This window comes from Schistocerca nitens, chromosome 5 (assembly GCF_023898315.1).
Source record: "Schistocerca nitens isolate TAMUIC-IGC-003100 chromosome 5, iqSchNite1.1, whole genome shotgun sequence".
NCBI classification, from domain to species: domain Eukaryota; kingdom Metazoa; phylum Arthropoda; class Insecta; order Orthoptera; family Acrididae; genus Schistocerca; species Schistocerca nitens.
In genome coordinates, this window is record NC_064618.1 from 145935132 (window position 1) to 146007220 (window position 72089).

Genomic DNA, 72089 nt, shown 5'->3' on the forward strand with positions numbered 1-72089 from the left:
CTTGTGTAACCCATAATTCTGGTTCTGGCAAAGATTTCCTTGATGGATCATAGGTGTCAAAGACAGGGAGGTGGGCAGAAGCTCTGTTTGACTGATAGATTGGCAACAGGACCTGTGCCTGAGGCATAGCAGCACTCAAGAGTTGTGGAAGCTGGATGAGAAACTGATTGAAATTGGCTACCTGGGCCAGTGGTTTGGACAGGATAGGTGCAGTGATCTGACTGGACAAACACTCTCCGCTGCCTACTAAATGTCAGGGGTCTGCTCAGTGGGGTATTTCCCTGACATAGGCTGCATCTTAGGTGTGGTTTAGAATGAACCTGATGCAGAATAGTGAGAAAGAAAAATATACTCGCAAGATTGCAGGTGCGGAGAGGGAACAATGACTAAAAAGCATGTAGATCTTGTGGAACAGCACAGAGCCACACAAATGGTAACCAAACAGGGCGGCTGTGTTGCGTGGGGCATGCGAGGAGCAGGGATGGTAGCAGGGGGATGCTTCAAAAAAATGGTTCAAATGGCTCTGAGCACTATGGGACTCAACTGCTGTGGTCATTAGTCCCCTAGAACTTAGAACTACTTAAACCTAACTAACCTAAGGACATCACACACATCCATGCCCGAGGCAGGATTCGAACCTGCGACCGTAGCAGTCGCACGGTTCCGGACTGCGCGCCTAGAACCGCGAGACCACCGCGGCCGGCGGGGATGCTTCAAATCAGGGTCACTAGTGTAGTGACACTGGCAGCATCAAAAATATTTCACTGCATAATGTACATGAAAGGCATTGGGCGATGGAAATTAAGGAGAAAGAAAGGAGAAGGCAGGAAACGGTTGTTCAAGTGAAGCAACGAAAATGCAAACGGGCAGTTTTCGGCAACACGCATTATTTATTAAGGCAGAGATTACTGCGTTACATTTAACAATAAGAAAAGGAGAATATGCGATCCATACACAGTTTAGGTGTGACTAATGCTGTGAAGGTTCTCAGTTTATCAGTGCCGGTATAGGAACAAACACACTCTTAAAGTTCATATGCGGGGGCCTTCTCTAAGAATGACACAAAGTTCAAACGCTCCATGTGGACACAAGACGTTCGTCTCTAGCACTGGCCGAAGGTAGTGGCGAATAAAAGTAAGGAGATACCGTGGATGTGCGCCGTTGTGCACAAAGGACACACAAAGCTACATGATAGTTTAACTGGAGGTCCCCGTGGGTCTCGACACCGGGACAAAGCAGTCCAATGTACAGGGTGTCTACGTATGCTGCTGCACATGGAATCTACGGCTTCCAGAAATAGGTAGGCGACTCTCCAAAGCGTATTGAGGAAACTGAAGGGAAAACGGCGCTGGAGTAATAAGCCACTGGATTGCATCTGATCCTGCTCGGGGAGCTATCGCACTCGCAAGCTAACTGTCTTAAACAGTGTACGAGGCTGACTTAATCGGTACGTTCTTCATCGTGCAAAAATCCTCGGGCCCTGATTGAGAACACTGGTCTAAAACGAACAATCACAGAAGCACTGGTTCACAGACGATGGCACTGGTTTACGTCGGAAAGTGAGCGTTCGCACAGATGCTGCATCGACCATTTGTCACTCGTGCACATAGAAGAATGTCTCGCTTGCACGTGGTTGGGAATTCCGGGTGAAAGCCGGTAGGCAGATTGCGGAGGTGGAGAAAAAGACATTCCAGTCGGGAGGTGTCCGCTGGGGTGCGGATGCTTTGGATGGCATCTAGGTGCGAGTGTGGGGGAAAGTCGTCTGTTAGTCACTGTTTGCTAAAACTGGAGCTCAGTTTTCAACCTTTGTTAAAACGTCAATTGAAGTAGATATACATACATAGCTGCAATTTGTCTTCAGGACTATGACACAGTCAGACAAAGGAGTAGTGTTTGTATTTCCGGTCAGTGTTATATGCTGCATTTTTACATAGGCCTACTTTGATCCCTGTGGACTGGACCAAGGCAATAACTCAATTCGCGAATGTCAAACCTCTTTCCTAAAATGCATGAGGAATCACTTCTAATAGTCTTACCCAGACAGACCTATATAACCTTTATAAAATATTCTCCTGGTTTTTAAGGTTGAGGCCATATCCACTTTTTAGGAGACTCATCTTTGGGGTATCTCGAGCTTAATACGTATCGTTTATTAGTTTAATACAGCAACCTTCACGTTTCCTGCAGCCCATATTTCTCAGCTTTTGCAGCATCACCCGAAAGCTACTGAGGCTATCTTCTCACTTTGGCATGCACTTCCAGTGGGGTGTAGCGAGAGAGGGGGTTTAGAGGGTTCAAATCCCTCCCGAAATTTTCCCAAAGCTAAAAAAGTGAGAAATGATGTTAAAATCGACTGCAATGTGATATTTGCTTCAAAGTTACCGCCTTTGCAGCATAGCGTAGAGGTTGAGTAGAATATAGCAGCAGTGAACCAGCTTCTCACGACAATATTGGCACCAGTGTGTAGACTGAGCGTCAACGGAATGTGTTTTGTGCTGAGTCGTGGAATGACCAGGTAGTGCTGCCCTCCATGAGGGCTCCCCCGATTATCGTAGTTGCTGACGTTGGGTGCAGTGAGTAGGTATTGGCCACACAGCGGCAGCTTAGAATTTCCGTCATCGTCACAGTTCCTGGAAACTCTGAAAATTGTTGCTGTTATCGTGGGTAGAATTTTTTAAATGTTTATTTTAAGTAATGTTATGCATGTGAAGAGAATGGATAGTATGCACATTATGATACTCTCTGCTTTTTTACCCTTATTTTCCTACATTTACATGATACGTGCAGCACCTGAGAATTGATCAGCCTGACGCAAAATTTTATCGAGAAAAGTTATAGAACATCGAAGTGGGTTTCAGAAGGCTGAGAAAGTGACAAAAAAAAACGTAGTTGGTAAGGAATCTCACCATTCCAGAATGAAATTTTTACTCTGCAGCAGAGTGTGTGCTGATATGAAACTTCCTGGTAGATTAAAACTGTGTGCCAGACCAAGACTCGAACTCAGGACCTTTGCCTTTTGCGGACAAGTGCTCTACCAAGTGAGCTACCCAAACACAATTCGGAACTTCTCCTCATAGCTTTATTTCCAGCATCACACCGTCTCCTACCTTCCAGACTTCATAGAAGCTCTCCTGTGAAACCTTCAGGACTAGCCTTTCTGGAAGCTGTTGAAGCAAGGCAAGCGCTGTATCGTGTGTGAGATACAGAGACGAGCGAGTGTGCCGGGACTTACCCCAGTTCACTGTTAGTAGCGTCACGTCATCTTAACGCATCTGCGCCTAGCGCGCAAGTATTGCACCACAAGTAAGTATGAAATTAAAAATCAAAATTTACGTTTACAGCTTTGTTAAAATATAATTTCGTATAATAATGTTCCAAATATCAAGTGTTCCGTTTTAAGAGAAAAATAAGTGACGCTAAATAATGGAGCTAGAAAGACAGAATTTGGTCAGAAGGTGCCTATAGAGCTTATAAATAAGTGGTGCAAGTGTCAAAACCAAAGAGATATAATTAACTCCGGAATCCACGTTTTTAGGAAAATTAGAAGGCGCTAAACATTGGACTTTAAAACATAAAAATTTTGTTTATGCTTCAGTTCACCTTAAAAATCATAACTGAGACACCACGTTAAGCTACCTCATAGTATTTGAGCATTTAAAAACTAATTTTGTAACTAAAATATACCCAATTATAGTAGATTAAGTACGTGTAATTTTAAGAGTAGAGAATTTTGGTTATGACAGATGATAAAACCTACCAAATACTAGAGCTGTACGCCGGCCGCGGTGGTCTAGCGGTTCTAGGCGCGCAGTCCGGAACCGCGCGACTGCTACGGTCGCAGGTTCGAATCCTGCCTCGGGCATGGATGTGTGTGATGTCCTTAGGTTAGTTAGGTTTAAGTAGTTCTAAGTTCTAGGGGACTGATGACCACAGTAGTTGAGTCCCATAGTGTTCAGAGCCATTTGAACCAACTAGAGCTGTACCAAATTTGAGAGCTGTAGTATTAATAACATTCAATACAAGTTTTAGTAAGAGTATGGTTCAGAAGCAACTATGTACCGTTAGTTCCAGTATAAAAATTCTAGAAGGCAAAGTTTTCATTCAAGCGAGCTGAAACGTTTTCTGTGCTTTCAAACTACTTATCTTAATATATGTAAAAATTAGGAAGTTTCTGAATTAATTCCGAACTATATTGTTAAAGATTAGGTGTCCAAGAAAACGGTCGTTCTGAGGTTGCTGCGGTATGCACGAGGCAGATGACAACAGATGTTCCCTTTGCCGTCCGCTGCGGCACCTACATAAATACAGCCCGAGAGGCAGTAGAAAGGTTACGCACGCACGCGACGAGAGCTGTTCGAGATGTCATTGCGAGAGGATTGTTTTCATGCGAAGGGTGTGGCGGATCGCCGTCCGGCGGGGCCAGTTCAGGCGGCTGAGTTGATCCCGACGGCGGCCCCAGCCGAAAGTGGCTCTGAGCATTATGGGACTTAACATTTGAGGTCATCAGTCCATTAGAACTTAGAACTACATAAACCTAACTAACCTAAGGTCATCTCACACATCCATGCCCGAGGCAGGATTCGAACCTACGACCGTAGCGGTCGCGCGGTTCCAGACTGAAGCGCCTAGAACCGCTCGGCCACCACGGCCGGCGGCCCCATCCGGCCCCCCACTTATGACGAACCAGCTTCCGACCACTGACTACGACCAGGTTTACTCTTCCACTGATGACTCGCGCTCTTGTCACCGAGCGTTCATTATTATGAACAAGCTCGCTCACGGGGGCTCTTACCCCGGTCGAGATGATGACGAGGTGGCCATACTGACCTTCTGCAATATCCAGAAGCTGCTGCACTACAGAGGTCGGGGCAGCAAGAGTCGGGTGTACCACCGAGAGCCTCGCCGGTCGCACTGCAAGATTTTGCGGTCCCGGCGGCGGCGGCCTCGAAGGGAGTTGCGCCGCGGGACTCGATCACCCAAGAGGTCGAAGTTCCCCCGATTGCCCCATTGGCCCCGATGACACGTGAAGAACCCGTTGCTGCGCTAGTTGACGCCACGTCCTGCGCTGGGAGAAACCCTGCAGTCTGGACGGGCGCAAAGACAGCTCAAGAGGCCACCGAGATGAAGGCCATTGACCTCCCGGACGCGAACCTTGCCGAGGCAGAGCGTCGCGACACCGACCCTGACGAAGCCCGAGCGCCCAGAAAGCGCCTGGCTATGACTCATGACGATTCGGACACTCACTCCTCGACCTCCGACTCCGCGAGGCCGCGGAAGAAGGCACCCGGAGCCTCCCGCGCTGCCGCTGCAGCGGCTGGGAGGACTGTAGCGGGCTCTTCCCAGAGTGCCGCCAAGGCGCGACCTTCGAATAGGCCGCAGCGGCCCACTGCGTCGAATGCTGTCTCCCGGTAGCCTGATGAGGATGGTTTTGTTGCCCCACCTAGGCGGCACACCGCCAGGGCTGCCGTACTGCGGCCATCGCAGCCGCTGCCGACAAATAGCACGTTTGCAGGGGAAACGTCGACGAGATGGAGGACGGCGAGGCGCCTCTGGTGCCGCTCCAGAAGAAGCCGCCGCCCCCGCCGCCTATCGTCGTCCAATGGGACGGCGTGTATAAGGACTTCCAACAGAAGCTCGACAGGGTGGCCATGACCACTACTCTCAAGAATGCCGGCCGTGACCTCTATAAGGTCACGGTCGCTACAAATGAGGAGTACCGGGCAGTGATGGACGCCATCTGCAAGGACGGCCTCCATTGCTACACCCACCCCTCCGAGCCGCTCAGACTTCTGAAGGTGGTATTCCGCCGCCTTCCCCTCAAGTTTGGCATGGACTACCTCCGTGAGGAACAGGAGGATATGGGCTTCGGTGTCAGGTCCACAGGCTTGTCCCCCCGTACCCACCGCGACATGCTGCTGTACCAGGTTGTCCTCGTAGACAACCTGGAAAATCGGAAGATTTTCCTGGTGTAGCGGGTCGGCGTTGTCAAGGTTGAGGTTGAAGCACTCCGAGCCAAAGGCAACAGGGCTCAGTGTTTCTCCGGCCAGAGACTGGACCACGTCTCCAGATACTGCTCCGTGCCTCCCGCTGCGTCAAGTGCGCGGGGCAGCACGAGAGCAAATCTTGCGGCCTTGACCGCGAGGACAAGCCGACTTGCTGCAATTGTGGCGGACCGCATGTTGCCAGTTGTAGAGGCTGTTCGGCTTTCAAGAGGGGCCGGAACCAGCAGCGAGGCGAGGGTGCTCCTTCTCGTGAAGTGCACCCCTCCATCAGCTTCGCTGCCGCCACCAAGAGCGGGTTACCTGCCCCCTCCCAGCGCTGTGACAAACCCGTCGGAGAGAGACAGCAGCCGACTGCGCCGTCCACGGTTTCGCCCGAGAGCGTGGCTACCCCAGCTGCTACGCCTGGCGCGCAGGTTGCCCGCCCACGCAGGCGTCGCCGCCCCCCGGGGCGTGCCACCACCGCGGCTGCGCAACAGACTGCCACCGACACTCCGCCGCGGCAGCGGCAAGCAGCTCGCGCTGCGCCGCAGTTGCGGCCGGAAACTGTCGCTCCACGACAGTCGACACCTCCAGAGCGGCCCCAGTCAGCCGCCCCAGTGGCGGAGGCCGCCCCAGCGGCCCCCGCCGCCTCCACTGCATCAGAAGCAGCTGAGCTCCGATTACTTCTGCGGTCGTTGAACCAGCTGCTTGAGCAACTCCCGGTGCTCGTCAACGCGGTCACGGCGGCCCTCCAGGTCGGCGTTGTTCCTCAACCCCGCCATGGATAATCACCATGTCCATGGCCTCACTGTCTGCGCTTTTAACACAAATAGCTTGGTCCCCCAGCAAGGGGAATTCAGGGAGTTCTTGCGCGACGAGGCAATCGATATTTGCCTCGTGTGCGAGACCTTCCTGAAGCCTGGGATACATGTCAAGGTGGCCAACTATCGGTGCTACCACACCGACAGGTTCACCCATGGCGGAGGGACGGCCGTTTACATCAAGGCGTCCCTGAAACATCACGAAGTGCAGCTTCCGCCCCTCACCGCTGTGGAAGCCACTGGGGTGGCTGTTACCACTACGGCGGGGGTCATTACCTTCGTTGCGGCCTACAGGCCGCCGAGGGGACTGCTCCAGGAGGCTGACTTCGATGCTCGACTGGCGTTGCGTTGCGTTGCGTTGTGCTAGGGCCTTACGACCACACTGTCTTTCCCCACCGAGGCCAGCCCGACGTGTTCGACATCGCTGTACTGAAAGGTGTCGGGCACTTCACGTCTGCCACCGTCCGATGCGCCCTGTCGTCTGACCACCTCCCAGTCGTCTTCGACATGGATGTCATCGGTGCGTCCTTGCCAGCTGCCCGCCGCAACTTCCGCGGCATCGATGAGGCCCGTTTCCGGGCAGAGGTCTTAGACCGCCTTGAGGGAGCGCTTGATCCGGTCGTGGAAGGAGCCGACGGGGCGTTGGCCTTTTTCACGCGCCACTCACTCGCAGCCGCAGAGGTGGCCACCCCAGGCGGCCACGACGGCCGCGAGAGATGTCGCGCCAACTCCCGTCGCATATCCTACAGGCGATCACCCATAAGAATCGCCACTTTCGGGTGTGGCAGCTCACGCGGCTGCCGGAGACGAAACGCCGCCTCAACAGGGCGCGGCGCGACATTCGGGCCGCCATCGACGAGCACAGAAACCGGGACTGGGAGGGCCTTGTGGCCACCCTCACGACGACGAATAGCAGCGCATGGCCGACCGCCAAGCGCTTCCTTCGTCGACACCAGCGAGTTCCACCTCTCCAAGTGGGTGCAAACTTTGTCTGCGAGCCCGACGCAAAGGCCAGCGTCCTCGCCGACACGTTTGCAGACAATCTTCAACCCGCCGAGGGCGTGGTTGATGTCGACCACGTCCGCCTAGTGGACGACCGCTTGCCGGTTTTCCTCGCTGTGCGGGCCGACGACCACGAGATCCAAGAGATATCGGCGGCGGAAGTCGATTTGCAGCTCCGTCGCCTCAATCCCAAGAAGGCGGGTGGCTCGGACGGAGTCACCAACTGCCTGTTGAGGATGCTGCCGTCGGTGGTACACCAGACTCTGGCGGACATCTTCAATAGCATACTCCGCTCTGGAACCTTCCCTTCCGCGTGGAAACACGCGGAAGTGGTTGCCATTACTAAGAGCGGGAAGGACCCCCGCAGGCAGCGAATTACCGGCCGATCAACTTGCTCCCGTCCCTCTCAAAAGTTTTTGAGTGGCTGTACGTGGGGTGGCTGCTACGCCACGTCACGGACCAGCAGCTCATTCTCGAGGAGCAGTTCGGGTTCCGGAGCGGCCATTCGACCACCCAGCAGCTGTTGCGCCTCGTGGAGCAGGTGATGCGAGCGCTGGAGACGCGGGAGTACCTAGGGGCGGTGCTTCTCGACGTCTCCGAGGCTTTCGACTGCGTGTGGCATGACGGCCTCGTGTATAAACTGTTTGTACACGGGGTACCGACGTCACACGTGGTCCCGCTGCACCCGTATCTCTCAGGACGAACATTCCACGTCCGAGCAGACGGAGGCATCTCCACAGATCGGCAGATTCGCACGGGAGTGCCGCAGGGGTCGGTTCTCGGCCCCCTGCTGTACTCCCTCTACACAGCCGACGCTCCGCGTGTGGCACGCGTGGAGTTAGCACTTAATGCTGACGACACGGCGTTGTTCACCCGTAGCATGAACGCGACCGAGATGCGCCGTCGCCTCCAGTTCGGATGTGACGTTCTGGGTGCCTGGTCCACTAAATGGCGTTTAAAATTTAACGTTGTGAAGAGCCAGGCCATCGTATTCAGCAGAAAGAGGCTGCCTCCGGACCTGCTTCCGGTCACGATCATGGGAGGCCCCATCCCATGGTTGCGGACCGGCAAATACCTCACGTCCGTGTCGTCAGGGGGCGAGCAGTGGGGCGCCTTCATGCGCTGTACCCACTGCTCACCCCTTCCTCCACACTCCCTCCACGCCACGGCCTCACTCTATACCTGGCCCTAGATCGGCCGGTACTAGAGTACGCCGCCGTGGTGTGGGGCAACGCTGCCGAAACGCACATCGCGACGCTCTAGCGCGTCCAAAACAGGGCGTTGCGCCTTGCCCTCCACAAGTCGCCTCGCTACCCAACGAGGCTGCTTCACGAGGAAGCAGGCGCTCCGCTACTGCGGGATCGCTTCTGGCACGTCTCCAGAGTGTTCTACAACGCCGCAGAACACTCTGGCAGCCGCCTGATTCGTAGGCTCTGCCGCCAGGTCCACCACAGGCCGACAACACGTTGGCCCGACCTCCTGCGGGAGTAGCCTAACTCCTGCGGTGTCGATGACGCCACTTAGAGCGTCTCCATAGTCAGATACGCTCACTGATGGCAGCTCATCCAGATAGGCAACACAGTTCAACGCTGAGGTCAAAGCAGGAACAGTAGCTACGCTGCTTACACTGCCCCCACACATTGCATATGTCGCCAGTGTTTTACAGCAGCAGCAGCAGCAGAAAGGTTCACTTCGCACTCAGCCACTGTAAAATCCACGTCGGTTAAACGTCGGATTGCGCTCTGCCTCGGATGACGTCGTCAGAGCTGGATTGTGACTGATCGCGTATTTGCGGTAAAAACGGCTAGTGAAATCGCGAGGACTGTACACCGTCATGTATCGCTTAGAATTCGCCTAAGTAACTGTTAGTGTGCCGTCCGTGAGAATGATAAATCCGTGTGGCAAGTGGAAACTATAATTTCCACTTTTATGGCGAGCATTAATTCATTAATGTTGAACATTCAATTGACTGTTATTAGTCAGGGCGATAGACAATCTGGTAGGAACGTGCCGTGGAGGTCGCCTCTGAACTGCTAAATGTGCTGTTAGAATATAAAGATTTACTTTCAGTTGAACATTGTGAATTTCCAAGTGTTGTTCATGTGAGAAACTTTACTCAATACAAGTATTAACTTGAGCTCTATACTTTTATTTAAAATCATAGTCCTGATCCCGCTAAGTAGAAGGAGAATAGAAACTTTTCTTTCAGTGGGCTGGACCAGAATGTAGCCGTGCAGACTGGAAACTAATGTCAGTATGTTTCCCTTCTCTTTCCGGCTGACCATAAAATTAGTTGCTAGGCTCGCGTGAGAAAGACGGTGTAATACAACAACTTACACATAAACTTTACCTGCCGCCCCACACTGTGAAGTCTGGAAGGTAGGAGACAAGGTACTGGAGAAAGTAGAGCTGTGAGGACGGGATGTGAGATGTGCTTGGGTAGTCAGTAGAGCACTTGTCCACAAAAGGCAAAAGTCCCAAATTTGAGTCTCGGCCCGGCACACAGTTTCAAACTGAGAGTAAGTTTCATATCAGTGCACACTCTGTTGCATAGTGAAAATTTCATCCTGAAAACATCCCCCCAAGCTGTGGCTAAACCGTGTCTTCACAATATCGTTTCTGCCAGAAGTTCTAGTCTTGTAAGTCTCGCAGGAGAGCTTCTGGGAGGTATAGAAGGTAGGAGACAAGTAATGTTGGAAATAAAGCTGCGAGGATATGTCGTGAATCGTTCTTTGGTAGTTCACTTGGCAGAGCACTTGCCCGCAAAAGGCAAAGTTCCCGAGTTCGGGTCTCGGTCTGGCACACAGTTTTAATTCGCCAGTAAGTTTAATATCACCATTTATCAGCTTAAAAGAAATCACGGGCATCAAGACAGTACAATGATGTGCAAAGCTTAAGGACGAAAGAAACTTTCGCATGATTAGTCACCGTCAAGTAACATAGGTCAATGAAAGTTGGACCAGACATAGCAAGAACTGCTGCAGCGCAGTAGAGATGGTAACTGGAAGGCATAGGCAATGAAATGGACAGAAAAGACACTTTCATTGAAAGACAAATAATTACACTTAAGTCACCGCGATTCCTAATGTCCCCTAGACATTACAAAAGACGGAACATGGTCCTGAACAGGGTGAGTGATCATCACAAATGGCTTATGCTACGTGCTTCCATGCTGCCCAGAATATTAGTAGAGCGTTGTTGTCATAAGGCGTTCCAAACTTCCACTAACGCGGTTGTATGATCGTTGCTGCATGTTGATTTGCCGTAATATATCTCCCCAACACGTGCCACACGTTCTCGATGAGGTGTAAGTCGGAGGAATAGCGAGGACACCCGTTCTCCGAATATTTTCTCTACATGTACATGTGTAGTAGTAACGAGGGATCTCGGTTTTGCAGATGAAATAGAAGAATGTGATGGGCAGATGTTTGTCGTCTTTAGATCTGAGCGGTGTCCTTTCTTTTTCGGACAAATAATCATTCTAAGAAGTAATTTCAGTGACTCTGGATGTCATTTGCAACTCTCTCCAAGAACATAACTGAACGGAGATATATCTCCACTTCATAGACTTGTGATCTAATATTCTTCCGGACTACAGTAGCAGTTTCATCAATTGAGATATGTTCGTCTTGTTGGTCTTTGCTTCTGGTCCCTTTCCACAGATCAGATGAAATAGAATAGCTTGTGTTTTGAAAGCTTATCAGGGTTTTATTGTGCTTATTTATTTTTCCAACGAATAAGAAATCTTCATATAACTTTTAAAACACCCTTTTTTTTTCGTCTCGGTCTTTGGGACATACTCAATATAATTCTTCACAGTCTCTTAGAGCGTGAACTGTCACTCATCTTTATTTGCTCCCAAATGGTGGTTCAAATGGCTCTGAGCACTATGGGACTCAACTGCTGAGGTCATTAGTCCCCTAGAACTTAGAACTAGTTAAACCTAACTAACCTAAGGACATCACAAACATCCATGCCCGAGGCAGGATTCGAACCTGCGACCGTAGCGGTCTTGCGGTTCCAGACTGCAGCGCCTTTAACCACACGGCCTCTTCGGCCGGCGTGCTCCCAAATGATCACTAATGATATTCACCCAGGCGGATACCACATCACCATTTGGTCGTTCAACGCTGCTGCAATAACAACTTTGAAAAACATTTTCGGTCAGTTACCATGATTCCTACCTTCAGCAATAAAAAGTTCTTCGATGTGCCCTACTCAGAACTCTGCTTGAGTACGCCATTTGTTATTCCATTTTGTCACCATTTCCATTATAGATTTTGAAAATGTCTTTGTAACGTCATGGCCAACACAAAATAAAATCGGTTTCTTCACTTTGTTTTGCATGTAACCTTGTGATGCGTCTTTCCCACAAAATAAAATTTATTTTAAGGTACAATATTTGACTTGATAATCGATGAATCTGGGTCTCATTTTCCAGTGTACCCGTTATAGCATAATGTTCGTTCTTATATTTCCTGCACTTCTCATGAACAACACCGGTGCAGTTGACGCAAATGACATGTTTATTATTAAAAAAAAATTATGTTCAAATGTGTCTGAAATGTTATGGGACTTAACTGCTAAGGTCATCAGTCCCGAAGCTTACACACTACTTAACCTAAATTATCCTAAGGATAAACACACACACCCATACCCGAGGGAGGACTCGAACCTCCGCCGGGACCAGCCGCACAATCCGTGACTGCAGCGCCTGAGACCGCTCGGCTAATCCCGCGCGGCTGTTTATTATCCTTTTTTCGTCTTAATCTCTCAATAAACGTCTGTAAGCATTCTTCCTTCGCTCTGTCACATCTACCCCTTCCATAAAACCTTCACCACAAATAAAACATTCAGACATCGTGTTGAATTTCACTGACGAAGTAACCAAACAATGATCAGTTGACTCCTGATGCCTACTCCACAGCCAAATTTAGCAGTGGTCAATAAAAGGCCCGGCAGAAAACACACGTTCTCGACAGCCGAGCAATAAAATTCAGAGAATGATTATACTGATAAATAAATAAAGCAACAAGAGTGAATACTGGAAAAAAAATTCAATAGAAGGTAAAAAGTTGACGTTCATTATCCACGAGATTTTCAAAAAACTAATAAATCGTGATATTTACTAGCCAACTACGTTTTTTGAAACTTTCTTTGATGTTTTTAAAACACATTTTATTACTCTACAACTTTTCTTCCTGAAATGTCCTCGTCAAATTGGCCAGTTCCCAGATATAGCACGTTTTATGGAAAGGTGAAGAACTAGCCTTTTCCGATGCACAGTAGTGTGAAAGTAATGTTTCATGAAGGTGTATTACAGATACATTCACATTCAAATGTGATCCTTATTTGAGGTAATGAGGACGACATTAAATTAATCTTGTTCTGGCACTAACAATTATTCATTGATTACTAAGAGTGGCATGGACGCCAACAGAAAACAAAAGGCACAACAATTTATTATTTACCGACAAGTGCCGATCAGAAAAATGGGGCGAAACTGCGAAGGAAACTTTTATAAGCTATAGTTGGAATCAGCAGGCATGCATGTCGGCGAAAGTCGATAAATTCTATGCAGTAGCGCCTTATAAGCCGCTTCTTTCGTGGATGAGTTGCATTTCCTTAAGAGTCTTCCGATGAATCTGAGTCTGGTGTCTGCTTTTCCCACTATCTGTTTTATGTGGTAATTCCACTTATCGTCGCTCTGGATAGTTACGCCTAGATGTTTTACGGCAGACGCTATCTCTATCTGTTTGTCATCAATAGTGTAGCTGTACAGTAGTGGATTTCTTTTCCTATGTATGTGCAGTATGTTACATTTACTTACGTTCAGAGTCAACTGCCAGAACCTGCACCATTCTTCAATTCTCCGCAGGTCGTTCTGCAAATTCTTATTATCTTCTTGGATTTGCTACAGACAACTGCATATTCTGCGAACAGCCGTAAAGAGCATCCGACGCTTTCTACTAGATTATTTATACATATTGTATCCTATCATACTTTACTGTGATACTCCGGGTATTACCTTTACATCTGTCGATTTTGTTCCGTTAAGAGGGAAGTGTTGAGTTCTATCTGCAAGAAAGTCTTGAATCCAATCGCAAGTCTGCTCCGATACTCCTTAAGCTCGTATTTTTTTCCGTTAAACGGCAATGTGGGACGGTGTCAAATGCCTTATTGAAATCAAGGAATACGGCATCAACCTGAGCGTCATTGTCCACTGCGCTGTGGATCTCATGAAGGAACAGAGAGAGAATTGTTTCGCAGGATCTCTGTTTGCGGAATCCATGTTCATTTTTATAGAGATGTTCATTTTCCAAAAACGTCATAATTCTTGATCACAAAACATGTTCCATAATTCTACAACAGATTGATGTCAACGATACAGGTCTATAAATTGTGTGGATCTGTCTTACGGCCTTTCATAAAAACAGGAATGATCTGCGCTTTTTTCCAGTCGTTAGGTACCTTCAGTTGCTCAAGCAATCTTCGATAAATTACTGCTGGAACGGGAGCAAGTTATTCTGCATAATTTTATAGGTACCTCGTCTTGTCCTGACGCCTTTCCACTGATAAGCGATTGTAGCTGCTTTCAGTTCCGCGATCGGTTATCTCAGTATCTGCCATTTCGACGTTCGTACGACGATTGAAAGGAGACACAGTGTTACGATCTTCCGTGGTGAAACAAATTCTGAAGACCGAATTCAGTATTTCGGCCTTCTCTCTGTTACGGTATCTTCCTTTTCGGTGCCAGTGTGGTCGCTGAGAGAATGAATAGATGATTTTGACCCACTTACTGATTTTACATACAACCAAAGTCTCTTAGGGTTTTTACTCAGGTCGGCTGACAACGTCTTACTTTCAAAATCATTGAACGCTTCTCTCATTGCTCTCCTTACGCTCATTTTTGCTTCGTTCAGCTTTTGTTTGTCAGCTAAGTTTTTACATCTCTTGAATCTGAGATGAAGTGCTCCTTGCTTACGTAGTTCTTTTCTAACACGACTATTAAACTATGGTGGATCTTTCCCATCCCTTAAAACCTTACTCGGAACATGCTTGTCTAGGGCATATTGAACAAAGCCTTTGAATTTTTTCCATTTGTTCTCCACATCGTCGTCCACATCACCGAACACTTGATGCTGACTGCTGAGATACTCTGAAATTTGCATCCTATCACCCTTGCTGAGCAAATATATCTTCATATCTTTCTTAACATTCTTTGTGGGACGCGTCGTCATTGGTGCTGTCACAGCCTTATGATTACTGATACTTTCCTCTACGTTAGCTGATTAGATAAGTTAAGGTCTGTTTGTTGCCAGGAGGCCTAAGACGCTACCCTCACGAGTTGGTTCTCTAACTATCTGCTCAAGGTAATTTTTGGACAAGACATCCAGAACAATGCCACACGAATCCCTATCTCTGGCACCAGTTTTGATGGCATAACAGTCCCAATCTATACCTGGCAAGTTTAAGTCACCCCCTATTACAACGGTAAGATCAGGAAAATTACTAATGGTATTCTGCAAGTTCTGTCTGAAGCACTCTACAACTACAGATCCTGACCCAGGTGGTCTATAAAAGCACCCGATCACCACTTTTGGCCATTCCTTGATACTCAAATTCATCCAGATCAATTCACATTCGGAATCCGTCATAACCTCGCTAGATTTTACCGAAGTTTTTACTGCAATAAACACGCCGCCGCCATTGGCGACTTCGCTATCCTTACGATAAACATTCCAATCTGAACTTAGGATTTCGTTGTCACTGACGTCAGGCTTCAATTAGCTTTCTATTCCCAGTACTATCTGTGCATTATAATCTCTTTAAGCGATACTAATTCTGGGACCTTTCCTTGGATACTCCTGCAGTTTACTAAATCATATGATTTTTTCTATGTCTGATCTGCGAGGACCAAGATCTCTGAGGTCACTGTGGTTGATTTAACAGGCAAATCGTCTTTGATCCCAGAGGAGGGGTTCTCTAACTTAGAAAAGCCCCATGTGCACGCCACACGTACTACACTACCCTAGTAGCCGCTTCCTGCATGTCGTGCACGCCTGACGTATTACGGGGAACCCTACAATTCTGCACCTGATAGCAGAGGTCGATAAATTCGCATCCGATACCGTCACAGAGTCGTCTGAGCCTCTGGTTTAGACCTTTCCCTTTGCTCCAAACCAGAGGACCGCGATCAACCCCGGGACGATGCTACAAACAGGCAGCTTAGCCTGCACACCTCGTGCATTCCTAGTTGTCTTCGCCAAATCAGCCAGCTGCCGAAAGGAGCCGAGGATGGCCTCAGAACTCAAGCGGCAGGCCTCATTCATGTCGACATGTGCCACTACATGCAACCAGTTGCACCCAGTGCGCTCGATAGCCACCGGCATGGCCTCCTCCACATCACGGATGAGACCTCCCGGCAAATTACCAAATTCACACTGGAATTCTTTCCCACCTTGCCTGCTGTCTCCCTGGGGGGCTCCATCACCCGCCTAACATTGGAGCTCCCAATGACAAGCATACCCACCCTCTGTACTTGTCCGCACTGGCAGGAAAATCGACCGCTGGTCCAACAGGAGAGGCATCCTGTGCTGGCTCAGTGTTATCAGCAACACTGGGTAGCAACTCGTACCTGTTGCTAAGATGTAGGGAGCCATCCGCATGGCCTGCTCCCTCTTTCACCTTCCGCCCAGTAACACGTGAACCCACCATTGTCTGACACCCACTCTGGATCGAGGACTGATGCCTCTTCAAAAGTTTTGAATATTTCTGCTTCAGCTCTAATTAAGTTCCCACATCCAGGTCTAGAGTGTTGAACTACAGCCCAATGGATACGACTGTTTCCTCAAATAATTGAGTATTTTTGGAGAAGTGAACACAGATAATGAAATCCCGGTTATGCGTGAAACCAGGCGCCAATTTAACCATTAATTCATGTTGTAATAATGACAAGGAGAGAAATGAAGACAGTTTACTTTTAAATATTGTGTTCAGTATGACCCAAGAAGATGTAGCACTCAGTACATTAAAATACCTGGTGGGATAGGTTGTCGTCAAATGAAAGAACTGTGACAATTCACTGGCAATTCAAACAACAAATCATTACGCTGCTAAAAAAGATAACACGGGTCGTTATTAAATTACTGAGACTTCTAAAGATCTCACATCGGCATCACCTTAATGGCTGATTACACTGGTAGAGTTGGCGCATATTTTTACAAATGTCCTTTCGTGTATGATCGCCTTTGTTCACTAACTTGCGTAACATACATAATGTGCAAAAACACCATCCTTTTTCTTAATTTTTTTGCATCTTTTACTTGGTTGGTTGGTTGGTTTGGGGAAGGAGACCAGACAGCGAGGTCATCGGTCTCATCGGATTAGGGAAGGATGGGGAAGGAAGTCGGCCGTGCCCTTTAAAAGGAACCATCCCGGCATTTGCCTGGAGCGATTTAGGGAAATCACGGAAAACCTAAATCAGGATGGCCGGACGCGGGATTGAACCGTCGTCCTCCCGAATGCGAGTCCAGTGTCTAACCACTGCGCCACCTCGCTCGGTATCTTTTACTTCCAACTCGTGAGAGCAGGGAGGACTGTTGTAGGATTCCGTCCTTTCCAGCCAAACATCCAACTGGTTGGAAGTGGGGCAGAGGGAATATCTGGAAGGGAATTTCTACTTCCAACCTAAAATACTCAGCCTGACAAAAAAAAGTGACGCACCCAGAAGTGGACGGGGAGACGAAATGAAACTGCACAGGGTTGAGCAGTTATGTGATGTTATTTCATTGACAACAAAATCGAGTCAGATTTACTAAGAGGTTGTCAACATGAGCCCATTCATCAGTATGACGTTGCACCAATTCTAGACTGGATGCATTCGCTGATTCGGTTGGGAAGTGTCATAAAGCCGTTGTATTTTCACCTAAGGCAAACTGTTCCACAACTTTTGTAACTAATCCTTGGTATCTTGGGTACTGACACAGATAGAGCTGACGTCCGAGATGATCTCACACATGTTCTATCTGGGGTGGATACGGGGATCTTACTGGCCTCTTGAGTACTTCAGCATCAAGCAGACAGTTCATAAACACATGTGCTACGTTTGGGGGAACATTACCCTGTTGAAAAATAGGACCTTGGTACTGTCCCATGAGGGGTAACACATTTCTTTATTTATTTCATTTTACGCGTCCATAACTTAGATAATAATGAAAATACAGTATAATAAATAAAAATATACAATAAAACAAAATAATAAAAATAAAAACAAAATTCGCCAAGACACAACCGATTTTGTTTTAGATGAACCGTAAGCTGCAGAATTCCGCTGTTCTGATGGCCTATCACTCGTCGCATATAGATCTTCTGTGGTGCAAGGCCCAGGTAGGTTTCTGCAGAGCAGAAGATGTTGTGGGTCCTACAGGTCACCACACTCACAGGAGTCGTCTTCATTGATGAAGCTCCATTTCCTAGGGTTCGCCTTGCATCACAACACGCCTATTCTCAACAATTTGGTACCATCCACGTCACATAGAGCAGATGAAATCCAACGGCAGGTTTCTCTTTGATATTCTACCCAACTCTTTTGGTTAACGAACTACCCCATAGCACTGCACGACGAGTTCCAGGCACTGATGGAATGCCTGATGTTATGCGCAGGAGACTCTTCCATGACCTCAGCCTATGTTTTTGTGGTTCATTTCCAAACAGGATGATCTGGGTTCGTTTTCCAGCTTCTTTTCCTCCATTTCTGCTGCTGTTCTTCTGCGAATGTCAGGTGGCACTATACTCATAATTTAATAGTTTGGTGACAGGAGTTGGGCTCAGGCAGCCACTCACAACACGTCCAGTCTCACTGATCGCCGTATCCACCTATTTGGCATATGTGGAGCTTTGACATACTGGTGTTGCGTGTTCAGCTGCAAAGAAGCACAATACCAGGGTCACAGGCAACACATGAGGACCCAGGGCGTCCATGACGTACGAATGTGTGGTTATAATTCCATCTATCACAACCAGCCATGGCCCATAGTGGTATTCTGTGTCGTCCATACCGTTCCGTTCCGTACGTTAGCCATGATAGTGACGTCATTTTCGGCTCGGTAGCTGAAATTGCTACCTGTATGTTAACGAGGCCTTTAAAGATTGTTGCGTCTGGTGATTATTCATTTACTATACCAAGAGGTGTTGAGGTGTCAGGAGGGGTGTTCATTCGATTCGTTGATTGTGTGGATAATTAGTTATTTTAGAAATATTTGGATTTAGTGATAAGCTTTTATTGAAGAATCACTGGGATGGATTCGAGTAGTCGTCGTGTGGGCATGCCTGCAGCTGTGGTCACTTGTCTTTGATTGGCTGGCGGTAGGAGAGACAGCAACATGGCACAGACCCACCTCAGTTCCTCATTACTGAAAGGCTTATGGAATTGTGCAGAGGTCCGGTTGTGGTAGCCCTTTCACTCAGTGTTTTCACCTTTTGAACCAATCAGCAGAGCGACCGAACTATACAGGATAGGGCTACTGAAGTCGTATTTGATGTTTTCCCATACCGTTGATGGAAGGAGTAATACAGATGTGCCTCACTACAACATTGCAAGAATGGGGCCTATCACCAGGGTGTCGCCATATACGGCGACGATAGTCTCCGGGATAGTGCAAAACCGTGGTTCGTCACCGAAAACAGTGCGATGCCATTCTTCAGCAGTCAGTGCTTTCTGTCACTGCACCGCCTCAGACGTAGCTGCTTATGTTGTGGAGATAATGGCAGCTTGTAAATGGACTGGTATCTACTGAGTCGAGCAGGTGCTAGTCTCTGACCTATAGAGCAGAATGACGCAGAATGTGGCAGAGAGTGCCTTACTTGTTCACGGATGACAGACGCGATATAAAGGGGTTATTGTGTGCTTCGTGCACAAAACAGCAGTCCTCCATTGTCGTGGTCAGACGTGGTCGTCAAGAACCTTGATGATGGCTTGCCTTCAGATTCCCATGTAGTTCAACATCGGGCCACTGAGACATCTGAATGCACCACAAATCTGGACTTCGCTTGAGTCAACCAGCCGGCCAAATGGAGACCCACAATGAGGCCTCTTACAAATTCTGTCAGGTGCTGATAACACTGTCTCACTAGAGTTTGTGCAGCATCTCCGTGTCCTTCACAGTGACCACTCAACACCTGACGCTGTTTATGCCCGTTATGTACATACTCTGATAATATGTGCCTCTACAAAGTTACACTGACGTCAGACCATGTCCTCTGGGTGCTTCATTTTAGGTGTGTGTGTGTGTGTGTGTGTGTGTGTGTGTGTGTGTGTGTGTGTGTGTGTGTGTGTGTGTCAAGTGTTCAGGTTGATCAATTGATTATTATAAACGGTAAAGATACGCAACTGATGTGTAATACACTGCTACTTTGTGCAGAAACGTTTTATTTTTAATCCTGTTATTATACTGCTCTTTTAGCTTGACTAATTAGAACAGTTGTTGTTTTAAAATGTTCTGGAAATAAAAGGTGTAATTATTTATTATCAGTATAAAAAATACAGCGAAGAACAATGTCTCATTTACCACTTAGCACAACAGAAAACTTGAAGTCTGCAGCACAGCTGATTTCCAGACAATGCAAGAGGACTCTGACCAATGGCAGTGTACTAGCTGGGATGTCGTACCCGTTGAATTTCTACCTACCTTATACTGTGACGTCTTTTTTATTAACACTGAGATTCTTCCTGAGTTTTAGTTTCTTAACTGTTGATTGATGTTAATACAACTACATTTATGTAGTTGGCTGTTCACAGGTTGCTGTAACGGCACCGTTATGATGACTGCATACTTCTCTCAGCAAACTTTCCTATATGGACCTCCTGTCGCTACAGCTACCTTTAAAAACATCGGCATCAGCAACTCATGACTTTTAAATTACTCATTTGGTTGTGCTGAAGGCAACTTGACCCACTGATAAACATTTAATAAAATATTATTAGATAGAAAAGTGTTGTTTCTGCTGATAAAGTCACAATCTCTCCTTGAAAGCAAGAGATGCAAGTGAGAGAATGTGCCATCAGAATTCGAAATCTGTCTACCCATGTACTCCAAAGGCTGAACACTGACTGCATTGTGTCAGCTGCTGGCTGTTATTAGCCGTATTACCACTAAAACGTGTTATGGCGTGAAGTCAGTGCCAGCACACCAGTCGGGAATGAAAGAGAAGAGAGGGCTGTGAGAAGAGACCAGCCAATCACAGGCCGACCGATCTCCCTCCAGGAAGACAACGTGACAGCAGTGGCCCCTAGGTGAAGACGATGTAAGTGCCGCACTCCACTGGTGACAACCCACTTCGATAGCAGCTTCACCGTTAGTCACTTCGTTAGCAATCTCTACGTAGCACAGTTAGAGATTATCAGTCACTGCAGTTGAGTTGAGAGACTTTTGTTAGTAACGGTGGCTATGACCAGATGTGTTACTTATGTTTGTCTGTTCTGAAGAAGACTGATTATTTTGTATGTTGCCCTTTGCTTGCGACACATCTGTGTAATTGTTGCACTTCTGGATGGTCATGTAGAAACGATTACAAAAATTCACAGATAAAAGTTAAGTATTTGTATTTGTTGTAATAAAAGTCGTTAATACGAGTTCTCTGATTGTTTGCTTAGCGAGCCGAATATGCATGATTCCTAGTTACAACAATACGTTCCCCTCAGAACAAGGCATAACACTCAAAAGACCAAGTGGGAGCGATTTTCCACTTACTTGATGCTCAGATGAACTCAGTCAACCTTTTCCAAAGGTGTCTGAGATACGTCTTCTCTCCTAACTGATTACAACAACGATTCATGCAGTGGCAAAGCTATTACTAGAGGCCAAAGAATGATATAGTGAGATGAACTGACAATGGGTAGAACATATGAGAGAAACTGGTATGGGCAACAACCATAAGTTAATACCAGTCACATGAAAAAAGCTGGGGCATTACAAACCTATGGAGACAGTGGAAGGTCTTTTGGCTAGCACTTCAGCAATTTTCGAATTTATTTACCAAATACCGAGAATCTTTGGTCAAGTCTGTTGCTCCTTTCTGTTTGAATGCTGATGGTGGAAACGTTATACCATTAATGTTCTAACCAAGTGCCAGTAATATAAAGCACTGGAAATGTAACACCTACTGATATTAATTCAATTTTACCCTACCTTATTGACAATTCACTCATTAGAGAAGAACTACAGAAATTTTCTGTCTAAAGTATTTTGTTTCTACGTATTACTCCACAGGACATCTGAGAAGCAGCACGTTCATCTTTAAGATAGACGGAGAGGTGGCATGAGGTAAGCAACGACGTGCACCCCTTTATTCTTATAAGCGTCACAAGCTAAAAGTCTAGCACCAGTTACTGTTAATCTGTATTTATCGTATCATATTGTCACTCTTTCAGCACTTTTTGTCATTGTGGTACATGTCATCAACGATACACTTGTTGCGAGCCTCTCTGAGGGGTAATATTCTTATGTAATTTTCACATTCTCCTTCTTAACTTCAGCACCTTGGAAACACGTTCTGTCATCTTCTCCGTTTGTACTGTCGCCCTTTTCTCCCGCTTATCGTCGTTAAACTTCACCACGTTTTCTCCAAGCTATGGTGCATCGGGAATGACGTTCTCTACAGTCGTGTTTAGACAGGAATGAATACGGACGATTTTAAACCAGAATGTCTACTGCTATGGTAAGAACCTCAATGGATCATAGTAGTAGTTTATCATACACCAAAGATGTAAAGGTAGGTTTATTTTTTTATTTTATTTTATTTTATTTTTTTTAGGTGATGCATTTCGCCATCCAGAGGATACAAGAAAAAATAACATTTTACAATTTGATATAGTTTTCCTTTATATTGGACGAGTAATTCAGGTGTCCACTACAGTCAGCAGCCTGCCGGGGTAGCGGCGAATGATCAGCACTCGCCATCGTGCTCCAGGGCGCAGTCTGAAACAGAAAAACACCAAGACGTGGGGTCATCGTACGTCCATAACGCCGTGCCCTGACTCCCCCACAGCTAGCAGTGTCATTGCCAGCTTATTTACCTGCGAATCGCAAGCGTCTGTAGGCAGAAACAACAGCCATCCATAGAGCTGCGACAACACTAACGCGTTGCCATAGAGACATGCACAAAATTGCATTCCGTTACTGGTTGAGGTAGGACTCCTGTAACCTGAGCTACACAGTCCGCCAAGTTTTCCCCGAAGTGTAGGATATTCATACTGTTTACATGTGAGTCACAATGCGAGTGGAGATTTTTAATTAAATGAATTGAAGAATCCGTCGTAAACATGGGTGGCTGCTTAGCTGTGAACCGCACTACCACTGCAAAAATACTTTTTGTATATTTAGATTTCCAGGTGCCTCCGAACGAAAAAAAAAGATGGGCCATAAATTTCCCAAGAGTGAGAACCAAGACCAGACGCTCAGCTGTGTATTGTAAGTATATATTAATAAAAAGAAATCATAAACATGATACCATCTGTATACATTTGCGTTTCTTCCCCTAGCCGAAAACTATACTGAAGCAGCTCGTCTCAAAATTTTTCAATTCCCGAGATATTTTCGCAGCTGGCAAGATGGAGAGGAATATTTATTGTGATGTATTTATACGTCATTATCATAAACATACGTATAAAAACTGAATAATACTTAACACCATCTCTTCTATAGGTACGGTAGGATGAGTGCTAATGAAGATATTTTTATAATGGATTGCTCATTTTGAGGGAATCCGTCAAAGAATAAAGTTGTACTAACCTATCACGAAGTACACAAAATGCATACTTGTTAAATGATAGATGAAACTATTAATAAAAATTCCTTTCACTGCAACATGAAACTATACTTTTCTTCCCTCCGTACAACAAAAATGCCGCATTTTTTAAAAGTAGTTATTTGTGATTAAAAAATAAACACCACTTTTTTGAGGACCGTACATGGGCAAAAACTAACAAATAGGCACAAGCTGTTACTGAATAACATCCATATTTGAAGATATTGGTACAGAGTTCTTAACCCATTTCATTTAATAATTACAAACTACCACGCAAGTTCCCAGCATAGATTTGAATAGCCGTGTAATATTACATTTACATTTTTCTGTTATATTAAAAGGGCATTCTAAATATCTCTATACACATTAATCACTGTTCGGTGCATTTCATTTAAGCAATACCAAATATTTTATAAGAGATATCATAAATAGTTGCGTGAATAGCATTGCTGTATTCTCAGAGTTGGGAAAAACATGGCGGACGCGCCAACAGGGCTGTTTCTACCGTTAGGCAAGACTAGGCGGCCGCCAAGGGTGACAAAATTTTAGGGACGGAAAATGATAATTTCAAATCAAACAGCCAAAAAACTGAACAAATTAGGAGAAAAAAGGAGAAGGGTAGAAAATTAAAACATCGAGTTGTTTTCAAAGGCATGCGAAACAGTTACATAATAAGTCTCTACTTACTTTGATGAAAGTGTGCCTCTACTGTATCATGATTGTCCAGTAAATATACGATGAGTGTAAGTGATACTTTTCATGTGAAATGAGCATAAAAGAAGAATAAAGTACCGTCCTTCAAAGTATTACTTCTGATAAATTTTAAATTGTACTCGTAGGGGGCAGCAGATAAAAACAAAGCTACATTTTGATTTTGTACTGAAATTTCTTTGTGATTTGTACAAGAAAAAACTCTGAAGCCAAAAATTTACTGTACAGAAGAAAGGATATTCCAAGTCCAGTAACTCTGATTTAAGAAACAGTTCACTGAAAAAAATTTACTTAACAAAAGCTTTTATTTCATTCTTTTGTTTTTTTACTTAAGGTTTAACTACCACCGTGAGCAACTCAATGGGCTATAAGTATTGATCCATCCTAATTTAAGGTCACTGACTCCAGGGAGGGGAAAGAACCCGTGTGTTTAGATAAATGCATCATCCATGCCTCACTGGGATTCGAACCCGGATCCATCTCGGACGAATGATCAGAAACCAGTTGCTTATACCACTGCGCCACCGGGGCGGCTGATAAAAGTTTTAAAACTCTCAATAGAAAATAGAAACAAGGCGTCTTTTCTTTATTTAATCGCAAGAAAGTGGATGCCGAACACTGCTGTATTACACTTCTGCCCATTAAAATTGCTACACCAAGAAGAAATGCAGATGATAAACGGGTATTCATTGGACAAAAATATTATGCTAGAACTGACATGTGATTACATTTTCACGCAATTTGGGTCCATAGCTCCTGAAAAATCAGTACCCAGAACAACCACCTCTGGCCTTAATAACGGCCTTGATACGCCTAGGCATTGAGTCAAATAGAGCTTGGATGGCGTGTAAAGGTACAGCTGCCCCTGCAGCTTCAACACGATACCACAGTTTATCAACAATAGTGACTGGCGTATTGTGACGAGCCAGTTGGACGGCCACCATTAACCAGACGTTTTCAATTGGTGAGACATCTGGAGAATGTGCTGGCCAGGGCAGCAGTCGAATATTTTTCGTATCCAGAAAGGCCCGTACAGGACCTGCAACATTTCGTTGTGCATTATCCTGCTGAAATGTAGGGTTTCGCAGGGATCGAATGAAGGATAGAGCCACGGGTCGTAACACATCTGAAATGTAACGTCCACTATTCAAAGTGCCGTCAATGCGAACAAGAGGTGACCGTGTAACCAATGGTACCACATACCATCACGCCGGGTGATACGCCAGTATGGCGATGACGAATACACGCTTCCAATGTGCGTTCACCGCGATGTCGCCAAACAGGGATGCAACCATCATGATGCTGTAAACAGAACCTAGATTCATCCGAAAAAAATGACGTTTTGCCATTCGTGCACCCAGGTTCGTCGTCGAGTACACCATCGCAGGCGCTCCTGTCTGTGATGCAGCGTCATGGGTAACCGCAGCCATGGTCCCCGTGCTGATAGTCCATGCTGCTGCAAACATTGTCGAACTGTTCGCGCAGACAGTTATTGTCTTGCAAACTGACTCAGGGATTGAGACCTGGCTGCACGATCCGCTACAGCCATGCGGATAAGATGCCTGTCACCTCGACTGCTAGTGATACGAGGCTGTTGGGATCCAGCACAGTGTTCCGTATTACCCTCCTGAACCCACCGATTCCATATTCTGCTAACAGTCATTGGATCTCGACCAACGGTAGCAGCAATGTCGCGATACGATAAACTGCAATCGCGATAGGCTACAACCCAACCTTGATCAAAGTCGGAAACGTGATGGTACGCATTACTCCTCCTTACACGAGGCATCACAACAACGTTTCACCAAGCAATGCTGGTCAACAGCTGTTTGTGTTGAGAAATCGGTTGGAAACTTACCTCATGGCAGCACGTTGTAGGTGTCGCCACCGGCGCCAACCTTGTGTGAATGCTGTGAAAAGCTAATCATTTGCATATCACAGCATCTTTTTCCTGTGGGTTAAATTTCGCGTCTGTAGCACGTGATCTTCGTGGTGTAGCACTTTTAATGGCCAGTAGTGTATATTGTGCACATTGCTGTAGCAGCTGGTGTAGAGCTGTACTGACCCGCTTGCAGCGCGCATACCGCGGCGTGCCAGGCGCAGCAGTTGGGGAAGGTGTGTTGCCGGCCATCCTGGCAGCGCGTGCACACCGGCAGGTAGACGTCGGCGCACACCTCTGGGCAGGGACACTGCAGCCGGCCCTGCGAGCACATGGCGGCGGACCCCGCGGCGCAGTCCTACACACGGGTAAACAGCCACTCCTGTACCTGTGACATCTGCTGTACAGCGGTTGGACACAAATGTGAAAACACTGCAAGAAATGCATGTTTGAACGTAAATGCAATGCTAACTAAGCCTGCAGGTTGAGCTGTTGTATCTGACCACGAACGGCACCTGTCCAGTCTCCTCAGCAAGTTGTCAGTGCATTATGTGGTAGCTAACTGAATTCGAACCTGGCCGAATTGTCGGTGCTCATATGGTGGGTGCTTTCATAAACAAGGTAGCCGAACAGTTTGGTGTTTCAACAGGGACGGTATCGAAAATTTATACCGCATACAAGCGAAGCGGAAAAAACATCATCTGCTAAGTCACAATGCGGATGGAAGTGTGCAGTGAGTGATCGTGAAAGATGGTCATCAAAGAGGAGTGTGATGAAAAATAAGGAGACGAAAGCTGCAAAAGTCACTGCAGAATTGAATGTCACACTCGTGAACCCTGTCAGCATCAAAACATTACGAAACAAGCTGCGTAAGATGGGAATTGGAGGACGAACTGGAATTCCAAAACCACACATATGTGATGCAAATGCCTGTAACAGGAAAATGTGGTGACAAAGCCATAAAACCCGCATTGTGGGACCGCGAGTGGTAGTCGCGCGGTTTAAGGCGCCTTGACACGGACCGCGCGGCTCCCTCCGTCGGAGGTTCGAATCCTCCCTCGGCCATGGGTGTGTGTGTTGTCTTTAGCGTAAGTTAGCTTAAGTTAGACTAATTACACTAATTACTGTGTAAGCTTAGGGAACGATGACCTCAGCAGTTTGGTCCCATAAGTTCGTACCACAAATTTTCAATTTTTTTTCTGGGCTGTGGAGCAATGAACGTCATTTTGTCAGATGAGTATTGATGCACACTGTTTCCAACTTCTGGCCAAATTTAGGCTCGGTGACGATATGGGCAGCGATATCACGGTATTCCCATGAGCTCCATGCGTACTCTGCAAGATCGCATTACTGCGTGACTTTAATTGGCTGATCGGATCCATCCCACGGTAAAAAGTTCATTCCCCAGTGGTGGTGCTATGTTCCAAGGCGGCAGGGTCCCTGTTCACAGCTCGCATCGTCCAGGAGTGGTTTGTGAGCAAGACGATGAATATTCGCGTCTCCTCTGGCAGCCACCGTCTCCGGATCTCAATATTATTGATACTTTGTAGTACACTTTGGATAGAAGGGTGCGTTATTAATTTATACCCATCATCACTGCTTGAGCCTGCTACAATCTTGCAGTAAGATTATTATATGATACCCTTAAAAACCATACAGGACCTATAATTATCCATTCCGAGATGACTGGAGACGTTTTTAAATTCCAACGGTTTTCCTACATCTTATTAAGCATGCTGAAGAGCTGTGTGTTTGGTGTTTCCATATTTCTGTCTCTCTCTTATATACCCAGCATCAGCGTACAGGAAACTGGGAAGGAGCCTAACACTCCTCCCACCCCCGCCTCCCCCCCCCGCCCTCCCCCCCACCCCCCCACTTCCAATAGTCTGTGCTAGCACAAAACTTGGTGGTGCCCTGTTACTAATTTATCCAGATATTGTATCTGAGAGGAAAGGTACGAAAACTATCTGTTGTGACTGACAATTCGCAGTTTTTCACAACACAACTTTTATTGATGTAAGTTCACAATGTTGGTGACTGAAGATACAAACGAAAGGTAACAATAACGAAGAAAAAGTCTCCTAATTGAGGCAAACAAAAGTTCACCTCTTATTTTCCACAAAGGTTCGTGGTAACACACTATCAACAGTCCAATTCCGAGACGAAGACGTAATCTTCCACGGTTGCGGTACACGAGGTCGGCATCAGGCGTGAACTGAACTTCGGGCCTGCTTCTAGCCCCTCAGTAGCTGTCTCCAGCCATTCAGATTTCGCTGTAGTGATACTTACTGCAGGCCGCTGCTCGAGCTCCCACTGCAGGAAGTAGTGGTCGGAATGTCTGTTTCCATTATCTTGTGCGTAAATAGCCAGTGTTTACCATGGTGCTTTTGGGTACGCCTTTGGCATAGACAACCTCGTCCTCTGTGGTGTTATATGGGTTGCCGACCCTCAGGGGCTACCTTGGCTCCGGTATAACACTATCTATAACGTGAAAGCAAATTTATATGTCTGAAAGACATTAACAGCTAGGAGTTCCAGGTACCATGCCTGCTAATAAACTGATCAGATACTTATAACTAAAGTTTTCGGTTTTATAATAGACACCTATAACACAGCTATTGTTCCATATCTGAAATAACGACTGTATTTGGCAATATGTTATTGCTTGATCATTTATATGTTAATTACGTTAATACACATCTATTCAAGGATCGTCCATGTGACAGATACAATGTATCTTAACGTAATTCTACCATGGAATGCTTGTATAGATTTTGTTTAGTTTTATATAAGGCAGATGATTAACAGTTTTGACAATCTAAATATTTACTTTATATTTTATGGTGTACAGTTTTATAAGGTACTCAATTTACATAACCTAATTAATAATTGATAATTTTATAACAATCTGTTTCCCATTCTGAGATAATGCAGATGTAAGTTCTAATATAATATGAGAGAAAGTATGTAATTTATAGTATGCTGATCAGTATGTGATTCCCTGTTTGGTCTAAAAATAGAATGAGTACAGAGCCCTAATGTACACTCCTGGAAATTGAAATAAGAACACCGTGAATTCATTGTCCCAGGAAGGGGAAACTTTATTGACACATTCCTGGGGTCAGATACATCACATGATCACACTGACAGAACCACAGGCACATAGACACAGGCAACAGAGCATGCACAATGTCGGCACTAGTACAGTGTATAGCCACCTTTCGCAGCAATGCAGGCTGCTATTCTCCCATGGAGACGATCGTGGAGATGCTGGATGTAGTCCTGTGGAACGGCTTGCCATGCCATTTCCACCTGGCGCCTCAGTTGGACCAGCGTTCGTGCTGGACGTGCAGACCGCGTGAGACGACGCTTCATCCAGTCCCAAACATGCTCAATGGGGGACAGATCCGGAGATCTTGCTGGCCAGGGTAGTTGACTTACACCTTCTAGAGCACGTTGGGTGGCACGGGATACATGCGGACGTGCATTGTCCTGTTGGAACAGCAAGTTCCCTTGCCGGTCTAGGAATGGTAGAACGATGGGTTCGATGACGGTTTGGATGTACCGTGCACTATTCAGTGTCCCCTCGACGATCACCAGTGGTGTACGGCCAGTGTAGGAGATCGCTCCCCACACCATGATGCCGGGTGTTGGCCCTGTGTGCCTCGGTCGTATGCAGTCCTGATTGTGGCGCTCACCTGCACGGCGCCAAACACGCATACGACCATCATTGGCACCAAGGCAGAAGCGACTCTCATCGCTGAAGACGACACGTCTCCATTCGTCCCTCCATTCACGCCTGTCGCGACACCACTGGAGGCGGGCTGCACGATGTTGGGGCGTGAGCGGAAGACGGCCTAACGGTGTGCGGGACCGTAGCCCAGCTTCATGGAGACGGTTGCGAATGGTCCTCGCCGATACCCCAGGAGCAACAGTGTCCCTAATTTGCTGGGAAGTGGCGGTGCGGTCCCCTACGGCACTGCGTAGGATCCTACGGTCTTGGCGTGCATCCGTGCGTCGCTGCGGTTCGGTCCCAGGTCGACGGGCACGTGCACCTTCCGCCGACCACTGGCGACAACATCGATGTACTGTGGAGACCTCACGCCCCACGTGTTGAGCAATTTGGCGGTACGTCCACCCGGCCTCCCGCATGCCCACTATACGCCCTCGCTCAAAGTCCGTCAACTGCACATACGGTTCACGTCCACGCTGTCGCGGCATGCTACCAGTGTTCAAGACTGCGATGGAGCTCCGTATGCCACGGCAAACTGGCTGACACTGACGGCGGCGGTGCACAAATGCTGCGCAGCTAGCGCCATTCGACGGCCAACACCGCGGTTTCTGGTGTGTCCGCTGTGCCGTGCGTGTGATCATTGCTTGTACAACCCTCTCGCAGTGTCCGGAGCAAGTATGGTGGGTCTGACACACCGGTGTCAATGTGTTCTTTTTTTCCATTTCCAGGAGTGTAGTTAAAGACTCAGCGTTGTCATATCATGTGCAAAGTGTATTATGGCTGAATGTAAATGTAGTTGTTGTGATATGTAACACATTTTATTTTGTTATCCTGGTTGTGCTTATAGAGTTAGATATTCACACAGTGATTATTTTTCAACATTATGATCATGTCATAATCACCACAAAAAATTTTGAAAGTAATTGTTTAATGATTTTAATGACTGTCATGCTGAATTATGCCTTTTCTATACTCTCTTAGTATAAATGTGTGTGTTACTGCCTGTCTCTTGTATCTATGTTCTGCCAAGAGATGATCAGTTAGATCAGAACTAGTTTCAAAGTAGTAAAACAAAAACTTTTAACAGTTTGACGTTATTCTGCAAGAAACGTCGAACTTGAATTATTTTACCCTTTCATGGTTAAAAATTAATTTGCATGTATCTGAAAAATAAGAGGTCGAAAATTGTCTTCCTTTCTGATAAATAATACACATTTACTATTAAAAATTTTTGAGCTGACCGATTTTGAAAGTCGGTGAAGTGGGACACATGTGTCCCACAAATGTAGCTAAAGTCATGTTTTCATGGGAACCTAGGATTTTCGGAATTAAAATTTTAATTTTAGAATGATTTTTTCAGGATGGCTATCACGGAAAAAACTATAATAAATCAGTACCAAAACAAATTTATTCTCACGACAGTAAAAAATATGAAATATCGTATACAGTTTTCAACACAATATTAAAAAATGGCTTTGACATACCACACACCAATTTTTACCACATTCTTTGTAATTTTCCGGGGCATATACCATTGGATACAAATTATGTACAAACCAGCAGAACAGCTGAGGTGTGTAGTAATGTTTCAAAACAATGTCTGTGATGGATAAGAAAATACAACCAGTTCCTTCAGACATTCTTGGAATGAAGAAGATGGTGGCTGGATCTGATTTTCGTGAAACACGTGCACTGTGCCCCGTATAAACATATGCCGCCCCATTTGATCACTCACAACATTCTACATATCCATCCCATGGCCGTAGCATTTTCCTGCAATGTGCGAAAGCACCTCGCTACATGCTAGTACTGGAGAAATATGAGATCTCCCAATGCTTAAAACTGCTTATTAGTGTAGGCCTACTCTTATTGTTCATATCCAGTATAGCAGGAAGAATACAGGATTAAATTGGTTAGTGATTTGCAGGTATGTCAGTGCGGAACGACCTGGAAGGGGTTCGAGTCGAACTGGGCTTGCATGACAGATATGAGAACGTCATTCCATGTTGCTTCAGCTCTGTACCATAGGTCATCAAAAATACTGACTGATCAGGTCTGACGTTTAAGTTTCTCAGCAACATGCAACCAGATGTTTTCAGTGGGTGAGAGATGCAGAGAACATGCTACCGTAGTTCGTCAATCATAGAGACTGGCGAGGTCAGGTGTGCCAGTTTGTCGGTAACAGGTGACACTCAAAGACACACCATGAAAAAAGTATCCGAAAGGACCAGAAATTGGAAGATGTGATGCACCCATACGGACAACAAATAATTCTGCAGAAAAAATGGATGATTATTCAAGGGAAAGAGCTTCACGAATTGAGCAAGTCAGTAACGTACTGGTTCACCTCTGACCATTCTGCAAACAGTTATTCGGCTCGGCGTTGATTGGTAGAGTTGTTGAACGTCCTCCTGAGGGATATCAGACCAGATTCTGTCCAACTCGCGCGTTAGATCGTCAAACTTCCGAGATGGTTTAAGGACCATGCCCATAATGCTCAAAACGTTCTCAGCTGGTGAGAAATACGGCGACCTTGCTGCCCAAAGTAGTGTTTAGCAACCATGAAGGCAAGCAGTACAAACTCTCGCCGTGTGTGGGAGGGCATTATCTTACTGAAAAATGTAGGTCCAATATGGCTTCCATGAAGGGCTACCAAACGTCGACATACCACTGTGCTGTAAGGCTCCACAGATGATCATCAGAAGGGTATTGCTACGTAAAGAAACTGCACCCCAGACCATCACTCCTGGTTGTTGCGTCGCATGGTGTGTAACAGTCAGGTTGGTATTCCGCCACTGACCAAGGCGTCTCCAGACACGTGTTCGACCTGGAATTTCATTGACTGGGTAGTATTGTCCCACTTCGAACTGTACCCCGATGACCAGTAAAGATATGTCTGGAGAAGCCGCAGAAAATGGTGGGATACCAACCTGACTCTCACCTGACATATGACCCCACAACCAGTAGTGGTGATCTCCAGTGCCTTTCTTTTCATTGTGGGACCTCTTTGGATGTCATCCTCGACACATTTACACAGCAGTACGTTGTCGATATTCTAGACCCCATTTTGTTGCCCTTCAGGGCAAGCCATCTTGGGCTTACATTTCAGCAAGCTAATGCCCACCCACACATGGTGATAGATTTTACTGCTTGTCTTCGTTCTCGCCAAACCCTACCTTGATCGGATCTTTCCACAGTTAACAAAGTTTGAAGAATTGAGGATCTGGCATTATAACCCTCACGTGGACAACCAACAACTCTATCAATCAATGCCAAGTCGAATAGTTACTTCCAATGAATCATTGATTTGCTCGATATTGGAAGCTCTTTGTCTTGAATAAATAATCCAATTTTTCTGGAACTGTAATCATTTGTTTGTCTGTTTAAGTGCATCACATCTATCTATATCCGTCTCATTCAGACAACTTGTTCCTGGGTGTTTTTGGGAGTGTACTTCATGACTCAAGATACGTTACTAAAGGAAACCTTCAAATGCATGTTGGTTGAATTATTTAATCAGATTCCGACTAAAGCGGGTAGGAACGTCGCAGAACGGTAGACAGCAAACTCAGTACATCACTATCGTGCCAGTGTCGAATTTCACAAAAAAATGGTTCAAATGGCTCTGAGCACTATGGGACTTAACATCTATGGTCATCAGTCCCCTAGAACTTCCAACTACTTAAACCTAACTAACCTAAGGACATCACACAACACGCAGCCATCACGAGGCAGAGAAAATCCCTGACCCCGCCGGGAATCGAACCCGGGAACCCGGGCGTGGGAAGCGAGAACGCTACCGCACGACCACGAGCTGCGGGCGAATTTCATACATGATAGTAGACATATATTCTGCTTGTACGATCTATTCGCATGTAACTTACATTCAAATGCGAGTTATGAATCAGAGACCCGCTGTGTAATCGTTTCTTGTACACAGAATAAATGCAGTTTGCAGTGAAATACCATACATTTGCAAATTAAACCATGAAGTACATGCGATGCTAATTTGACGCTTCTTATGTGGTAGCTTGATGGTGTTGCAGTTTTAATCGTCCGGAATGCTGCATGATTGCAGTGAAGAATTATAAAGTAACATGTTGCTTTTCAATTATTTTTACACGTCAATTTCTTTCTACTACTCTTCATAGTTGCTCTATCATTGTTTTCTAGCCATATGAGCACTAAATTTGGCTGCATTTCTCCAGTAATTGTGCTTACCAAAAAAAGAAAAAAACACCTTTCGAAAAGGCCTTGAAGGCCCAACAGTACTGACCGTGCGTTGTGTCATCCTCAGCCCTAAGGCGTCACCAGATGCGGATACGGAGGAGCATGTGGTCACCACACCCGTCTCCTGGCTGTTGTCAGTTTTCGTGATTGGTGTCGCTACTTCTCAACCAAGTAGGTCTTCAATTGGCCTCACGAGGGCTGAGTGCATCCCACTTGCCAATAGCACTCACCAGAACTGGATGGTGACCCATCCAAGTGCTAGCCTAGCCCGATAGTGCTTAACTCCAGTGATCTGACGGAACAGGTGCTACCACGGCGGCGATGCCGTTGACTTTATGCTTACCACATCACCCCTTTCTATCAATCTCACGCCTGGTGGAAAAGTGTCATCAGGGCTGTCACCAGTCAGTCGAACAGCCCCAAAAACTGAGTATTCGAAACTAATGATGTTAGTCTTGCGCTATTTTTACATGCGGCACCCTCTCACCCAAACACATCTATAAGCTACCAGGAGTGGCTTGGCCTCAGCAATATTTTCTTCCATTGGTGAGTCATAATGTACTGAGTTTGACTGAGATTGCTCAAGGAATTACAAAGTTGCGCCAACAAGTCGCCAATTTTCCACTGCCATCCACATAAACGCGGGTACTACTGTTCTGTTGTTTATCTCCTGGTACTAAGTCATATGCATATCATTATTTGGTTCCTGTTGCTCCACAACTGCGCGGGAAAACATTAGGTGGTCATGTCCAGTCTGAGCTTATTTATCACTCTTACTGCCAAAAGTCTATTTTTGCTAATTCTGCATTCATGTTCAGAACAACCCAATCAGTATTTCTCTTAAATGCGGTTCAGATAACTTGCATGGTCGCCTTTGGGTCAAGCAACACGTCTGCGCCATACTCAGAGTCGATTCGAAAAGATTTTTCCACATAAATGACTTATGATTTGGCTTCCTCCCGTTTCCGTCTTACACATTCATCTATGTGACTTCTCACTACTAATTGTGATGCACACTATTTACAAATTTATGCTACTCTGGCGCCCTCTCAGCTTGGCACCCAAAGTGGCGGCTTGTGTCGCTTGGTCCTGAAACTGGATCTCACCATTGTGTGTGTGCCTGTGTGTGTGTTAAACCGGGGTCCTTGTGTGTGTGTGTGTGTGTGTGTGTGTGTGTGTGTGTTAAACCGGGGACCTAGAAACGACAGAGAAGCTTCGTCCCACTGTAGCCCTCAGTGGCTCACAACCCCAAAACAGGCCACAGCAGTCCATCTGCCCCACTGCCGCCCCACATCGAACCCAGGGTTATTGTGCGGTTCAATCCCCAGTGGATACCCCCCGGGAACTTCTCATACCAGACGAGTGTAACCCCAAATGTTTGCCTGGTAGAGTAATTATGGTGTACACGTACGTGGAGACAGTGTTTGCGCAGCAATCGCTGACATGGTGTAACTGAGGTGGAATAACGGGAACCAGCCTGTCTTGGCCGAGGCAGATGGAAACCGCCTTAGAAACCATCCACAGGGTGGCCGGTACACCGGATCTCGGAGAGCAGATGTTTCTTCGTAATATGAACCTGACAGATTTTGGCACAATACTTTTCATAATAATATGATGTGTATGAATTTTTAAAATAATGTTACTTTGAATCAGTACATGAAGGGAAAAGTGTTGTGCCGTGCTTCTAATTTATATAAATACCGGGCTAATTAAAGGACAATGTATATATTTTTCAGGTTGGACAAATCTCATCTGATGACGGCGTGCATTTGTATGGTGCTTTAGTGGACTTCACCCTGGCAGTATTATCACTTCTGCAATCCACAACAGAATGCGAGCGATTATTCTGCTAAGACAAAAATCATAGCTGTCAGATGATTGTAACCTGGCTGGTTGTTACTTTTTGCCATCCTTGTCGGCAACTAGTGAGATTATTTAACGAACGAGGAAGGGTGAGGGAGGAGACGTCCCATTTTCAAAATTTTCTATATTATTTTTGAAACTAATTTCCTCTTTAAATTTTTGTTTTCAGCAAGGTATATAGAATGAAAAGCAAGTTGACAAACCGGCAGTCTACGTCTAAAATGAATGGAATTCTCCTGGCATCACAGAGCGTCAAAAGCCCGGCAGCTGCTGCACTAGATTCCAGCCGACCAACACTATGATTGAAAGTATGTCCACTGGCTCTTCTTCACCTATAGGAGGATGAAGCTGATAAGTTTCCAACTATATCAGACGATTTTACTGAAGCCAATGACAGTGAATAGATTCATCCAGACAAGTGCAAACGGTACTAGCAGTGACATCGTTTATTTTTATTTTATTTTGTTAAATAATTTTAAACTTTTAGGCCCAGTTAATACAATACCAGCATAGGTCGAGAAGGCAGAGATTGAAAAATAAAAAAAAAAAATTGCAGTGACTGCCTAACAACAACCTAAGGTAGTTAACAGTATTGTGTGAGACAGCCACTGTCAAAAATCTTGCTGCTTCATTCACTGCAGCTTGTAAATATTTGTTAAAGGACGTCTTCTAAGCACCCTGAGTACTCCGTCTTCAGGCCCCATAGGGACCATCCGACCGCCGTGTCATCCTCAGCTGAGGATGCGGCGCGTGCTCTGCACACCGCTCTCCCGGTCGTTATGATGGTTTTCTGTGACTGGAGCCGCTACTATTCGGTCGAGTAGTTCCTCAGTTGGCATCACAAGGCTGAGTGTACCCCGAAAAATGGCAACAGCGCACGGCGGCCCGGATGGTCACCCATCCAAGTGCCGGCCACGCCCAACAGCGCCTAACTTCGGTGATCGCACGGAAACCAGTGTATCCACTGTGGCAAAGCCGTTACCTAAGGACCCTGAGCTGCTGTTAAAATGTTTTTAGCTGAACCAGTATTCGGGTGTAGGCTGTAATCCATTGTCACTGGTATCTGATACGGAGGACAACAAGACACTTGTATCTACATTGATACCTGCAATATGACAATTATATACATAACAGCAGAAACGTTAGTCTACTTACATTATACAGGGCTATTACAAATGATTGAAGCGATTTCATAAATTCACTGTAGCTCCATTCATTGGCATATGGTCATGACACACTACAGATACGTAGAAAAACTCATACAGTTTTGTTCGGCTAAAGCCACACTTCAGGTTTCTGCTGGCAGAGCGCTCGAGAGCGCAGTGAGACAAAATGGCGACATGAGCCGAGAAAGTGTATGTCGTGCTTGAAATGCGTTCACATCAGTCAGTCATAACAGTGCAACGACACTTCAGGACGAAGTTCAACAAAGATCCACCAACTGCTAACTCCATTCGGCGTTGGTATGCGCAGTTTAAAGCTTCTGGATGCCTCTGTAACGGGAAATCAACGGGTCGGCCTGCAGTGAGCGAAGAAACGGTTGAACGCGTGCGGGCAAGTTTCACCCGTAGCCCGCGGAAGTCGACGAATAAAGCAAGCAGGGAGCTAAACGTACCACAGCCGACGGTTTGGAAAATCTTACGGAAAAGGCTAAAGCAGAAACCTTACCGTTTACAGTTGCTACAAGCCCTGACACCCGATGACAAAGTCAAACGCTTTGAATTTTCGGCGCGGTTGCAACAGCTCATGACAGAGGATGCGTTCAGTGCGAAACTTGTTTTCAGTGATGAAGCAACATTTTTTCTTAATGGTGAAGTGAACAGACACAATGTGCGAATCTGGGCGGTAGAGAAACCTCACGCATTCGTGCAGCAAATTCGAAATTCACTAAAAGTTAACGTGTTTTGTGCAATCTCGCGGTTTAAAGTTTACGGCCCCTTTTTCTTCTGCGAAAAAAACGTTACAGGACACGTGTATCTGGACATGCTGGAAAATTGGCTCATGCCACAACTGGAGACCGACAGCGCCGACTTCATCTTTCAACAGGATGGTGCTCCACCGCACTTCCATCATGATGTTCGGCATTTCTTAAACAGGAGATTGGGAAACCGATGGATCGGTCGTGGTGGAGATCATGATCAGCAATTCATGTCATGGCCTCCACGCTCTCCCGACTTAACCCCATGCGATTTCTTTCTGTGGGGTTATGTGAAAGATTCAGTGTTTAAACCTCATCTACCAAGAAACGTGCCAGAACTGCGAGCTCACATCAACGATGGTTTCGAACTCATTGATGGGGACATGCTGCGCCGAGTGTGGGAGGAACTTGACTATCGGCTTGATGTCTGCCGAATCACTAAAGGGGCACATATCGAACATTTGTGAATGCCTAAAACAACTTTTTGAGTTTTTGTATGTGTGTGCAAAGCATTGTGAAAATATCTCAAATAATAAAGTTATTGTAGAGCTGTGAAATCGCTTCAATCATTTGTAATAACCCTGTATATCTCTGTATCAACGACATTCATAGCAGTTATAAATTCATTGTGATGTTCAGCATGACGATCATCTAGAAAGCAAGCAAGTATGTGGATACTTAGAACCCAATTACAGCCATGTTAATATGTTAGGCTATGAAATCAGTCCCATCTCACAGTACATACGTTATCGTGTGTTTTGCTACTGGCATTTCTCTGCCGTGAATTGCCGTGGTTGCGTACTCTCATTATTAAATACTGGATGAGTATAGGCCGGGTAATTTGCATTTCGTTTTGGGAAACGCTAGTTTTTCACGCGTCTCAATGTTTATGACCACTTCTCTCCTGAAATTATGTGACATACAATGGTATAATTTTGTAGCTACATTCAGTTGTGTATGCGAGTACTGCCTGCAAGATATGTTGCGAATAACCTTAGTATTAACTCCTCTAACTCTCCGTCCGAGCAGGCCTTTGAAGGCCCAACTGCACTGACCGGCCGCCATATCATCCTCAGACCACAGGCATCACTGGATGCGGATATGGAAGGACATGTGGTCAGCGTACCGCTCTCCCGGCCGTATGTCAGTTTACGAGACCGGAGCCGCTGCTTCTCCATCAAGTAGCTCGTCAGTTTGCCTCAAAAGGGGTGAAGTGCTCTCCGCTTGCCAACAGCGCCCGGCAGACCGGATGGTCATCCATCCAAGTTCTAGCCGAGCTCGACAGCGCTTAACTTCGGTGATCTGACGGGAACAGGTGTGACCACTGCAGCAAGGCCGTTGGCCTTAGTAGTAAAGAAGTAACAAGTTAAAACGTCATGTCTGATGCTGAAGTTCAACTGCATGAAGAGCGGAAAACGTTTTCTCTTCATTATTTTGTGGTGGGTGCCGAAAAGGTTCGAAATTACATGTTACGTTTGTTCGAAGTCGCTAAGTCATCTCATTCTCAAATACCGGATAAACGTAGTCGTGGTATTTGAGCGCTGTGAACTAAGCTGTGTCAAGACATACATACTGTTTCTAACTGTAATATTTGTCTATCGGTCCTAAACCTTGAAGTTAAGAGTATACCTTTTAATGAGCAGATTGTAACAGCATTTAAAAGTTTCAGATTCGATTTATAATTTATGAAATACTGAAAATCAAACTTTTTCGCCACTGTAAGTCACTAGACAGGCAACCTGCAGATGGGGCGGTTTACTATGAACCAAGGCGGGGGCAGTAGCCAGTTCTGGCTGCTCGTATGTCCAGGGGCAGCTCCTGCAAAACTGTGTCTTATAACGCAACACAAGCATTCACGCCAGTGAAGTGCACGGCATCCAGCGCTACGTGCTTGATGGTTCTTATGTCCTATGGGAGGTTGTTATTTTGGGGGAAGAGACCAAACTGCGAGATCATCAGTCTCATCGGTTTAGGGAAGGACGGGGAAGGAAGTCGGCCGTGCCATTTCAAAGGAACCATCACGGCATTTGCCTGGAGCGATTTAGGGAAGTCACGGAAAACCTAAATCAGGTTGGCCGGACGCGGGATTGAACCGTCGTCCTCCCGAATGCGAGTCCAGTGTGCTAACCACTGCGCCACCTCGCTCGGTCTTATGTCCTATTAGTTTGTAATTTGATAAGCCTGGAAACAACAATGTGTTACTTCCTAGATTATTCTGTAATCAGCTTTCCTTCTCCTGTGAATGAAATCATAATCGAATTTACGTACGTAACACGTTTTCGAAAGTATAACATATGCTTAGAGAAAGCTTGTGCCGTGAGTGTAGTGAATATGAGAGAGGGAACCATGCAAAATCTGACACGTACCTCATCTGCTGCAGAAGCAAACCACATTTGTGCAGTTACTAAGAACATTAACATCACTTGTAACTTCATTCTTGTCTGCAACGAATCCAAGCAGCAGCTAGACAACTGTGACTGTTGCTGTGCCAGCCAGGCGTGGTAGCCACTATTTATACTGACATCCGGTGTCGTGACTTGCCATGAAAGCAGATCACTTGTTCTCGAGTGCATCGCAAGTGTTCTTTTCACTTACTTCTCCCACGCTCCCTGCTCTTTCTATACCCCTATCTATCTACTTCTCTCTGTCTCCTACCTCTCACATAAACAACAAGCATTTCGCTGTTTACGTACTGAGGAAAAATGCGTTCCTCAAACGTGTTAAAGATCTGAACCAACAGCTGGCGAATTTCAAGACAAACTTTTAAAATGAGGGCACATGTACTGGAATTTTTTGATCAGATTTTTGCTTCGCAGTTAACTTTTTTGATACACTTCTCGAAAGAAAGCACTACGAAGAATTTGTGTTAATTATTACGTGTGTGTCAGATTCGTTAAAATTATTCTCAAGGAAATCATTTAATGACTGAATGTTTAAGAAACAACTGTGAAAGAAAAGCATATTTCTAGTCAGGGAGATTTCGTGGCCATTCTCACTCTAAATTAAATCTTCGAAGTCCGCGGCATTTTTTGTCTTTACCAATCAACGCCTCAACCGCACAGTCTGGACCATCCCCAAAGCCGCTGTTCTACGGATGGCTAGATTATCTCTTTTGGACACTAATGCATGCAGAGGTTTTGAAACGTTAGCTGACTTAGACGAACATAGAAACGCCGTAATAATTTAGAAGTTTTTATCCTACATGTGTTTCAATGAAACTGGAGGCGAGATGAGGAAAAGTGATTTATTTCTGTCAATCTCGCGTTCTTACGCAACTATCATGTAGCTCAGTAGTTCAATTTTAATGTTAAAAAAGGGGAATAGTAAAAAGGCGTTATTCAAAGATAACATTTAAAAATATGGTAACAAACTAATAGGTGTAAATATCAAAAAGATATTACAATTAGATTAATTACCTGCATAGGGGAAAATGGGGTAAGCCAGGGTGGTGCAGTGAAACCGAGTGCCTCGTTTCTGACGTCGCTATTTACGTCCTCTGATGGAGAGATACAGAATTTCCACTAGTTAAGAAGAAAGAGCGATCATAATTATGTGTTGTTGCTGCTCAGATCTCCGTTGTCTGTGGAGGTAAGTTTATTTTACGGTATCGACTGACTAATGTTCTTTTGTTTTTAAACTGCGGTCATTACACTTATAAAAACTCTATTTAATCACTAATATGCGGTGACTAGTGAGTGTTTCTAGACTAGTAATCAGTAGGAATTTGGTTCAACAATACCATGCTCTTGTTTCGTTTTTATAACCTCTGCACTCGGGGTGGGACAGGTTTCATTGCCCCACAATGTAATATTGCACTACGATTTTTTTTCTTTCAAATATGCAGAGAACTTACCAAAGGAACGCAAATAGACGATCATGAAGGCAAGAGAGTATGGAAGGGGAAATGAACGAACTATTATGAGGTAGGGTGGGTTATTTGAAAGCTGGAAAAACCTTGAAAGTTCCACAAGGTAACTTAGAAGATTAGAAAAGTTTAAAAAAAAAAACAACTTGTAAGGAAATGGCACGATCAGGGCCATTCCCACTTGTGTTTTCAGAATAAGAGGAAAAAGAATTAGTCGATCATATAGTAATGTTATATGGTTTAACTTTAAAAGATGTCCGAAGATGAACATATAAACTTACAATCAAAACCAATCTGTAGCATAAATTCAACGATGGAACGAAGATGGCTGGAAGGGCCTGGTTTTATTCAACAGCGAAAAACGTCTCTGCAGTGGAGCTGATAATGAGGACTGTTATTTTACATGTGAATTTTGTGAATAAAATTGTTAATAAAATAATTCAATAAACGTTTCTGTGCTTTTATATTGAAGAATCTTTTTTTTTTTCTACATTTCCCATAAAGTTAGTGTGTGTACCCGCTCCTACCCCACTGATTTGACTTTTTCTATAAAAGAACCTCTCATTAATTATTTTTACTCAATCTGACAATCTCTAGGTTAAATAGTTCAACTCCTAAGGGCAGTTGAGTATTATTTGGCCGATCTTACCCCACTTTCCCCTACACTAGTATATAAAGTACGCGCTAAAGAAAGTGGGACACAAAATGTTACCAGTAAACGAGACAAATGATCATAAAAATAATGAAATTCTAAAAAAAATGAGAAGTACAATAAGGAGCAGTATACCAATGCAAAATAATCGTCATCATCATCCATTGATCACAAATGCTGACGACAAAGCATAATTGAAGCTACTGAAACAAAAAAATCTATTTCGGTGCCTTTTGAGAGAATATTATAGTGGTAGAACTTTAACTTTGTTTCGTATGACACAATTTTGAATGTGGCAAACCAAGCTCACTGGTACATGAATTGAAACAATACTCACCTGCAGACAGAGGGGCCTGATATTGCTCATTTCTTTCCATTTGTAGACCAACATTCACTACCTACTACACGATGCTAAGTGCCACATTCTGCAAGATACACTGCCTGTTACGCGAGCCGAAGGAGACACCCATAAAGTGGTACTCGGCTTCGAGTCTGGAATGACGAAAAGCTGATAGATTAGGCGTAGAACGTTCACTGCCTAGACTTGAATGCGAGCACCTTCATAGAAACTGCGAACCAACTATCCCGTAAACACATCAAAATCTGTCACTAGCAGAGTACGTGCGATCCAAAGAGAAATCCAAGTATGCAGCGAGATCGTCAGCAATGGTCTCGTGTGGCGTTACCTGACTAGATCTGGCGTATACATTGCAGTGGATGTAATAGGCCGTTTTGTCGCCAGTGAGTTTGCCCAATGCAGTCGGCGTCTGCAGAGGCCTGTAGAACCGAGCGCTGCCCCTGTCGGGCTCTGACTGCCAGTAACATCCCCTACGCTGGTCATATCTGTATGCTCCCTGGCGGGAGAAGAAACTTCACTGCGTATCTGCCGCCGCCGGATGACGACATAATTGCTCTCAGCTCTTCTATAATTTGAGTCGTCATTACTGGACAATCTTTGCAAAAGTAAGTAACTGTCAAATCAGCTCCAGAGGACCACGCGATGCTGATTGGCCACCGTATCATCCACTGCCAACTGCTTTCATTAGGAAGGAAGATTAGAGTTTAACGTCCCGTCAACATCCAAGTAATTAGAGACGGAGCATAAGCTCGGAATGTTCTAAGGATGGGGAAAGGAAATCGGCCGTGCCATTTCAAAAAACCATCCTGGAATTTGCTGGGAGCGATCAAGGGAAGTCACGTAAAACTTAAATGTGGATGGCTGGATGCCGATTTGAACAGTCGTCCTCGCGAATGTATGGTGTGGCGTTACCTCAAGTCTCTGCCAGCTCTTATCAGCTATCAGTACCTTCAAACCCTTACTTCTCATACAAATAGCTCTCTAATTTACATAACGAAGCTAAGTGTTCTTAGTTCCAAACTCATTACCAACGAAAACACCATGGTATTTGAATGTTCAATTACTGATTTCAGTATCATCTTTCACGTCTATTCTTATAATAAAACTGTAAAATCGCCAGTTATGTCTGTTTGAACACGCTAATCTCGAAAGCTACTAGGCGAATTTCCACAGGGTTTTCACACGTAATTTGATGGCAGTTTGGGGCAACATAACAGCTATATTTCATTACGAAAAAGGAAAAAAGGAAAGTGTGATTAGATGTTTTATCTAAAACCATCTGGTCTATCTGTTTGCATGTTTGAACACACTAAGCTCTAAAGCCACTTGACGAATTTTCATGGGGTTTCTCCAAATAACTGGAGCGTAGCTTTCGACAATAGATAGACTTTATGTCATCATAATCGGATCACAAAAGAAACTATATCGTGATTTTAAGTGTTATCTGAAACTATCACGTTCGTTTGACTGTCTAATTGAACGCTCTAATCTCTGAAACCACTACACGAATTTTCAGGGGTTTACCAGAGGTAAGATGACGTAGTTTAGGGCAACATATAAGCTTTATTTCATCAAAACATCAAAATCGGATCACGAAAAAAAAATTAAGGAAATCGTGATTTGATGTTTTGTCTAAACCATCTTGTTTTATCACGCTAATCCAGAGGCAGCGTATTTATCTTTACGAGGACGATCATTGTAAATATATTGCTACTGTCCTACTGGATTTCATTAGAGGTGGTATACACTATTGTTATATTTTGACCACGAAAGACTTTGGCAGTCATAGAACACATTATGTAGAAATGAAAGCTTAGCAAACCTGTAATTTTGAGGTGCAGGGCTAAGAGTGGTTTCTCGGTCGAGTGGCGATATTTTTGCATGTATCATTTGTCAGTGATTGTGGGGTGGGGGGGGGGGGGGGGGAGACCTCTTTCCGCGTTGGTAGACGGTGGCAGGGAACGGAGCAGCCGTTACGAACTCCACGAACGCCAACTGTGTGCGCCTAACACGGTAGGTCTCAAGATTGTCAGTAAGTGACTGAAACAGGTTACCACAAAAATAAAGGTTTCTTGTGGTCGATACTGTTATGTTCATTTTAAAGTACTAAGCAAACCCGCTGTTTTCTACGAGAAATGTTCTAAAAAATTACTAATCTAGGTAGCTGTTATATCTGTTACAAACACTGTCAGATGGTATATTTCTGGCCACAGAGGAGGTAGTACATCTAGACATAATCAAACTTTGCCGAAAACGTAGTCACTAGATAGCGTTAAGTTGTATGTGCAGAGCTCTTGGTGCGGACAAGTGTCTCGGCTACAAAGTTTGTCTACACTTGTTGACAACAACAAGAAGTGTTCGTTGTGATATAAATCTGTGTTTATAAATCAGTATGCCGTTAAAACCTCCTCCATTTAGAATGGAAAATTACTGACTCTTTACTCTTACTTTACTGTTGCGTGCGTGTTGCACAAAATTCTTTCATAGTCAACTTGTAAGTGCCGTTATAACTATCGTGAATTTATGCTGAAATTTTGAAACAGACGGTTGGTGTACAAGGCACATCCTGCTGGGTCTCATTCATGTCGTGATTATTCAGAGAAGGCGTGAATGAAAAATACGATTTTCCAGCATTAAGTAGGAGGCAAATTTCTGTCACATACCTCTTACCCTTCGACAATGGCTATCTACAAGTTCGCAGCAGATGTTTTAAAAATATGTTGGGGTTTACAGACAAACGTATGTGTACTTGTATACTTAACGCGACCATTCGCCCTGCTTTGGACGGGACAGTCACACTTTCAGGCTGTCCGTCCCGTTGTCCCCAGCCGGAGCAAAAGTGCCCCATCTTTGCAAACAGACCAAACGATAACTGATTAGGCATATTCCAACCTGCCTATACTCGTAAAATTCGAAAAGCGCGAGTGACGGCGGCAGCGCGGACGGCGAGAAGAGAGAGCGAGTAACATGCGAGAGCAAGACAGACTTTTTTTTTTGCCATAGTTACCAACCGTGCACAGTCAGGGTGAGGACTGCAGCGAGCGACCAAATGGTGTAAATTGCCCTGAAGAAGACCCCATCGCGGGTTGAAACCGTTTGGCGGCAAAATAAATAATGCGATTGTGGCTGACATTTTGAATAATTGAGCGAGACAGACGCTGCCGCGCAAGTCAGCCAACAGTCAAATCACATGAGTACGAACTTCACCTGCTGCAACATTGTGCAGTATTAAACGTATTGGAATATTCGGGCGCACGTGCTCAATCAAATAACTTATCCAACATTTTACTGATTGTGTGTTTGCAACATTAGAAAAGTGCCTCAACGCAAGTGTACCTTTAATATTACTTTAATATTAAGTATCCACTTATAAAACAATGGAGTGGTGCATCAGATGTTAAATGTGGAAAGTGTCGTACTGGTTTTAGTGTTGGTCATGGTCCTGCCAGTGATATTGAGGAACATTTAAAATAAAAAAAGCAAAGGCTTTCCGACCGAGCTGCTGCTTCCAGCTCGTCAATGCTTGCTTTTTTCAGAAGAACCTATTTGCCGACTTCGAAGGATTTAGACGTAACTACAGCGAAAGGTGCCTGAGCATATCACACGGTTCCACAAAACCGGAGCTTTCGCTCAGATGACTGTGTCTCTGACTTAATTTAAACATGTTTTGAGAAAAAAGTTTATATGTTCTCGCACAAAATCCGAGGCCTTTGTTGTAAATGTGCTGGCGCCTCTGGTGATGGATGAATTGAAACAGCATCTTTGTGAAGCCCACTGCACATCTTTATTAACGGATGCTTCAGAACGTGGCTCAGTAAAATTATTCCCTGTTTTGATTCGATATTTTTTATCCTGTGAAGGTGTGTTTCGACAGCAGCCCGGTGAAACATCCGATATTGTCCATTATGTGAAGGATGTATTATCGTACAACGATTTAAATAAGAAAATAATTGTGCCATTTTGTGGAGATAATACCAACTGCAATTTAGAAAGAAAAAATAGAAAAGGGAGTAATAACGTTTATGCAAAATTGGAGCCCATATAATTCACAACACGTTCAAAACAGCTTCACATTGTCTCCTCGTGGACGTCGAATGAAGTATTGTGAAAATTTACTTTTTTTTTTTTACATCCCCAGCGTTCTGTGATTCCAATGACACAGAGTATCAGAAACTGCTGGGCTACAGCAAGAACAGCAGCTCGCGTTAATGCCGGCGCTTGAAAGAATTTTAAAAATATTTCAACCCTTAAAAACCTATTTTTTTAACAATCTAGAAATGCCCAAATATTTTAAAACTTCTTTTTTTAATCTCACCTCTGAATTATAGTTATACTTCTCGAATGCACAGGCAGCGACTTTCCATCAAACGATGTTAAAAATTGAAGCACAATGGGTGTCTGCTGTAGAATCTACAAAGGAAATTAAGCGTCTCCGAGGTAACTTGGCAAGTAAAGAGAATTCGGTTTTTTTCCTCATACCGTCCGTAGTCTAATACAAAAATTACCAGAAACTGATGGGCGTAGAAACTGCAGCGGCTGAATTTTATGAGACTAGTATACCTGTATACTATATCGCTGTGTGCGCCGTCATATTGGCGGGTGACCTTGAACGGGACTTAGCCGCAGCACGAGGCGCCTGGTGGATCGCGCTATAGTTCTAACTAAGCGCGATCCGCAGCGAAAAAGAGTTTCCGGATAGATAAGGATGGTTAGTTCATTAAGGATGATAATATACAGTCACATCTCCTTGAACCTTAATATATTTAGTCAACACACCATCAGTTTTGATCCAAATATTAATTCTCTCATTAGCTTTAACCCGTCTTCTGTTTCTAGTATACCTGTATACTTTGCCAAAAGTTCCTAAGAGAGAAGAAATACAGAATGTGACGGATTTGCTGATTAAGCAAGCATTTCTTAGCAGCGACGAAGATACGGACGTATTCGATGAGTTTTCACTATTTCCAGCTACTTCACAGATGAAAGATGTGAGACTGGAACGCTAAAATTGTTGCTACTGAAGACCGATCGCGAAGTTGTTCACACATTTCCGTGAGAACAATCTGAACTGCACGAAGTTTCGAATAGTTATTGAATAAGTTTCGTGTTTGCCTGGAATAATGCACCTATAGAAATAATTTTTTCTCTAAGATATGGACAAGTGACAAAACACAGTTAAGTGCCGTAGTATTAAAAGCCGTTTTGATTACCAAGGCTAACATCAACAAATCATGCGATAAGTTCCATACCTACTTGAAAACTAGACCCGACATTTTGAAACTGATTTTCTCCACCCACAAATACGAAACAAACTGGAATCTGATGTTTATTCATTCAAATTATATGTAATTAATATATTGTTATCATGTCTTTGTTTTTGAATTAGTTATAAGGAGTAAAACAAGTTTTTCCCCTAAATTCTGCAAGAGTCCCGCTCTGACAAAAAAAAGGGTCAGGTTGTGTGTACTATACAGAGAAGATGAAAAAGGGAGCGGAAATATTTGAAGATCACCGGCGTAAACAACTTAATTCACACGATCACAAGAAAAAATATACCAAAGTTTATAAAGAACTGACCAAGTCACATATAATATCGTTTCCAACAGAGAAAAGTCGTTACACGCAACATAAATCAACGAAATGTTATCTCTCCCGAGATCTGATTGTTCATATATCATCGATTCTACAGGAGGTTGTTTAAGAGAGAGTTTCCTAAATTGTCATTCCACTGAGCTCGTGGTGGCACATGTACAATATGTGACCGATTCACAAATCAGATAAACTGCATAGTTGGCATCAACAAATTGGGCATTATTGCTAAAATAAAGAGTTTAATCCGCGAAAGGTAGAAAAAGCAACAACCATTATGAACAATGATTACAGGATGTCACGTATTCCCTTAAATGCAACTCGTTTACATTGACTTGTAAATAGTAATTTTTACCCCCACATTAACTTATGCAAATTTGTTTTATACCACCCAGCTACAAATTACAATGTGTGCCTATACGTTTGGTCACATATCACAAGGTTTTATATGCTGTTAGCACGAAATCATTGCTGATCATGGTGGAAATGAGGTTCCGTGTTATGTTATGGAAGTGCTGTCATCTTTCATTACCGCCAAACTATATTTACAAATAAGGAGCGACAGCTGTGCAGGGCAGAATGAGTATCGTATGACTGGATCTGCCCTGAGCTACCTTACTGCAAAGAAGTATTTGAAATTTCTAGTTTTAAGACATTCCTACCTGCCTTGTTATTGGAAATTCGGTATTATTGAGAAAAGAGATGCAAGGCTGTGATTTCGGAAGAGGTGGCACGAGAAATAATTATAAGTGCTAAGAATGTAAGGCGTAATAATGTAATAATGATGAAAGGTGAGGACTTCTTGACTTTTCTGCAGAATGTGAAAAGTTTTTGAACACAACTCCTTTAAAACTCAGCTCCCTCAGATGAATTAGACTGTCAAGAAACGGTTCTGCTGTAATGAAAACAAGACTGTCATTAAATGACTGGAAATGTGGATGGTGCACAGAATTTTTAAGGAAGGGCAGTCATTCGATCAATCTCTTTTTTGCAGTGCTTGCAACATCTTGAAAGACGACCAGTCATCCCTGACGTAAAAAAGAAAAAAAGTGCTTATTATCTGTTGAACTTTCTTGTTGAGAAGTATCATGCACTTTACCACAAAATTCGTGTATAAATACAAATAACAGTAATTCTGATTTTGGATAAGTAGTGAGGAAGAGGAGATTATAGTTCCGTCCCCTACTGTCGACAACGAGGTCATTAGAGATGAAGCACAACCTGGGATTAGGGAAAGATGGGAAAGGCAATCTGTTGCGTCCCTTCAAAGGAATTATCCCGGAATTTGCCTTAAGAGAGTTAGGGAAATCACGGAAAACACAAATCATGATGTCCGGACGCGGGTTTGAACCGTTGTCCTCACGAATGCGAATCTAATGTGCTAACCACTGCGCCACATCGCTCGGTGGATGAGAGTGATTTTGTACGTTTAATATACGGAAAGTGGAATTTCATATCAAAACATGCTATATTTTTCAAATGTCGTATGTAACACAAAGCATGGGTGTCAGCCTTCTATTCCAAACAGTTTCTGTAATAATGTTAGTGAAAACAAAGTCATAAATTTGTTTCCTGGTTGCCCTGCAAAGTTTTATTTTTGTCAGTTACCACCTTTCCCCTGTCAATACTTCGATTATGGTCTTTAATGTCTTCACAAAGCTGTGGCAGCTGTTCTTGCCTTCCGATATAAACGGACTACAGCTGTGGAGCAGCTGACACAGCGTCGTCAGCATGCGAAACAAGATTTTCTCATACACGCGATTGATCGAAATAGGTTTCAGAATATATTGTTCTGCTCATAGATGTGAACGTATAATACAATGTATCGTAGGCAAATGAACTTGACTGTTGTCTCTAGCAATGCGGTTAGGGAACGTGGGTATTAAGAATGAAATTTTCACTCTACAGCGGAGTGTGCGCTGTATGAAACTTCCTGGCAGATTAAAACTCTGTGCCGGACCGAGACTCGAAATCGAGAGTATGAAACTTCCTGGCAGATTAAAACTGTGTGCCGGATCGAGACTCGAACTCGAGAGTTCGAGTCTCGGTCCGGCACACAGTTTTAATCTGACAGAAAGTTTCACACAGCGCACACTCCGCTGTAGAGTGACAATTTCATTCTAGAAACAACCCCCAGGCTGTGGCTAAGCCATGTCTCCGCAATATCCTTTCTTCCAGGAGTGCTAGTTCTGCAAGGTTCGCAGGAGAGCTTCTGTGAAGTTTAGAAGGTAGGAGACGAGGTACTGGCGAAATTCGAGCCGTGAGGACGGGGCGTGAGTCGTGCTTGGGTAACCCAGTTGGTAGAGCACTTGCCCGCGAAAGGCAAAGGTCTCGAGTTCGAGTCACGGTCCGGCACACAGTTTTAATCTGCCAGGAAGTTTCAACGTGGGTATTCTTTTGCCCGCTGTCTGCTGCAAGGCTTAAGCAAATGTCATCCCCTCCAAACTTCCCTATCGCTCTCGCTCCATGCACGGAGCCCCCCTGCCTACATTACGCGGACAATAGTTGTTATATGTGATAACACCGTTAGTCACTGTCAAATGAATCGTAATGAATCCATCCATTCGAATTTTGAGGTAGCGTTAAAATCTTCTTTTAATAAAAAACTGAATTATAAAAGTTTCGATTCGCTACTGTTCTACCATAAATTTTTTAGTGTGGAGAGATTTGCTGGGTCTTGTATGTTGGTGAGAAGCAGTCTTTCGTAGACTATTGCGATCATAACGTTATACTATTGATTTTACTTAATCTTAAATCAAACGTTACAAGTGATACGAAGATACGAAGTGAGCGAAGAATAACAAAAAATCGTCTTAACCAATGTTACTAAATTATATATTATTTTTATTTTTTAAATCTTTGGCAGCTGAAACCCCTCTTGTGGTGCTTCACATTCTTTTCTTTTAGTTTACTTTAGCAGCCGCCAAATAGGCGCCAAACTTACACTGTGCTGAACTAAACCACACTCCGCGTAGCGATCAGTTGGTGTTGCGAAAACGTTTCCTCTCGCCTTCCATTGTAGAGTAAGCTGTTTGTATTAGATAAAGGCATGTGAAGGAGAACAGGGTCCACTGGTTGCGTGTTCTGCGTTCAGCGCCAGCGTAGCCATACCGCCTGCGCAAATTATGTATCACAGCGCCGTCTTTGCCAGAAAGCACTCTCCAACTCGCTCGAAAAAAATGAGGGTATCCGATGCTATTTACAAAACTTTTTAACTGTGTGTGAGCTCAAACTGAGTTTGTTCAATCCATTGTCAATATTTTTACTCAAATACTATGATGGGCAGTCAATAAGTAATGCAACACGAATTTTTCTCAGCCAGTTTCGGTTGAAAAATTCGGAATTTGTTGTGGGACGTAGCGGAATATTTCCGCTTCAGCCCTTATAGTTTATGAAGTTCTGATAGATGGCGACGCTATACGTCGCCTTGAACATGGCGTCTATTAACGGAAGTGCGTTCCAAGCAGAGAGCTGTCACTGAATGTCTTTTGTCGGAGAACCAGAACATCGTAGATACTCATAGGCCCTTGCAGAATATCGACGGAGACCTGGCAGTGAACAGAAACACAGTAAGTCATTGGGCGAGGCGCCTGTCATCACAGCTAGCTGTTCGATCTCTCGCCAGCCTGCCGCAAACAACTGTGACTCCTGCAATGTCGGAACACAAGGACACTCCCATTAGAGGCGATCGACGGATTACACTCAAACATCTCGCTGCTCTCCTGGAAGTCTCTGCTGGGGTACCAAAAAGTGTCTGCCGGTTGGGTTCCTCGCCGCCTAACAGAAAACTATAAAGAGGAACGAAGACCCATCTGCGTGGCATTGCTTGCGCATTGCATTTTTTGTCAAACATAGTTTCATCTATTTGAACCGGAAAAAAAACGATAGTACATGGAGTGGCGCTACATCACCTCCCCTCCGAAGAAAAAGTTGAAAGCCTATAAAGTCATGGCGAAGGTCTCCTGGGGCTCTGAAGGGGTTATTGTGTGTGATGTTCTCCCTAATGGCGCAACGATCGACTCTGGAGTGCATTGTGCTACCTTCAGGAAATTGAAGAAACGTCACCACAAAAATGCAAACTAACTTCTTCTCCATGAGAACACGAAGCCTCATACAACTCTGCACATTCGAGAGAAGGTTTCAAAACTTCACTGGACTGGTCTTTCTCACCCAGCCTACACCCTGTATCTCGCTCCTTCTGACTTCCAACTGTCTGACCAAATGAAGGATGCACTCCGTGGGAAGCAATACATGGATGATGGGGAGGTTATTGGTGCACCAAGACGTTGGCACCAGTAGAGTGGTACCTTACAGGCATAAGGTGGTGTAAGGCTGTCGCACTGAACGGAGATTATGTTGAAAAACAGGGTTTTGTAGCCAAAAGAATGGGGAGTAATATGGTGGGGAATAATACGGTGTATGTAACAAGATGAACTGTGACCTTACCTTATGAAATACTTCTAAGTATAACATTATTGCAAGCATATTATGTGCGAAGCACGACCAAGTTCAATTACGTTTGCTTTCTACTATATTATGTCTTGCTCTATCAAGTAATAAGAACGTGCAGAAGTCCTTGATGCTCCTGGAATGGAGTCAAAGTATGATTGTTCGCAGTGCTTGATTTGTGACGTTACGCCACACTGGTAGCTGTGACGAACAAAAACCTTAAAATAATGTTTTAAGACATCTGAATTATATTGTCACGTAGAAGAAGGTGTACTTAGATGAACGACGAACACTAACTTCACTTAACGAAGGTTTATTCAGCACTTACACATACAATAACGTGGAGCGAACTGCCTCCGGCCAGGACACATACGATATATATACAGCTACAGAACATTCCAGTACAATGTTTCTTGACATTTGTGGATACTTCTAGAATGTACTCGAACCGAATATAGAAATTAAAATAGTACAGTCCAGTTGAATTTTGAACCCACTACCCTCCATTCACCAGATTAATATCATAACCACTTTTTTTTAATCTCATTTTGTTCGTTTTTTGTTCGTTGTATCTGATCTGAGCGGACGTCGAAAGACACCCGTTTCAGTTCGTTGTTGATTCATTAACTCAGTTTTTTTATTACAGAGGGCAGCTAGCTGAGCTACCGTGCCGGCTACCCCTATACCAAGGTACTACTCACATTCTTCTGCGACTATATAAGTATATAATGCATAACACACACACCCCGGAAGGCCACGGCACTGGTACCTCTATTTTTACAAATCACACACTAATTACACATAAGCACAGAAGACATAACATTAATACTATGTAACATGATGCAAAAAAAAAAAAAAAAAAAAAACCTCAAAAACATCTCTTCTAATCTTGATAACAGGCTGATATCGGCGAGGAAAAGTAGTCCAAAAATTTCTTCTGGTATGCTTTATGAAGCTGAGGCAGCTTGTTGTTGATTAGATCTGTAGAGCCACCAAATCGGAGAGGTCTTAATTGTTACATTTTACTCACTTGCCTATATAGTATCAGGCTTTTTCTTCTCATTCCTTTCCCTTAACGTCGATTGGCTAACAATATGATCCCATGAACTACCAGTCCATTCTGTGGAAACCACACATCAATATCACTTTCCATATATGCAGTATTTGAGGTGCAAGATTTAGGTGATTCGCCCTATAATAGCTACATATGTTTACATGAAGTGGAACTACTCAAACTAAGTAATAGGTTTTTTTAAAGTAAAAAGATCAAGAAAGAGTTTTGTATGCTTGGTAATTTCTGGTTTATTCACTAGCTATATAATAATTGTTATAGAAATTATAGAGATTCTATTTACATTAGTAGACGTTTAATCACCAGATACTGTTGACTAGAAAAAATATTACAGATATTCATTTCATATGGTTTAATGACTAGAAACTTTTATCACATCATTACTTCGCCCCTCATGGATGTCTAACATAAATGTCATCTTTTGTGATGTAATATTAGAAAGAATCTTCTTTGGTATAGATGGTACAACATTAAATATTCTTCTTGATCTTTGTTTTAAGGCAGTTATCATTCTTTTTCTTCTTTGACAATAGGCTTTATGTTTTTAAAATGGCAGATAAACACCAACAATACTGGGACTGCTAGAAGAATGCGAAGAAAGAAAACTATACACAACACACATTCACACACATACACACTTCCTCAAACATGTACATAGACACACATATTATGTAGTTCACATAAATATGTGGTGTGCTGCCACCCCCCCCCTCCCACCCCGCCCCCCTCACACACACACACACACACACACACACACACACACACACACACACACACACACACATACAATAAACACTAATTATTTCATACAGATCACAACATTTGAAGCAGTAGATCGTAGTAAAATCGGTACATGTGGAGTTTTGAGAGGTGCATTGTACACGTACCAACATAAACAAGTTCCTTGGAAATCTTAGCCATCTGTAGAGAGACTAATCCTTGATTGAAAATTATGGCCTGTTTAGAACTTGGCCTGGCAACGTAATCCTATGGGCCAGATTTCCCCTCCCAGCAGCCAACCAAAAGAATTTCCGCGGCACTCTCTTCAATTCTCCATGATTTTCCCGAAAATAGCATTATTCATTAATTTCAAAAAAATCGCGAGAGCTCTATGTTCAGCATTAACATGAATATACTCCAGCATACTGATTGAAGGTGATGCTGCAGGTGATTCTGATTAATTGCATTCCCAAACTTGCTCTCTGGGCGTAGCGACATATCAATGTCCTCGTCATGCAAACTAGCAGGATATGCCAAATCTGTCTCTACGACATATCCTGCATCAGAATCTGCTGTGACACTCGTCAAATAATCCAATCTGCGGATGCCCTCATTGGATAGTTTTTAGAACCCTCTAATAGACAGATATTGTTGCACTGTGTATCCGTATAATTTGTTAACATCAAGGTATGTGATGTAACTCTCATCCTCTGATGCTTTGAACTGTCCATCCATTCATGGTTTTGTTTTCCTTGGCATGCCCCCACAAATTCTGCAATCGAAAAAGAGCAGCATGTCGACATCAGTCAAAAGTTCAAAGACAACACTTGTCCTTTTCATCATTGTGTCCTACGAATGCTCTTGTATGGTGTAATTGAATGCTGGCTCTAGAGTGCATGTGGCCATGCATACACTCTGGAATTTCTCGAAAATATTCACAAGCAGTCGTAAATTCATGTCAATTTATAGCTTTGCATTCTGCCCTTGTTGAGAGACGTTGAATTCCTGCCAAATATTCATGCTCATACTCTGCATCTGCTATGGCACCGCCTGCAAGATTAGTGGTGAGGTCGGCTGTACTGGGCGATGTGGTGTAGCTGAGCCTCTCCAGGTATTCGTAAGGAAAGACCTCATCTTCGCCACACTCTGAAATTTTGCAGCTTTGAGAAATTCAGCTCTAGTGACATGCATGTTCTCCTGGTGCACTGTCTCAGCAAGTTTCTGAGTGGCGCTTGCATAAATGGAAGTGAGTCCAGCAACCGTAAGATAATGTTTGGGATTATCCACTAAAAGAATGAAATGTATCTCTTAACACTCTCAGGCACGACACTATCCTGACCGTTGCCAAAATTGAAGTCACTCAAGTGTTCAATGGTGAATTGAGCGTCATACCTGCTCAAATTTTGGAGGAAGACAGGAGTGTGTCATGGCACTTGGTAGTTTGAGTTGCATGCTTTGTGTGCTGCACTGCAGAACTTTCTCGTTGGATAGCAGTGGTTTCTATGTGGCGTTTCCACTTTTCTAACAGCAGTTCACAATTCTCGTATAAAGTGTCAGTCTCTCATGAATTGGTCATGGGAATGTTGGTTCCATAATTCGTAATTTATTCGAGCTCAGTAAGCAACCATCTTACAGGATTTCCCCAGTGTTTGATTTGAAACGATTGTGGCGTTAGTCTTACAACTTGATGCGCCGTTACATATGGTATGTGTTCCTTTGTGAGGGTTGTATGAGAGGCAGTGAGTAGGCACTCAAAGTCAGCATATACTACGAAGGGAAACACTATTGCTGATGGAAATTCTTAAACTTAAGAAACATGTTTTTCTCAGTTGCCATTTCCCTACCTACCAGTTCCTAGGTGGAACAATCAATCACTTGGTTTTCTACATCCTCTCTCTTAGTAATACAAGGTTATTACAAATGATTGAAGCGATTTCACAGCTCTACAATAACTTTATTATTTGAGATATTTTCACAATGCTTTGCACACGCATACAAAAACTCAAAAAGTTTTTTTAGGCATTCACAAATGTTCAATATGTGCCCCTTTAGTGATTCGGCAGACATCAAGCCCATAATCAAGTTCCTCCCACACTCGGCGCAGCATGTCCCCATCAATGAGTTTGAAAGCATCGTTGATGCGAGCTCGCAGTTCTGGCACGTTTCTTGGTAGAGGAGGTTTAAACACTGAATCTTTCACATAACCCCACATAAAGAAATCACATGGGGTTAAGTCGGGAGAGCGTGGAGGCCATGACATGAATTGCTGATCATCATCTCCACCACGACTGATCCATCGGTTTTCCAATCTCCTGTTTAAGAAATGCCGAACATCAAGATGGAAGTGCGGTGGAGCACCATCCTGTTGAAAGATGAAGTCGGCGCTGTCGGTCTCCAGTTGTGGCATGAGCCAATTTTCCAGCATGTCCAGATACACGTGTCCTGTAACGTATTTTTCGCAGAAGAAAAAGGGGCCGTAAGCTTTAAACTGCGAGATTGCACAAAACACGTTAACTTTTGGTGAATTGCGAATTTGCTGCACGAATGCGTGAGGATTCTCTACCGCCCAGATTCGCACATTGTGTCTGTTCACTTCACCATTAAGAAAAAATGTTGCTTCATCACTGAAAACAAGTTTCGCACTGAACGCATCCTCTGTCATGAGTTGTTGCAACCGCGCCGAAAATTCAAAGCGTTTGACTTTGTCATCGGGTGTCAGGGCTTGTAGCAACTGTAAACGGTAAGGCTTCTGCTTTAGCCTTTTCCGTAAGATTTTCTAAACCATCGGCTGTGGTACGTTTAGCTCCCTGCTTGCTTTATTCGTCGACTTCCGCGGGCTACGCGTGAAACTTGCCTTGCCCGCACGCGTTCAACCGTTTCTTCGCTCACTGCAGGCCGACCCGTTGATTTCCCCTTACAGAGGCATCCAGAAGCTTTAAACTGTGCATACCATCGCCGAATGGAGTTAGCAGTTGGTGGATCTTTGTAGAACTTCGTCCTGAAGTGTCGTTGCACTGTTATGACTGACTGATGTGAGTGCATTTCAAGCACGACATACGCTTTCTCGGCTCCTGTCGCCATTTTGTCTCACTTCGCTCTCGAGCGCTCTGGCGGCAGAAACCTGAAATGCGGCTTCAGCCGAACAAAACTTTATGAGTTTTTCTACGTATCTGTAGTGTGACGTGACCATATGTCAATGAATGGAGCTACAGTGAATTTATGAAATCGCTTCAATCGTTTGAAATAGCCCTGTAGAGTTGAGGCGCCTGGAGCAATAATGGCATTTATGACTGTCTCTACTCTTTCAGGCGGAAAATAAATGGGACATGTCCTTGACCCAAATGTACTGCTGTTTCTCACCCTTGGAGAATAACAGCGAAGCTACATGTTTTGCACTCTGACCAGCTACTTTGGAAAGGTAGTAAGGTCTGACAACTTTATGATTCAATTCTTTCTTTCCTCAGGCTACAAACATGAACTGAACAACGTGGAGTCTGCCTATCAAATTAAGATGCATCCTGCATTTTGGTGGAGATTGAGATGCCATCAAAGTTAAAAAGTGCACAAATACTGTCCACTCCATATACAGTTGGATACTCATGACGATCGTGATATCCATAATTCCTTTCACAAGCCAAATTTCACCAGGGAAAGCAGTCTTTGAATTTTGGGTATTAATACATGCTCATTTAGCAGCTATATCCGTTGGAAGTTTGATATAGCTGGACTCCCTTTTAATGGATCAAAAACACAGATGTGTGCCTTACCAGCTTCGTTATCTGCATTTCAGAAAAATGGCCTAGAATAACACTCGAGGTGAAATCACTAAACTACCCAATGATTGTGTTGTCTCATAGTATCACACCAGTTTTCTCCTCCATAGAGACGGAAGCCTTCTCCTGAGAAACATGTACACGCCCATCAATGTCTTCATCTACGACGTCGGAATATTGCGAGGGAACTCCGAAACGTGCCAGAGAATGGAGCACAATCAGAAGAATGTCTGAACTGTATGAATTAGTAAAGAACTAATTAAGAGTTGTATCTTCACCAGGACCCATCTCTACTGCTGTCGACATCCCCCATCTTCGACAGACAGCCCAGCCCACACCCAGACAACTTCCTCCCCCCCCCCCCCCGCACGTTTACAGAATGAAATACTCTAGTGATGGGCTAAATTGCGATTTTCCGATATCAGTGATTTCTGTGAATGCTACTTTTCAGTATGTGTTATTCTTAACTGTGATTTGTCGCATTTAAGAGTCGCAGTTAAGGAACCTAGGTCGTGTATCCCACCGCCACTGTTATTTCTGCGATTTCTGCTACTTCCGCGATTTCTGCGACTTCTGCTACTTCTGCGACTTCTGTGATTTCTGCTACTTCTGCGATTTCTGCGACTTCTGCTACTTCTGCGACTTCTGTGATTTCTGCGACTTCTGAGATTTCTGCGACTTCTGCGATTTCTGTGACTCCTGCGATTTCTGCGACTTACCACCGTATGAAAAAGTTACATCTGTCCACACAGAAAATTGCATCTCAACAAACCTGTCATTGGTAAGTATGTTTTACGTTTGTTCTTCCGTTGGCTTTAATCTTGTATTGAAGAAACAACTGTGAAAATATTAGTAGTGTAATTAATATGTAAGTAGCCATACAGTAGCGCAATAGTTCGTGTTTATAAAATGAATTCTACCAAATTGTTATGTTCACAGGTATGCGAACTACATTTTAGTCACTCAGTAAAGTGATAACTCAAGATATCATTGTCAACAGATCTGGAGAAATTGCCACTGCATCTTTAGACCGTTTTCGTCAGATGAGAGGTTAGTTTCTAAGTGTTTCGATGGACTTAATTACTTCAGTGAGATCGTTCTTGCAATGTGAAATATACCCCATTGAGTGGCTTTCATTAGAGCAAATTTTAGCAATCTACTATGTCAATTATATTACTTGTAATTAGTGACAGCAAAAATTGTTTAATAATCCTTGTGACTTTGCAGACACAGTTCTGACTCTGATTACTGGTGTCTGTACGTATCTATCCACATCAAGGCTGTTGAGAGAGACTCGTGAAGATTCAAGACAGCTCTTAGAAGATTTTGCAGTTTAAAAGTGACATAATTGTGAAATAAGTGTGCAGATGAGTGATTAAACTGTGTTTTATTGAAGTTGTTGTGCGATTTTAAAGGAATAATAAATGTTAAATACAGTGAGTGAATAATGAAAATCTCATTTTCCACATGTTTAAGCCGTCCCACCCGTAATTTTCCGCCACTTATTTACTGGTAAACACTAGTTGGAGAGTGACATGACGCCCCCCCCTCCCCCTCCCCGTGTCCACAATCTTGGGTGTCACACTGACCTGTAACATATCCCAAAGTCTACAATATGCATTTTGAGGCTGTTGATATGAAAGTGGGAAGTACAGATCTTCCAGTTAAATCAGGAATAGCTTAAGTGCATTACTTGAAAGTAATACAGGAAAAGCTTACTTATGTAGGTGGTAGTAGTGTCGACAAAAAGTTCTTGTGTGTGAAGTTGCCATGTAGAACACCAGGTGTAAAACTTTTCTCCCGAGTCTTGAACTGTGTCGGAACAAAAGTGAGGCATTCATATGACTGTTTTCATTTCTCTAGACTTATACAGATGTCTGAGTTCTGCTGTGTTAACACTGCAAAGTCCTGTAGGCATGTGGAGTATTAACCAAAACTGTCATGTTGGAAGCAGAATCAAACACATTTGTTACGTTACTTGATATTTTCAGGAGAAAAAGGCAATGTTGCTTCTTATTAATATAATACATTCAGAGTCACAGCAGTATTTGACCAACCATAACTGATGCTGAATGTGCATCTCGTCATATAATATGAAGGGCTTATTTCAATAGTGGTACAAGTCCATTACCTCCACTTTTCTGTCTATAATGCTTCTGAAATTAGTGATCCAAACAAACATAAATAAAGGTTCATCTCTAGCAAGAAGCCATATGCTTGAATAATTCTGGTCTCTCAACTGCAGATTTTTCAGCGCTCATTTAACTTTACGACTCTGTATATCAAAATGAACAAAAATGGACTTGTACCACTATTGAAATAAGCCCTTCATATGCACACACAGCACATCGATCTCGTGAGGCACAAGGCTCTCAAAACGAAGTACGTACGTCGGTCAACAGATGACACTAGGAAAAGTATGTTAACTGCGCTTTTTAGTTGCTACTTGCGACTCTTAGTTGCGATTTGTCACAGAAATCGCAGTTTGACTCGGTAGCGAATAGCGTAGTATGAACTTTGCTCAACAGATGGCAGTGCTAACTGCGCTTTTTAGTTGCTACTTGCGACTCTTAGTTGCGACTTGTCACGGAAATCGCAGTTGGACTCAATAGTGTACCCACAGATGGCACTGTTAACCGCGCTTTCTAGTTGCTACTTGCGACTCTTAGTTGCGACTTGTCACGGAAATCGCAGTTAGACTCGATACCATGTCGCAGAGATGGACGTAGTACGAACTTTGGCCAACAGATGGCACTGTTAACTGCGCTTTTTAGTTGCTACTTGCGACTCTTAGTTGCGACTTGTCACGGAAATCGCAGTTGGACTCCATAGCGTACCGCAGAGATGGACGTAGTACGAACTTTGGCCAAAAGATGCCACTGTTAACCGCGCTTTTTAGTTGCTACTTGCGACTATTAGTTGCGACTTGTCACGGAAATCGCAGTTAGACTCGATACCATGTCGCAGAGATGGACGTAGTACGAACTTTGGCCAACAGATGGCACTGTTAACTGCGCTTTTTAGTTGCTACTTGCGACTATTAGTTGCGACTTGTCACGGAAATCGCAGTTGGACTCCATAGCAGTTGCGACTTGTCACGGAAATCGCAGTTAGACTCGATACCATGTCGCAGAGATGGACGTAGTACGAACTTTGGCCAAAAGATGCCACTGTTAACCGCGCTTTTTAGTTGCTACTTGCGACTATTAGTTGCGACTTGTCACTGAAATCGCAGAAAGCAGTGCTAAATTCGACCAATAGATGGCTCACGTCTTTGAATGTGAAATACTACTTGGGACTGCTAACTGTGACTGAAATCGCAGTTAGAATCTGTAAAGTTGCTACTGTGATATCTGTGACTTCTCAGTCACTGTGATTTCTAACAGATACGCGATTTCCTGCCCACCACTATATACGAATGTGTTCATCTATTATGCGTGCTTGTCTCTGTGAGGCAATGAACGAAAATAGTGTAATAGCGTTGGGATGGCTATTACGAGTATCAGTAGCATCTAGAACGAAGAAGAACTCAATGAATGTAGAAGTAACAATAACTTTGGTAGAAATATGTATCACTACATATGTATATGCTCATTGACAATATGAGTCCAGCCCTGGGAACTCAGAGACAAAAATGGTGAACTCCACAACATAATCTACAAGAGGTACTTCTACAAAAAAGAAAACAGATGGTATCATGTAAGTACCGAGAAATAGTCCAGTGTCTCAATTTCTGAACAAATATCAACTGGTCCACTCCTGAATAGTTCGTTCCGCTTTGAACAGCTTATAACAAGGACAGACGTTAATTCTCTGAACCTCTATGGATTAAATATGCATCTATCTTTCCTCTCATAGTAGGAGCGGCAAAGCTTTGAGTACGTCATATAATAGACTGTACACTGTATTACTTCAGTTCATTTAAAAACTCTACCATCTGTTAGTTTACAGTCGGCGAATATGCTCAAATCTGCCTTCAAGTTTCCTTTCTTCTAGAATACAGCGCCAATTTAATAAACCAAGATGTTTCCACTTGAACAGTCGTTTACACTAACCAACTTTGTCTCGATGTAATCAGGAGAGGTGGATATTCACACACTTTCCATGAATGGAAAGGTAATGGCGGCAGAGCAGAGGAATTCAGTACCTCCAGGAATCATAGTCGCTCTTCCTCTGATACTGAAACGTGCTGTATTTTCCAGATGACCTTCTCCAGCACTATTTTATTCTCTTCAGGGTTAGATCCTCTGTAAACATATAAGTTATCATCTGTCGCACTTCTCACTAAAATCTGTTCTTGTTTCGGGTTCATAATGCTTTGTCACATATCTTTAAAGAATCCCATAACCATCTTAATTGGTAAACGTACACTGAAGTTGTCATGATCTTATAGATCCATCTATGAACCAGCCTACGTTCTACAGACGGTTCATGTCAGAAGTGGATGTGGAAACTTATGTTTTAGGGGTTGGTGTGATTCTCACTTTGCTAGAGCAGTCGATTTTGACTCCATTTAGTTCATACCTTATTTCCTGAAATAGAAAGGCGAACTTGTTAAGTGTGAGTCACGAATTCAATCTAGCATCTCCATGCTTCTTTAAAAACTGCCCTTCTTCTATTCATTTCGTAATGATTGACCCCTGACTTTGAACTCGTATTCTGGTTACATTGCATGACACTGATCTATTATACCTTGCCGAAATTGTAGATATTTTATTGATAAACAAAAAAATTGAAATGATCTTATGGTATCGTTGGCCGGGAGGCACAGTTTAAAGATAAAACCAATCGCTACTTAAATGCGGATTTTACTTGGTTTTGTTGTAATAGTGGCGGATGTAGTGCGCGGCACCTGAAGCTGGCATATATGAAAAACACGAAAAGTGTAAATGCTAACTTTGTTGTTGCCTTTCACAGCTTTTATGTTTTTCACGCATATCTCTATGTAAAGCAATAATATCGCGTGTTGAATTTATTTGCGTCCTTTTTCCCTGTGTACTCGCGTATGTGATGTTGCCGGACCTCTGAACAGTATTTCAATTTCAGTATTTGTTATTGTTGCAATGTTTACATCGGGGATTCCTGTCAGATCAACAGTCGTGCTGTTATTAATTGTTTTGTACTCATATGAGACAGTCTTTGTGATATAATTATAGTCCGATCTACGAACAATGGCGATTCGTGTAGCTCGAGACACGGACGGGGTGCATCGTTGCCGATTCCTAGCGACGTCTGAGGTAAGCGCATTTTTCTTTTTTTTTTTAATTTTTTTTTTTAGCACGCACTCTGCGGTTGAACAAAGCGTGTATACTACAAATTTCGACTCTCGCTTGCTTGTTCAGAATTTGTTGCTTATAATGCCTTATGCTTCAGAAAATGTGCACGATTATCGCAGAGGAGGTGTTCAGGAGTGCTATGGCTGGAAAGCAAATATTCGAACGATTATAATGTATCACATTGGGAATGAAGATGAGTTCATTCAGCGGAGGAGCACCTCTGATGATATCCAGCGCAGTCCAAGATGAAACGTCAGGAACTGAAGAGTTTCTTGAACCACGACATCACATCCCAAAAGGTTTCAAAAATTGTTCAAATGGCTCTAAGCACTATGGGACTTAACATGTGAGGTCATCAGCCCTCTAGACTCAGAACTACTTAAACCTAACTAACTTAAGGACATCACACACATCCATGCCCGAGGCAGGATTCGAACCTACGACCGTAGCAGCTGTGCGGTTCCGGGTAGCGCCTAGAACCACGCGGCCACAGCAGCTGGCCCGACAGGTTTACCAGCAACATTGTGTTTACTTTTGGTAACTATTGTAGGAATGTTCCTTGGAGAGGTAGATCCAGTAGGTGGACTCAAGCAATTTTAGAGCACATTCCTTTAGCAATCACCAAACACATGATAAGATTTGATCCCACAGTGCAAAATGTGCCAAATGGCAATATAAAGAAAAATATATTAAAACAATATCAAACTTCACTTTTGCAATCACTTGTTATTTGTCAATCGCTACCTGCTACACCAGCACTCCACCCTCCCCCACCCCCCCTCCGCTTTTTATTAAAAATAAAATAAAAACTAGAACCGCTGGAATGTTTGGGAACTGGTGTTTGATCATGTGTGTGACTCTCATCCTTGTCGGTGAAGATTCGTGTATGCCTGGCTGCAGAGTTCTGAGCCTAATATGTTAGCTGTTGTCAGCCACATTCACTGTCAGCAGTATGCAGATTACTTGAAGAATCCAATCGAGAAGTATGGGAGTTCTAGTATGATAAAAAAAATTATTATTTTATTTAATTTGGTTAAATATATTTCAATTCTTTCAATTTAAATCTGTGTTTCATACTAGAATGTCGTGTTCCCAGTTTGGCACAGCTTTGCCACAGGAGACACGAAAGCGGTCGAAGACGTCCGTCTTCTGGTCGGCTCCTGATCGGGAGACTAGTTTTTGAATACGCAAAGACTTCTATTACTTGGAAAAGAACAACCCGGATTTCTTTACGTAATCAGTATGAATTTTATAATTACCTAAGGGACCTTTAACAATGAACAGTAAAAAACATGCATTTGCAAATGAAATCATTCATAAATGGGGCAGCTATGAGTTGTATAGAAGACAAGGAGCGGCCTTCTGTCTACGACCAGGATGCCGCAGTATTCTCTGCTGTAGTAAAAGCTGTTTGACATTCATAAAAATAATATGGCATGGAGATTAAAAAAGTATAAAGAAAAAAAACAGAATAAAAAGTCTGGTAAACACTAAATATATTCAAACAATTCTCACTAGCAAATTAGGGCTTGTTTATAAACAATATAACTTACATAAGTACTTTTTTTAACAGTATGGTGCGATCAGATTTCAGCCTGCCCTGTGCTGTTTCCTATGTTCGCGTTTTTGTCACAAATTACAGTCACTTTTCTCCTTCGTTGAAGACAATTCTTGCACTGTTCAACACCTCCGATAACAATAGCTTGCCGAGTTACAGTTTCGAACATAAATTGCTTGAATGTTATTAATTAATAATGTTGTCTGCACGCTGGCAAGACCGCTCACTTTTTTAGCTTAAAGTCGACCTCCTTTACGTTTTCACATCACAAGCAGAAGCACATTAAAAAAATCTGAAGATCTACAAAAGCTTTTTACTGTCATCTTTTATTTAGATCGAAGCGGAACGTCGTTCAGCTTCTGTTAAAATGTTTCTTTGACTGCGCAATCGATGTATTAGCGTCCGCGCTAGATGCGCATCTTTACAGTAATGTTAATTATATAAAATAAATGTCTTTCATGTTAATTATATAAAATAAATGTCTTTCAAAGAATATGTCTCATAAGTTGATCATTTAATATACAGATAGTTGAATGCCTTTCCAAGGGTACTCAAAGTTTTCATAGGACGGAAATACCAATAATATTACATCGCTTCCCGCGTGAGGAGTAATGAGTCTGAAAGATCGTTACGACTCACGCGCAATCGTAATATTATTGGATTCACGTACTTAGTGAATGAAGTATTTAAGGATCTGTCCTTGTAGGGAGCAAAACAAACATGACATAAGGCACATAGAATTATATACGTTTCACACTAGGTCGTCAAAGCTACTCACAGTTGCTTAATCATTAACAAACTTGGTTGTGGCATGATGCCATCATAAGTGTTCAAGGATTTAACATAGGTTCCCTTTTTTTTGTGTTCTCAAGAATTACTCTCATTCAGTCAATTGAAACATTGAAATACTAACATAGATACAAGTACAAATTAAATACACATACAGATACAAATATACATAAATATTGACAATAAGAAAAAAATTCTATTTCAGTATTGGTGCATTTCCGCCAATTTTGAACAGAACATAAAAATTTATCAGTCTTTCTCGTAGCGACGTCACTCTTCACTTTGTAGTTGGGAGTATTTCCCATGAACTCGGGTGATTTTCACAGGGGAATTCTTTCATCACCTTTCACTTTTCGCTGCACTAAAACTGGGGATCTCCTTTTCACATTCTGGTGGAAAACACTGGGAATTTCACTATGTGAAGGGGGAAGTGATATTTCTTGACGATCCATCGGGTCATGTCGGAATCAGGAAAGTTGATGACTGGTTCAATGACGAATGAGTCCGTTTGGTGGCTGTCTCAATCTCATTCCAATTCATGTTTCAGCACATGAAAATACAGAAAAAAAATCTGTATTAGGACTTGCTCATTAACTAGCATCTTAATCTAAGGGAATATAGAGTAAGAATTTAAGACAATAAAAATTACTACATAGACTATGTACATATACATTATATATTATTCATATTTTGTGTCTAGGTTTTACATTCTTTCGTTAGCAAATATTAGCAAAACACGTTTCGTCTTGTACAGGTCTTTCTTAAGCAATGTATTTAGCAATATTGCCGTAGCAATTTTTATAGTTAAGGAAAAGTCATCATTAGTGTCCTTTAAATGTAAATATAGTAAAATCGTGCGTAGTTTATCAACGTTTTATTATTTTTATGTCCATTTTCATCTCAAATCTGGAGCACGCTCGCGCCCGTTACGGAGAGGAATGCTTATTGTTGAGTGCGGGCCGGCGAGCAGTCATTGAATGTTGCCACAGTGCTTCACAGTCACGTGGTATCGAACTGGCGGTTTAACAGCGTTGGCAGTCCGCGTCCTGCACGAGGCAGATAGTTCTGTGGCTGCCAACCTTTCTTTTAACTTGTGCATTTTGTTGAATCGTGGGTACTGGAGCAGCTCGTCAAGGCGACATGGTCAACCTGGACGGTAAATTGACTGCACCAGCGACGAAGAACAGTCATCGATGAAAATGACTACTGTCACCTATTGCAGTAAGTACAATAGCTTGTCTATCCTTTGACTGATAGTCACTGTATCGTCGTTGCAACGTGAGAATACTTGTAATGCTACTTCACACGCGGAACATCACTCGTGTCCATAAGTTTATTACAGTTCTGATTCGCACAAGAGATAACTAGTTTCTCGTGCCCATACATGTGTCAAATTACTATTTAACACACGTGTCCATCATTTTGTCACAGAGTCACACGCAGCAATCCATACGTGTCCATATAGGTCTCTCTATACCACAGATTAGCACAGGTAATGCTAAAATTACTTATCATGAAAGGATCATTTACAAAATATACATGGTTTTTTTTTTATTACTGTCCAAGACGTAACGAAAAACGTGTTTGCTATTCTGAATGGTGCTTCTGAAGCACGTTAGATTTTATATATATTTTAAATCTGATTTTTTTCCTTTTCTTATTGTTCTATAACAGCCTTTTTTTTTCATTCATTCAGTTACATCAATAATCAGTAAAATATACCCACTTTGGCGTGCCGAACAGTTCACGTTCAAAACTTCATCTAACAGAAATCGGGAAAATTATTCCTATTTCCTAGGATGCTTTTGCTCCCAGCAAATCAGATTTACATCACATTTCGATAAGTAACCGCAGATACGCATTAACCAACGAGCCACGATCGTCAATACACACAATATACACACGTCAAGTCTTTTGAACCAATTTCCAAATTTCTTCCCCTACCGGGTAGGGTAGAAAGGTAAGAACGCTAAAGAAGAAAACTACAATAGGATAGTGCAAGGAAATGGAAGATACGAAGATAGATAATAGGTGAAATAATCAGTTTAGCAAATTCATTCTTCGGCTCCACCGTTTTTAGTGTCATCCACGTGGCATAACTTGACTTCAGTATTAAAATGTCGCACAAATCCGCTTCCAAAGCATCTTCAAATATATTTCAAAATCACGGCATGCGGACATAGCAGAAGAATATAAGCAGATTATCTCAGTCGTCAACTAGGTGTCTTAATATCGAAGGTTTCTGTATAATACTCGTGACATAGGAATAGTCTCTCTAAGTTTCTCCAATACAGGACCTAATTATTATTATTAATGCAAATTTCTTAACTGGTTGACTCATAGTAATAAATAAATTAAAGTTGCTCTCCAGTTGCGGGTACCATTATTCATTTCTTTGTACATTAACTATGTGTTGCTGCTTTTACTCGGCGTAATCTACAGATTACAATGTATCAGTTTTTCATAGTACATGGTTCTAGCGACTTAAAATATCAATCCTTTGAAAGCTTAACTTAGGTTAATACTTCACATATACGGACATTCTGGTCTGAATGAGGAATTTAAAGAAAACCTTTACTATTTGGTAACAAGGAGATTTGCCATAACTTAAAACTAAAGCAGCAGGTAGCACTTTGGCACATCCCTTACTCAATTCAACGACTGCAGTCTTCTCTTGCTCAAGAAACTTAAAACTACCTTAAAACTAAAGCAAATCTTATTTTCCAAATACGTAGAGTACCTTCTTCACTCACTTCATATCTTTCAAGTTCCATCATTACTTTGTGTCCACCTCACTCAAATGATTACGTCACCTGCAGAATACATGTACATGCTGTTGATTCACATACTTTCTAAACAGACCACACTCTTGTTTCAAGTTGCAGCTTAACATAATAAATGATTTTTTTTAATGTTTTTCATGGTACTTCTTTAGGTCTACATGGTGGTAAAGTCCTCTTATTCGTCCACTAACTGGATCTGCCAACACGTAACAACCAATATGCGGCTTCCTGACTATAACAAACGGTCCTTCGTATAGGTGTTGTCACTTACGATTTTTACGTAAGATGAGAGATGGTTTGAAGTGTGTTCTCAGAAGAACACGCTCGTTCAGGCGATACGACAGAACTTTATTGACATGCTTGTCAAATGCCTTTTTTCTTAAATTGGCATGAGTTGTGAGAGAGATCAGGGCTTGTCTTAACTTATTATCTAGGTTGACTTCTGGACCTTTTATCTTGGGGATAGAATCAGTCCATTCATTGCTTTCCCTTTGCCTGGAGATTAGTTCTGAAGGTGTGAAACCGGTAGACGTGTGCTTTTAGTTTTCCGCATGTTCATTAGATTGAATTTCGCTCACAATTACTTTTGAAGTACCGGGCGGTACGCTCGGTACGAAGTTTGCTTCCGTATTCCACCTAAGTTGCGAGCTATTTGCCGGAATTTCAGTCGAGATCGTGTGTGTTGGCGGGTTTTCTCGGGCATAATAGATGCGAGAATTTTGAGGTTCATGATTTTGACTTTGATAGTTGGTAAAAGGTGGAGGACTATTCCTAAAGTTTGGAGCATACTGTTGTTTGTATTGCTTGGAAGGATCTGGAGGATTTCTCCCTTGAGAACAGTGCTGGAATCTAGGCTGGTTACCATACTGCTGCTGACTGTTGGTGTTAATCCAACGTCCTTTTCCATTAAAATTATTATTTTGGCGATCGTTATTGTAGTGATAGCGATCATTGTAATTAACTGGTGAATTACCGTATTGCTGTTGTGTTGTCTGGTATATGGGGTGGTACCTGTTTTGATCCTGGAATTTATGTTTCTGCTTCCCGTTACGGCGATAGTAGTTGTTATTATCGCACGGAACGTCGTGTCCTTTACTGTTGTTGGGTTGGTATGACATACCTGAGTCTGCGCCTACACCGTGCGGCTGTGTAGTGTGCAGGCCAAGATTACAATTACTCCGCGCACTAGCACGCACGTCTTCTTGAATCATGTCAAGGTTGTCAAGTACTGACAGAAAAGCCTCCGTGTCGTCGTCACTGACATTTACTAACTTCTCCCTGATTGATACCGGTAGCTTTGACTTAAGGATCATAATTACGTCCTTCGTGGAAATGGGCGTGTCCCAATATTGTATTTTTCGCAGGTATTTCTCAAAGTACCTACGGAGACCAGCACTTCTCGTGTTAAACGGTTCAGCATTATATACTTCCTTTCTAAGGCGTTGTTGTATACCTGAACTCCAGAATTTGTTCAGAAATTGCTTTTCGAAGTCAGCGTACTTATTACATCTGTCAATTACTTCTGTTCCCCAGACAGAACACTCTCCTTGAATATAACCTACTATAAAGCGCATACGTTGCTTGTCATCCCAGCTCTCAGGAAAAACACCATTAAATGACTTCAGAAAAACCATTGGGTGGATGTTGCGTTTCTCTGGCAGAAAAGGCTGGAACACGCGGTGCTTGAGAACGCTTTCTTCTTTCATTAGCTCGACAAGAGTTACTTGATCATTCTGGTTGCGTACTAGCGGATTCTTACTGCTGTGACCATGTACAAGTGGAGAGAATTTTACACGAGACATGGGATTATTATTGTATTCATGTTCTGAAGAAAGCAAGTGTGAATGCTCACTTCTATTGTCATTAGGAAAATCATTGACTTGTTGTTTCAACTGCTCGATTTCCTCAGTGAGGTGTCGTTTCCACTCGGGACGATCTCGGTGAAAAACTCTACGAATCTCTCCTAATTCAGTGAGAATCGTATCTCCTGATGTACCTGGAGCAGCTAAAACTTCAACTGTGGCTGACTTAACGGCTTCCTTTAAGTCGTGTTGAACCTTGTTTTCTATATACTGTTCCTTGGTCTCGACCCATTCTACAAATTCTTTTCCTATCGTGGAACGTACGTTTGCTGCAGCATCATTCACCTTCTTTTCAATGTTTATTTCGGATAGCGCCTGTGTCAGGTCATTGACCTGGCCTTGCAGAGTGACGACATTGTCTGCAAGCTTGTTTACTTTAGCTCCGACCTCAACGGATTTTTTTGAAACTTCTGTTGTAACTGCCTGGCAACTTTCGATTTGTACTTTAATGTCTTTGTGCACGTTACCTACTGTGCTCTCACATGCATCTACCTTCTGCAGAATACCTTCTATCCTTTCATTAACTTTAGTACTTAATTCCGAGATATATTCCACCGTGACTGTCCTTATTCTTGCCTCTAAGTTGGCATCAATACTATCTAACCTATTTTTCATTGTACCAATCATGGTATTTAGGTCAAACCATTTTTGTTCCCTTTCTTTTCTATCTCGTTGTTTTTGTAATTTATAAGCTTCCCTTTCCCGTTTCTCCTGTTCTCTATCACGTTGTTTTTGTAATTTATAAGCTTCCCTTTCCAGTTTCTCCTGTTCTCTTTCTTGAAAAAAAATTCTCATCATTTCAACCATCGAATTTTCTCCCGCTTGCTGTGACGATGATTGCTGTGACGATACGTCACGCACATCATCGTCTGCCGTTCTCTCCATTCGCGAATCGGGTCTGCCTGTTCCCGTTCGCGAACGTAGTGGGTATGACTTGACAACAGTGTCATCAACGTCATTCACACTGTTTGTCGGCTTGCTTCTGTCATCTGACATGTTTATTTTCAAGTTTGTGACGTAACTGCTCAAAGAAATCTTTCGCAGCACGCCGATCGTCAACTCTCAGATGCGCACGCTGCGACGCTTCCTGATAGTCAAACGTCACACCGCGGTAGGTGACAATTGCCGAGCTATACCGGGTAGAAGACAAGATGGCACCTAACTTTGAAAATAAGTGACAAACACCTACTAGACACTGAATCCTGCTATTATGGCATCCATCTTGTGTTCTTAACCGTAGCAACAATGAAGATGCTCATAATACTAACAAATAAACTTTGCATGAAGAGATGATCAGAAATGAATTCTAACTACGTAAATAAGCAATTCTGCAAGGAAATAACAGCGATAGGATAAAATAAATCAGTAAGGAAAGAAATTCCGGAAATCAGTTTTTTT

At 43.5% G+C, this 72089-nt stretch overlaps 1 protein-coding gene across 1 annotated transcript; it reads right to left on the reverse strand.

The window, feature by feature from the left end:
• Positions 1-22668: 22668 nt before the first annotated feature.
• LOC126259743 (turripeptide Ici9.2-like) lies at positions 22669-40429 on the reverse strand. The gene is made up of 3 exons (XM_049956729.1): positions 40312-40429; positions 26388-26559; positions 22669-22782 (listed from the first exon to the last, which is right to left on the reverse strand). Exons 1-3 carry the CDS (start codon positions 40378-40380, stop codon positions 22751-22753), a joined length of 273 nt encoding a protein of 90 aa, XP_049812686.1. The 5' UTR covers positions 40381-40429; the 3' UTR covers positions 22669-22750.
• Between the last annotated feature and the right edge of the window lie 31660 nt (positions 40430-72089).

Bases quoted from the DNA above. Each gene is read 5' to 3' on its own strand.
- LOC126259743 (XM_049956729.1), bottom strand. From the start codon at position 40,380: ATGAAGTTACAAGTGATGTTAATGTTCTTAGTAACTGCACAAATGTGG. The intron at 26,560-40,311 runs GTACGTGTCAGA...ACCCGTGTGTAG, and splicing joins TTGCTTCTGCAGCAGATGAG to GACTGCGCCGCGGGGTCCGC. The intron at 22,783-26,387 runs GTCAGTACAGCT...TTTCTGTTTCAG, and splicing joins GGTATGCGCGCTGCAAGCGG to ACTGCGCCCTGGAGCACGAT.